Source organism: Leucoraja erinacea, chromosome 12 (genome assembly GCF_028641065.1).
Source record: "Leucoraja erinacea ecotype New England chromosome 12, Leri_hhj_1, whole genome shotgun sequence".
Classification (NCBI taxonomy): Eukaryota; Metazoa; Chordata; class Chondrichthyes; order Rajiformes; family Rajidae; genus Leucoraja; species Leucoraja erinaceus.
The window spans coordinates 46,830,211-46,902,299 of NC_073388.1; the positions used below are offsets into that span (position 1 = coordinate 46,830,211).

The window sequence follows — 72,089 nt, forward strand, 5'->3', positions numbered from 1 at the left end:
AGTTACTTTCCCATAATTAGATTCTCACTAGAAATATCAGTAAAAGGGGAATCTACCCATTTTGCATCTGGTTTGTTGGCACCTTATAATGGTGCCACGTTTTAGTTAAACAGAATTGCTCAAGTTTAACAGGTTTACATTGGAAGGCCATCGTCGTTCTTTGGAGTAATATACTGTTCACATGGCGTTCCATCCCAATATAATGGAGCCTGGCTCTTCCTGCGTGCAGCTCTTCTGACTTACAGCTGAGGAGCAATGGAGATACATCACCAATGTAGCAGTCGTGGTCACGGTGGAATGTGAGAGAAACATAGAAAATAGGTGCAGGAGGAGGCCACTCGGCCCTTCGAGCCAGCACCACCATTTAATATGATCATGGCTGATCATCCAAAATCAGTACCCCGTTCCGGAGTTTGCACATTTTCCCTGTGACTGTGTGGATTTCCTTTGGGTGCTCCGGTTTCCTCCCACATCCCTAAGACGTCCGGGTTTCTAATGGACTCGTGTGTCGGGAGTTAATGGGGAAGTGGGATAAGATAGAACTAATGTGAACGGGTGATCCATGGTCAGTCAGCATGGACTCGGTGGGCTGAAGAGCCTGCTTTCTTTACTTTATACATTGAAATATCATTGTGATGCCAATTACAATCGACACAGACGCAGAGAGTTTCATACGTGATAGTTATGATTAGTATTCACTTGCTCATTCACAGATTATGAGCAACAAAGTGTAACTGTCCAGGTAATCATTAGGTCAGGCAGCATATCTGGAGGACATGGATAAACTACATTTTGAGTCAGGATCCTTCCTCAGTAGTTTAGAGGTACAGCAAGGAAACAAGCCCTTTGACCCACTGAGTTCCCGCTGACCAGAATGAGGAAGGATCCCAACCCAAAACATCACCAATCCATGGCCTCCTGAGATGTTGCCTGACCTGCTGAGTATCTCCAGCACTTTGTGTTTTGCTCAAGTTTCCAGAATCTGTAGTTCCTAGTTTCTCCCTTTGCCCAGATCATCATCTGCAGTTGAGAACAGACTGCACCCTGTGGTAGCAGCCATCCCACTGAGACTGAATAGCATCTTTCGGAATACCAATCAGGAATAAGAGGCCAAACATTTTCAGGATATGTTATGGCAAGACTCATTCGTAAATACCTGAAAACAGCACCAATTCATTGATTTTCCATGATCGTAGAGGAGAAAGCTTGAAAGCAGGGCATCTGGAGGAAGATAATTGGGGGGCAGATAGGATTCAGGGTTTCCATGTTACATTGGGCATTTGTGAGAATCCTGAGGTTGCTGACATTTTAACATCATATTGACTTACAGCATGGAAACAGGCCATTCGGCCCACCGCATCACATTGACCAGTCGGCACCTATCCACACAAAACCATCTCCATGCACAATGGCCCATATCCTTCTCTGTTATGTGATTCATGTACTTGTTCAACTGGAGATTTCTTAAATGCAACCAGGGACCCCGCTTCAACTTTCCCTGTCAGTGCATTCCAGGTACTCGCTACTCTCTGGGTCAAAAGGGTCTCCTCTCTGAACTCCTTCCCCTTTATCCTAAATCTACATTCTCTTGTTTTATCTACTTGTGATACGGGAGAAAGATTCCTTTCCGCCTCAATGTTATGTACCTCGATCATATCCCCTCTTAACTTTAGACTTTCGAGATATAGTGTGGAAACAGGCCCTTCGGCCCACCAAGTCCGTGCTGACCAGCGATCACCAGCACCATCCTACACATTGGGAACAATTTACAATTTTATTCAAGCCAATTAACCTACAAACCTGTACGCCTTTGGAGTGTGGGGAGAAACCAGAGCACCCAGAGAAAACCCACGCGGTCATGGGGAGAACGTAAAACTTTGTACAGACAACACATGCTGTGTGGATCGAACCTGGGTCTCTGGCGGTGTGAGGCAGCAACACTACCTTGGCGCCACTGAACTGCCCTAACCTCGAAGGAGAGCATCTAGTTCTCTAGTTTTCCCTCATAACTGAAACACTCTATCCAGGCAACACCATGGGGAATCTTGCCAGCACGCTCACTAGTCTATCGTATTACACCCTTTACAAACCGCATGCACTACTCTAGGTGAGGTCTAATCAACATATTGTCAAGTTGAAGCATAACCTCCCTGCTTTAGTATTTAATGCCCCAACTAATGAAAGCCAGTATCCATATGGCTCCCTAACCATGTTACCTACCTGCACTGCCACATCAAGTATCTCTGGATTTATACTCCAAGGTCCCTCTGTTCAACAGTGCTTCCCTACCATTCACAATTCATGTCCAAGGATTAGTGCTCCCAATTTATATCACTTTACCTTTATCTGGATTAAGGGCCATCTCCCTTCACTAACACTGATATCATCAGTCTGTAAGACTGTGGTGAAGTGAAGTCTACAGTTCACCCCATCCACAACTCCGCCTATCTTTGTGTAACCTGATCATGCCTCCTACATCCACATCAAGGCACAAGAGTGTTTCATCATATGTACTGACAATGGAACAACTACAATTCACTTACAGCAGCAAACAGCCCTGTAAACACAATACACATAGATAATATATAATAAACAAATTCAATAAATTAATAACCACAATGGGCAGCACAGCGTTGCAGCCAGTACAGCTGCTGCCTTACAGCGCCAGAGTCCCAGGTTCGATCCTGATCTTGGGTGTTGTGTGTTTGGAGTGAGCTGGCCATCGGTGCTGGCTCTGATTTGTTCTCAACGTTTTCATACCTCTAGCTTCCTTCCCCCCCGACTCCCAGTCTGAAGAAGGGTCTCGACCCGAAACGTCACCTGTTTCTTTTCTCCAGAGATGCTGCCTGACCCGCTGAGTTATTCCAGCATTTTGCGTCTATCTTCACTCCAAGGCATTTGTTACTTTTATGTGCAATGGATGTCCTGCCAAAATTGTGGCATTGCAGAAACCGCCCATTCTAGAATTGGCTCGATTGCCCCACTCTCCTCTGGTCTGTGGTTCTCTGTCTTCCCGCTCAGCCACTGCCAGGACCTGCAGCGGGCCCACCCAATCCCAAAGATGCTGACTTCTGCAGCAGACCCTGACAGCCTGGTGTGCCAACAATAACCTCGTCCTCAACTCCAAGAAGACGAAGGAGATTATTGTTCACTTCAGGCAGACCAGAGGAGGCAGTCATACCCCCATCCATATAAATGGGACTGAGGTGGAGCGCGTCTCCAGCTATAAATTCCTCGGAGTACATATCTCGGTGGATTTGTCCTGGTCCCTCAACACCTCCAAGCTGATCAAAAAGGCACAGCAGCGCCTTTACTTCCTGAGGAGGCTCAAGAAAGCCCACCTGTCCCCCCGGATCCTGACCAACTTTTACCGCTGTACCATAGAGAGTATCCTGACCACCTGCTTCACGGTATGGTACAGCAGCTGCACTGCTGCGGACAGGAAGGCACTACAACGGGTGGTGAAAACCGCGCAGCACATCATCGGTGCCCCGCTCCCTGCCATGGATGCCCTCCACCGAAAACGGTGTCTGAGACGGGCTGGGAAGATCATCAAAGGACCCCTCACACCCCAACCATGGACTGTTTGCCCTCCTCCCATCAGGGAGGCGGTACAGGAGCCTCAGGTCACGTACTAGTAGAATGAGGAACAGCTTCTACAATAACACAATCACACTGCTGAACTCGGAGTCCCGCCGATAGATTTCTCCGGTCCCTCCGTCCCCATTGTTTAATTATTCTGTATTTTTTGATTATTCTGTATCTTCTCTCTTTCTATTTTTTAAATTTCTTTATGTACAACTACTACGGACTGACGCAAAACTGCATTTCGTTGTACTCATACTTGTATTTGTGCGATGACATTAAAGTTGAATTGAATTGAATTGAAAAAACCAGGCCCATCACATCCTTGGACTGGAGCTATGACGTGCCGTGCACCAGAGGATGGGTAGTGAAACAAAAGTGGTGAAGTAAAACACTGCACAAACACAATTTAATGGCATGGCTTAACCGTGTGAAGAAAAGTATGTTTATGTAGTTTCCCCACCTTCATCAACACCTCCACAGAAAGACCAGTCTTCCAAATTACCATCATTATTAGAAGTATTTTTATGGAATGTTCTGTCTCTCAAGCAAACAGACTATTTTGGGTCATCAACCCATAAGGTAGGCAGGGTCTTATGTATTATGTACAGCTGTCGTAAAAAAAAAGCACCAGGAAAACATCTCATCTCTTTCTGGAAATGGGGTCCGAACTCCAGTCATGTCCTAGCCGCTCCTCACATCTGTACTTGGTGATGTAGTCATAGAGTCATACAGGGAGAACAAACTGGTTCTTCGGCTAAATTCGCCCATACTGACCAGCATGCCCCTTCTACACTAGTCCCACCTGCCTGCATTAGGCTCAATAAACAATCGATGCAGGGTTAGGCCATTCGCTCCCTCGAGCCAGCACCACCATTTAATATGATCATAGCTGATCATCCACAGTCAGTACCACGTTCCTGCCTTCCCGCCATATCCCCTGACTCCGCTATCTTTAAGAGCTCTATCGAACTCTTGAAATCTTGAAAGCATCCAAAGAATTGGCCTCCACTGTCTTCTGAGGCAGAGAATTCCACAGATTCACAACCCTCTGTGTGAAAAAGCTTTCGTATCCCTCTAAATCTGTCCTATCCATGTACCTATCTAAATGCTTCTTAAACGTTGTGATAGTACCTGCCCCAACTACTGCCTCTGGCAGCTTGTTCCATGCATCCAACACACTTTGTGTCAAAACGTTACCCCTCAGGTTCCTATCAAATCTTTCCTCCCGCACCTTAAACCTATGTCCCCTGCTTCTCAATTCCCCTACTGAAGGCAAAAGACTTTGTCTACTCGATCTGTTCCTCTCATGATTTTGTACACCTCCATAAGATCACTCTTCATTCTCCTGCTTTCCAATGAATAAAGTCCTAGCCTGCTTAACCACTCCCTATAGCTCAAGCCCTCGAGTCCTGGCAACATCCTCGTAAATCTGCCCTGCACACTTTTCAGCTTGACGACATTTTTCCTATAACATGGTGACCACAACTGAACACAATACGTAGCCTCATCAAACATCTTATATAACTGCAGCATGACCTCCCAACTTCTATACACAATGCTCTGCATTCTCTTGGTTCAGCAACATCTCAATGTTAAAACGTTCTTCTTTCATTTAAGATCCCACTATGGCTCCAGCCTCCCTAACTCTGCATCCTTCTCCAGACTTACAGCCCCCTCCTTCTCTGAATTCCTTCAATCTTAGCCACCTGCTCAATTCCACTATTGTCTTTAGCTACCAAGGAACTAAGTTATGTATCTCCACCCCTCTATCTCTCTTTCTCTCATTTAATAGGCTACTCAAACCCTATATCTGACCAGGTTTGCAGCTATCTGCCCTAATTAGGGCTCTCATTGCCCTAATTCTGTTTGATAATATCCTTCGGAAGTACCTGTAGTTTTTTTTTGGCATGTTAGTGCGCCACACAAGAACTATTGTTAGAGAAAGTAGCTATTAATTATATAAATATCTATTTTTCTATGAACTTATCTCCTTGTTTCGCATGTTTCTGTAGCAAAATGGAAATGAAACTTTCTGAGTTCCTAACTAGAACTATTTTTGTTCCCTTCTGAAAACATTAGGACCATTTCTCCTGTAAACCATGAAAAAGCCTAGCCTCATCCTCTTGTTGTTTACTATCCTTCCACCAGGAGTTCAGCAACATTCCAGTGAAATGGAAACCTGGATGATTTTTCTCTGCTTAACACGAGGGTGCTCAGATTAACTGCAATGCCCAGAGAGAGACCACACCCGATTCAGCAAAGAACTATAAGCAAGCATAATCTGTCAAACTCCACTTGTGGCAACAGAGAAAGATAATGGAATAATATTTCAGAACACCATCGATCTGGTGTACCAAGAATGCTTGAAATGAAAATACGCTTGCGTTCGTGCATATCTACCTGATAACAGCAGCACTGTTCTCGACACCAAGAATGTTCACATTATCTTTGTAAAGTGCAATGCAGATAAGTAAAAAGTAGGGACTCTGATGGATAAAACCCTCCATCAAAATATAAGTGAATACCATAAAACTAAAAATAGAATATCAACTATAAAGTATATATTTGTATGTATTTGTATGTCCTAATTGATAAATTAGCAACATAAGAAAATAGTTGGATCATTCACCTCCTTGACTGTCTGTCTTCATTCATTTAAGTAGTGGTAAATTGTTACCTCCAATGAACTTGCATTTTCCAAAGTGGTTGTATCTTTTTCTCTATTCACTGTAATCTTGGGTAATAAGTGAATTATCTTTCAACAAATAAAGATTAACATACCCTACAGTAATACAATAAGTTGCAGGATGATATGCTGATGGTCTGTACAGGTAAGTTCCTCTCTTGAAACTCGTTGCGGCGAGATCTGGTGATGAGAGGGAGCACATGGTGATCACAGCGTGATCCACGTGGCCGCTGGTCTCATTAGAGAAGTCTTCAGCTGGGCCCAGTCTGTGCTGAATGTGGAAGGAATGACAGGTCTATGGCGTGTACGGTGGTGGCTTCTCATCAGGTGGATAGTACGCGGGGGAGTAGCGAGGAGGGGTATTTGGCGGCCACATATAGCTTGAGGCAGACTGTGAGATCGACTGCGAGTCATCCGATGGCGTTGAAGCTGAGAATATACTGGGATGCTGTTTTAGAGGAAGAAAAGAATAGATTTTAAATAAGTCTCCCCATCTAGGTATGATCATAAAAAAGGGCGCAAAGCGCTGGAGTAACTCAGCGGGTCAGGCAGCATCCATGGAAACGAGGGTAGGTGATGCTTCGGATTGGGAACCTTTGCAAAGGGGCCTGACCCGTTGAGTTACTCCAGCACTTTGTGACTTTTGTGTTTGCAAACCAGCATTATATTTTGATTGCGTGAGATTCATCATTAAATATTCCCATGTCATGCAAACGATAGGATTGTTCTATTATTAGGTTGCCAAAAGATGGGCATTTATTGTACAGGTCCACCACTGATCTTTCGGCAACTGGTGATGCGGCACCTCCTTAAATCCAGACAATATTAAGAGAGTGCCCTTGAAATCCCTGCCGGGAAGTCCCCCCTGAGACTGTGGCGTCTAGGCCAGGTGAGACGGCCCATCACTACCTCACCGGAACTTCTGCAGCGATCGGTGGGTCCAATTTGACTCCCAGACCTGACATCTCCACCTTTGGTCTTTGCTCTTCCTGGAAGCCCCAGGCATTTCTGTCCACTGCCTCCTGCAAATTGCCACCATTAATGGCAGGAAAATATTGGTCTATTGGAATTTTATCTGTCTAGCCTGCACCTCAGCTGCAATTTAGTTAGGGGCGCAATGGCAATCGCAATGTTTCTCTTTGAACTCTTGTGTCTAAATTCTTCTCCTCATCTATTTGTCCTGTCCAGTATAAACTCTCTCTTTTAGCAACATTGAATTGTGGACAAAGATGGCCAGGAGGACACTGGAAATAACACCCTGCATTTGTCAACATTTATTGTGGCCTGCTGCAACTGTAAAATAGTGCCACAATGGTGCCTCTTGTATATAGACTCAGTGGGCTGTTCTGTGCATACTGTGGTGGTGGTTACAAACTGGGAGAGTCTTGCTGAGCTGCATGCAAAAAATGTATATTTTTCCCCCACTGTATCTGGTACACGTGACAATAAAGAAACCATTGAACCATTGAAAATAGCACAGAGATCATTTATGATTGACCCAAGAGTGTGGACAGGACTTCACTTCCATATGCACAACGCCCGTATCAACACTTAAGTACTCAGTGGGTCAGGCAGCATCTCTGGAGAACATGGGTGGGTGACGTTTCAGGTAGGGGTCGTTCTTTAGATTGATTGTGGGGAGGGGGAGGGAAGGGAAGCAGGTCAAAGCATGGCAGGTGAAGGTGGACACATGCGATAGGGGGTTTTGATAGGGGAATGGTTGGACAGAGGCCAGAGATTGGTAGGAGACAGAAGGATTGAAGAATTGCAAATTGTGAAGCCAGAGGAAGGATTGTAGGAGCAGGGGGAGGGGCGAAATAGGCGTGGGTCCAGGTAAGGCACAGAGGAGGGGGCTGGGGAAAGTGGAGGGGAAGGAACACCTTTCCATGTTCTCCAGAGATGCTATCTGACCCGCTGAGTTCCTCCAGTACTGAGTAAACCAACAACTGCAATTCCTTATTTCTACAGATACCAACACTAATTATTTAGTTTCTTTGTGCATGTCTTTACCTTTGATAGCAGCCGGTATTGCTCTGATCTTAATGGAAATGGGTAGCAATAAATGACAAAGTTGCCAATAAGGAGCAAAGAATATACACTGAGCTTTCTTCACAGAATTAAATACTTTTTATGGGTGACATTGATAAAGCAGGGTTATTATCTACATGCCTTGATAGATACATACCTGCATGTCATATGGACTGTAAGGTGGTAGGTGAGTTGGCCCAGGGTAATAGTTAGTGTAGGCCAGTACCTGCTGCCCAGGGTCGTACATTATAGGTGGAGGTGGGGGCTCTGGAGCACAGGTGATTCCAGACGCAGCCGGAGTCTGCTGGAGTGACAACAGATAACAACACTTGAGTACAAGAAGGCAAACTATTGAATCCTCTGCTTCCCTCTGAACTGCTCCATATGTTTATATTGAATTCTCTCAGGGAGGACATTCCCAGGCTGTGTTGATAAAATCCTCCCCTATCTTTGCAACCTTCTCCTGCTCCACATCTTGCCGAATTATCAGAACTCCTCTAATTTTGCATCTCTGACCTTGCGTAGTCCACCTTGAGTGATTGTGCTTTCAGCCGCCAGACCTAAACTTCTCTCCAAACCTCTCCTGCCTTCCTGTTTCCCCCATTATCACATTCCCTAAAATCTCTTTGACCTTTGGTCGTCTGTTACAGTGAAGAAACAGGCCTTTCGGCCTATGATGCCAGTGCTGAACATGAGGCCAAATTAAATTAATCTCTTCTGACTGTACGTGATGTCCCTGTATGCCCATATGCCTATCTAAAAGCCTCTATCTTTACACAAACTGCAGCAATTCAAGAAAGCAGCTCACAACTGCTTTCAAATTGTCATTTCAAAGGCAATTTGTGCAGGGTACAAATGGTGCCCTGGCCACTTTTGTATATGTACCATAAATGAATAATGAGAAACTAGTCTATTTGACACTCCTTAGATTAATCATCACGTCATTTACCACAGTAACAAAGCTACTGTCTATAAATTGGTGCGGCATCATGGTGCAGCAGTAGAATTGCAGCCTTACAGCGCCAGAGACCTGGGTTGGATTCTGACTAGCTGTCTGTATAGAGTTTGTGCGTTCTCCCTGTGACTGCGTGGGTTTTCCCCGGATGCTCCCATTTCCACCCACACTCCAAAGTCTTGCAGGTTTGTAGGTTAATTGGCTTAAGTAAAGCTTGTAATTGGTCCCTCGTGTGTAGGATAGTGCTTGTGTATGGGGTGATCGCTGGTCGGCGCGGACTTGGTGGGACGAAGGTTTCCGCGCTGTATCTCTAAAGTCTAAATAATGCATTGTTGAAGTTCTGGTTGCAGAGTGGCTGAAAATTAGGACTGTGGCTATATTCTACATTTTATAACCCAAGGCATGTTGACGTCACCAGCTGCACAGCAAGAATTTGACCCCAACTTCCTAAGGAAAGTGCTTTTGCCAAGAAGCATAACAAACATGGAAAGAATAGAACAATGCAAAAATCACTGAGATCAGATGTTTTGACAATTTCAACAAACACAACTCTCAGAAGATGGCAGCCAAATTAAATATGTATTTTGAAGTGAAAGACACAAAATGCTGGAGTAACTCAGCAGGTCAGGCAGCATCCTTGGAGAACATGTATGATATTCCCCACAGCCATCAGGCTATTAAACCTGGCTCGGACAAAACTCTGATTATTAATAACCCATTTTCTGTTATTTGCACTTTATCAGTTTATTTATTCATGTGTTTATATATTTATATCATGGTATATGGACACACTTATCCGTTTTGTAGTAAATGCCTACTATGTTCTGTGCGCTGAAGCAAAACAAGAATTTCATTGTCCTATAGAATTAGAATTAGAATTAGATTCCTTTATTGTCATTCAGACCTTTCGGTCTGAACGAAATTATATACAGGGACACATGACAATAAACTCACTTGACTTGACTTGATATAGGTGTATGGGTGATGGTTCGGGACCATTCCTCAGACCTCTAGAAAAGGCTCCTTTTCTAGAGGTCTGAGGAAGGGTCCCGAACCGAAAAGTCACCTTATCCATGATCTCCAAGGAGGCTGCTACTGAGTTACTCCTGCACTTTTTTGTCTTTCCTAGGTACACTAGCATCTGCAGTTCCTTGTTTCGACATGTATTTTGAATTGCTTATTTTTAACAAAATTAAAGTGACTAGAAATAATGCAAATATACAGACTGCAAATCTGTCACTTTTTCAAACGGATACGTTTGCAACTGAGCCTCTGGAAGGTCTTCCTTAAGAATTTAGAAGCCGAAAAAGCAGGAGTAATTCTTTTCACAACTTCTTCACATTCAATACTTATAAATTAATAAATATTATATAATACTTATAAATTAATAAATATTATATTAATTAATATAAATCCAATGCACCACAGGTTTGGTAATATCTTTCTCCATGTGTTTTAAGGAATAATGAGCACTTAGATTATAATGAAGACTTTTTCTTATATAGATTCTTTAATTAGGTCAATTATATATTTTAAATTGAAAATAGAACATGCCAATTTTATACCTTCATCGGAATTTATTTTTGCTCCCTGCATGTGCAGTTCAGCCAAATAAGGGAACATTTTGTAAAAAAAAATGAGCATCCTGAGGGAAATGAAATGAAAGTATCAAAGGAACAGGTTCCAACTACTCATTTATTCAGAGAGAAATTATTTTAAATTGTTCAGCGGAAATAATTCTTAATTATACCTGTGGGAACAATAGACATTTCCATCCAGCTAACATAAAGACACGATGGCAGTCAGCTATGCTGTATCATTGATGTTGGTTGAGGAATGAACATTAGTCAGAATGTTTGGGAGAAATATGGTCTTTTTCAAACAAGTGCTCTTAGATCTTTTCCTACCACCTGATACGGAGTCTTGTTTTGATAAGCAATCTAAAGGATTGCTCCTCCATTAGTATAGTATCATGCTCACTCTATTCGCTCAGCAGGGTATAGGTACTTTAGGATTCATTACTTCCCTTGCCTTGTATGGGTTGAAGGCAGAGATATATAGATTCTTGATTATTATAGGTGTCAGGGGTTATGGGGAGAAGGTAGGAGAATGGGGTTAGGATTGAAAGATAGATCAGCCATGATTGAATGGCAGAGTAGACTTGATGGGCTGAATAGCCTAATTCTGCTCCTTTCACTTATGAACTTATGAAAAAAGCGAATTTCCCCTACCTCAATTCCAGAATGGAGAAAGATACGGTTTACCTTATCCCTACCTTGCACACGGAAAAAGCACAGCACATGTGACATTGTGCAAATGTTATTCGCCTCGGGTAAAACAGGGGAAGTTGAATACCATGTCTTTGAAGGAGCCGAGGACAGCTGCTGTGATGATTCCAAGGAACAAACCCACAACGTTGAGGATTGTCGATGACCAAAGCAGGTGGTAGAGGTAGATAACTTCCTGACAACTTCCCACATCGTTGTACTCGTAATAACCACCCAGAGTGTCACGGCTGCATTGAAGGAATAAACCAAGAATGAGAAAGTCAAGCCACAAATAGCGCCCCCATTCCAAGGATGGGAATGTGCACAACTCCAAATCCTATCCTAAAACAAGTACGAAGCACAATACATTTCATGCATTGGTGTACATTACTAAGCTGATAGCCAATATTCAGCATTTGACAGTGGGTATCAAATATTCCAATAATTATTTTTGTGCATGGATGCATAATATTTCCAAAACCACTGAACAATTGAATAATTTGTAACTCCCCCTCTGTCTCTTCATTTTTTGTGGCTAGACAGAAGCAAATCCATGACATTTATAAAGTGCGAGGACAAATCTGACACACTAGAATCCAATTACCACCACATACATGTCTTAGAAACATAGAAAATAGGTGCAGGAGTAGGCCATTCGGCCCTTCGAGCCTGCACCGCCATTCAATATGATCATGGCTGATCATCTAACTCAGTATCCTGTTCCTGCCTTCTCTCCATGCCCCCTGATCCCTTAAGACACAAGGGCCACATCTAACTCCCTCTTAAATATAGCCAGTGAACTGGCCTCAACTACCTTCTGCGGCAGAGAAATCCAGAGATTCACCACTCTCTGTGTGAAAAAAGTTTTCCTCATCTCGGTCCTAAAAGATTCCCCCTTATCCTTAAACTGTGACCCCTTGTTCTGGACTTCCCCAACATCGGGAACAATCTTCCTGCATCTAGCCTGTCCAACCCCTTAAGAATTTTGTAAGTTTCTATAAGATCCCCCCTCAATCTTCTAAATTCTAGCGAGTACAAACCGAGTCTATCCAATCTTTCTTCATATGCAAGTCCTGACATCCCAGGAATCAGTTTGGTGAACCTTCTCTGTACTCCCTCTATGGCAAGAATGTCTTTCCTCAGATTAGGAGAACAGGAGTTGATATATGCTGGTACATTTAATTCAAGAAGTGAACATATTCCTGCCATTTTAAGGCATTGCTTTTATAATTCAAACTGGACCTTTAATTGAGCAAAACGCAAAATACTGGAGGAACACAGCGGGTCAGGCAGCAGTGTTGCAGCTGGTAGAGTTGCTGCCTCACAGCGCCAGAGGCCTGGGTTCAATCTTGACCATGGGTCTTGTATGTGTGGAGTTTGCACATTCGCCCTGGGACCCCGCTATATATTGGGCGTAGGTTAATTGGCATCTATAACCTTCCCCCAATATATAGGGAGTGGATGCAAACTGAACAGGCGATCGATGGTCAGCATGGACTCGATGTGTTTCCATGGTGTATCAATCAATCAAGCTGCGGAAGGAAGGACAGGTGACATTTTGGGTCAAAATGCCATCTGAAGAAGAGTCCGGACCCGAATGTCACCTGTCTATTTACTCCACAGATGCTGCCTGACCGCTGAGTTCCTCCAGAGCTTTGCGTTTTGCTCAAGATTCCAGCATCAACAGTTCATTGTAACAACCTTTAATTGTTCTAATTTGGAATTTTGAATGGTGCCTGATTTGTGGGAAGATTTCTAGCAGACTGGTTTTGACTATTTGGACTGAATGAGCCAATACAATGAATGACACATTCATTAGAACTTGAAATGAATTAATAAACATGCATATTGGAAAATATGCAATTAACTGAAATGTTATAGCCAGGTAAATGAATGTTCAGTGCTATATTTTTGATAAAAAAATAATATGCATGAATTTCATTGATTAAATGGTTAAAATATTTAACAATCTAAAATAGTGATCTAACATTTGCACTTCCGATACCATTTATAGTTTACATAGCTAAATCACTTGACATACATTTCATTGCTTTTATTTATAGTGTTTCTGGGGATTTGAGCAATTTCACTTTAATTTAATTCCTATTTCCATAGAGATTTATAAATCATAGAATCATTATTATACAAAGAAGGCTATTCGGCCCATCAAATCTATGCTGGCCTTCCATTTCAGCAATTCCAAGTCTCCTATTTGCCCCTTTCTCCAAGGCAATTTTTATACTCTAATTTTCTTTCACTCAAACATTAGAAAAAATCTTGTTAATATCCTTTGGCCAATTTAATTCTTTAGCATAATCATGTTCTGATGCAATGTCCTTCAATGACTGTAGTGCCACAATGCAGATCTAATTAGCATTTTAGAAAGTGCTAACATAACCTTCCTGGTCTTGCATTCTACTCTGCCTAATAAAGAATTCAATACATTTTTAAATTATCATCTTTTCCTGTCTACATGCACTCCACAGTCCTCTTTTTCTTTTATCTTTTACTAGGCCAAGTGGGACACATTGGGCCCCGTTCCCCCAATGTAACATTCCACCACTCACCAGTTCCCCCAACGCAACACGTTCCCCCAACACAATATTCCACTACTCATCTATAGCCCTCAACTGCGCAGGCGCAGTTCATTTCCCCTCATCCCCCAGCACTCCCTTATCACCCTCCCTCTTCTTTCCCCTCTCCTCCACCCCTCCCCCAGTCCCTCCCTCACGTCTCCCTCCCCTACCCTCAGTCACTTCCCTCCTTCCATAACCCCTCTCTCCTCACTACCCCAAGTGGGACCCGTTGGGCCTTGTTCCCCCAACGCAATATTGACACGGACTGGCTCCTGGAGCCGCGGGAGTGGGAAGGAGGAGCGCGGCTCCGGGCCCAGTCCGTGTCTGAGTCCAGCTGCGCTCAGGGCCCTTGGCTGTGGTTCAAGCCGGTGCGGGGGCTGCTGCTCCGGGCCCGTGGGGAGGCTTCTCCCTCCCCCTCCCCCTCCTGCAGCTCCGCACTCGTGGCATTTTTAAATAACTGAAAGTGTCAGTCAGTCACTTTTTGAGGCTGCTGTCTTGAGCTGCGGGAGGGGTAGGGATGAGCACGGCTCCGGGCCCTGTCCGTGTCTGTGTCCATCGTGCTTTTATCATCGACAGTGAGTTTTTTTTTAAATGTAAATGAGATCACATTGTGACGTCATAGCTGTAACTGCCACTGAAGTGTTCAAGTGATTATTTCTCAAACTGGGTTTTGTAAAGTTAAAAATGTGAATAACTTGTAAAATATAACATCAGTCTGAACAAAACTTGATAAAAGCACACAAGACAATTGTGAGTAAGGTGGTCCAAAAATTGTAGTGCTATCGTGTACCATTTTGGCGTAATTCAGGGCATGAATTACAGACAAACAGACTCACTGACGAACAAGATGAGAGTTTTAGTAATAAATAGATAGATGTTTAGAGTCATACAGTCATGCAGCACAGAAACAGGCACAACACATCCATGGCAACCAAGATGCCCCTTTTACACTAGTTCTATTCATCCATGTTTGACCCATACCCCTATAAACTCCTATCCCAGTACCAATCCAAATGTCTGTTAAGTGTTGTTATTGACCCTGCCTCAACTACTATTATTGTTTATTTGTTTTTTTATGTGTACATGTGTGTGCAAACACACACGACAAAAGGAGGAGCCGGTGGGCATTGTGGCTTTGTCAGCGCTGTAGGTGGCTGCTATTTGTATACATTGTGTATGCAAGCAAAGAATCTCACTCTGCCTAGTCACATGTGACAATCAAGTAGTCCTATTCCTATAAAGAATTCAGGAATATGGGGGTAGAGAAGGGGTGATGGAGAAGGAAGGACATAGAAGCAAGAAAGAAGCCTATGTAAATTAATGGGCCCGTTGGCATTTCTCTTCCAGTGACGCAGAGCAATAAATCTGACGTGCAATGCATTCTACTGCAGGATGTACAACTTGATATTATTTTGGAAGGATGATTTTTGAGTGTTTGGAGAAGAAACATTAGAGAATGTGCATTTATGTGCTGGCTCCCACACACCCAGGATGCCGCATAGTCAATTAATTTTGATGAGAAGCCAATGCTATGATACAGGCAGATGTAGCGAGCACGGTCACCCAAAAGGCATTAATAATTAATTTGTCGTTTTGGGAGTGATGTCTCAGCATATTACAAGAAAAGTTCCTCCTTCCATATTGCCACTGTGTGTTATCATGCATCTCAATTTAAGCCACTGCAGTATGTCCTTGGTTACTCTACTGAAAAGTGTCACCTCCAACGTGACAAGGATAGAGTTTCCCTGGTCCTCACTTTTCATCCCCTCAACCTCCGCATCCGGCACGTTAATCTCCGACATTTCCGTCATCTCTGACGCGGGTCCCACCATCAGTCACATCTTCCAACCCTCGCCCCTTTCTGCCTTCCGAAGGGACCGCTCTCTCCGCAACTCCCCGATTCACTCGTCCCTTCCCACCCAAACCACCCCTCCCCCGGTTCCAATACCTCCTCCCTCATCTTCATCCAGGCACCCTAGAAGTCCTTATAGGTGAGCCAAAGGTATCCTCATCTAACCTCATCAACAGCACAGGGTTCTCCCGACATGGCCTCCTGTACATCGGCAAGACCCAATGTAGACACGGCCGTTGTGCTAAACACTTACCACAGGTCCACCAAGGCCTGCTAACCATTTTAACTCCTTTACCCATTCCTACACTGGCCTTTCCGTATGGGCCTCAGAGTGCGGTGAGGGGAAGTGAGTGACTGCAGGAAATAAAGCAGGCGAGGTAGTGGAAGGATTTGAAGACAAGGGTTACAGTGTAAACCTGAGGCCGTGTGTCAATGTAAACCAGTGAGCATAGGGCTTATGGATGAACGGGAATCTGGATAACTGTCAATAGAACGTATGGATGATACTTTAGACAAAAAGAAAATGTGCTCAACATCGAACAGTTAACACACATTAAAGCAGACTTTACTTCAAGAGGTACACATGAAGAGAATGAAGGAAAACCCACCTGCCACATTTATAAAGATCGCAACAGTAGCAGGTATTGCTCTTTATCTTCAGTATGCATGGAGATCGCGACTGGCTTGGGCAGGTCACCTAATGGGAAGAATAAATCCAGTCACCCAACACTTGGCGATAACTCTTCATTTCCATACATAAATCTGAAAGATTCAGTTACTTATTCTGGTTACTTTACTTTAATAAATATCAGGGATTAAGTAACAAATGAATGTTATTTCTTCATCTAAGCTTCAGTCGATCACAACCATGCAGACTTGAGCTGTCGGTACCTGCTGGCGGCATCTGTAAATTGTAAATTGCCGCCAGTGTGTGTCGGATAGTGCAAGTGTACGATGTGATCGCTTGTCTGTGCGGACTTGCTCAGCGCGGCCAGTTTCCTCGCCTGTTTCTCTAAAGTCTACAGATGGCTAATGGTGACTGTCTGTAGCTCTCTATCATATGGGCAAGGTTAACATTACCGTACTGTCAGCTGGTTCTGCTCTGACAGTCAAATGCACTGTCCTCTTTATTACATGAAATAAAGCAGTACAAAAAACAGGCTAAGGAAGCCAATCTCAATTGGCTTGCTATCAGTTGGGCGGATAATTAGGGATGGACAATAAATGATTGCTTGGTAACAGACATGCACCTTCTGTGAACAAATTATTTAGATTTATTTGACCTTAATACTCTGTTTGAGTAATAACATTTCTCCTAAACTTCGCACTAGATTTTTTGATGGCAATCTAAAATGGAAAGCCCCTAACCTTGGGACTTCCCAATACGTGGAAGCATTTTCTCTTCCTCTTCACCTCTCAGCCAAGTGAACAGTAAGTGTTTCTGCCAATTTTGTGGAGCAGCCTCTTAAAGCGACAATGAATAGTTTGCCTTTGTAGTGATGCTTCACTTCACAGAATGTGTCCACCCTCCTCAACATTGGCAAACAAGTTAAGCGAGATGATCTCTTTGCACAGCCTGTGCACATTGGAGTGATCTTACGATCTCATCATAGACTCTTTAAAATCTGAGGTGTAACATATTTCAACCTTTCACTTCTGAGGTCTGAGGTTCCCACCTGCTTTAAAAGGGCATCAATTATACCGGTGCCCAAGAAGAGCAAGGTGACGCGCCTCAATGACTATCGACCAGTGGCACTAACGTCTGTGCTTTGCGAAGTTGATCATGGAGCAAATCAACTCCTACCTCGACAAAAACCTGGGCCCACTGCAGTTCGCTTACCGCCACAACAGATCAACGGTGTATGCGATCTCGCTGGCTCTCCACTACGCTCTGGACCAATTGGACAACAAAAACTCATATGTCAGGCTGTTATTCATTGACTACAGCTCGGCATTTAATACAATCATCCCCTCCAAGCTGCTTACCAAACTCTCAGAACTGGGTCTCTGCACATCCCTCTGCAATTGGATCCTCAACTTCTCATTCACAGACCACATTCTGTACGTATTGGTGGAAATGTGTCAGCCTCGATAACAATCCGCACGGGAGCACCTCAAGGCTGCGTGCTCATCCCCCTGCTGTACTCACTCTATACTCATGACTGCGTAGCCAGTCATAGTGCGAACTCGATCATCAAGTTTGCTGACGACACCACTGTTGTGGGACGTATTACTGATGGGGATGAGTCAGAGTATAAAGGTGAGATCGACCGTTTGACCAAATGGTGCCAGCACAATAACCTGGCTCTCAACACCAGCAAAACCAAGAAACTGATTGTGGACTTTGGAAGGGGTATGATGGGGACCCATAGTCCCATATATATCAACGGGTCGATGGTGGAGAGGGTCAAGAGTTTCAAATTCCTGGGCGTGCACATCTCTGAAGATCTCTCCTGGTCCGAGAACACTGATGCAATTATAAAGAAAGCACATCAGCGCCTCTACTTCCTGAGAAGATTATGGAGAGTCTGTATGTCAAGGAGGACTCTCTCGAACTTCTACAGGTGCACAGTAGAGAGCATATGACTGACTGGTTGTATCGTGGCTTGGTTCGGCAACTTGCGCGCCCTGGAGTGGAAAAGACCGCAAAAAATTGTAAACACTGCCCATCCATCATCGACTCTGACCTCCCTACCATCGAGGGGATCTATCGCAGTCGCTGCCCAAAAAAGACTGCCAGCATCATCAAGGATCCACCCTATCCTGGCCGCTGCCTTCAGGTAGAAGGTACAGGAGCCTGAAATCTGCAACATCCAGGTTCAAGAATAGCTTCTTCCCCACAGCCATCAGGCTATTAAACTCAACTCAAACAAAACTCTGAACATTTGTAGCCCATTGCACTTTATATGCTTATTTATTTATGTGTGTGTGTGTGTGTGTGTGTGTGTGTGTGTGTGTGTGTGTGGTTGTGTGTGTGTGTGTGTGTGTGTGTGTGTGTGTGTGTGTGTGTGTGTGTGTGTGTGTGTGTGTATTTATATATATATAATCAATGGTATATGGACACACTGATCTGTTCTGTATTTATTTATGCCTACAATATTCTGTTGTGCTGAAGCAAAGCAAGAATTTCATTGTCCTCTCTGGGACACATGACAATAAACTCTCTTGAATCTTGAATTTCCTTTATCTGTCACAACTGTGCCGTCATCTGAGTTTCAATAGACCCTTGTAGTAAATAATTTCTTCCTAATTAATAGACAATAGGTGCACGAGTAGGCCATTCAGCCCTTCGAGCCAGCACCGCCATTCAATGTGATCATGGCTGATCATCCCCAATCAGTATCCCATTTCTGCCTTCTCCCCATATCTCCCGACTCCGCTATCTTCAAGAACCCCATCTAGCTCTCTCTTCAAAGTATCTTGAGAACCGGCCTCCACTGCCCTCTGAGGCAGAGAATTCCACAGACTCACAGCCCTCTGTGTAAAAAAGTGTTTTCTTATCTATGTTCTAAATGGTTTACCCCTTATTCTTAAACTGTGGCCTCTGGTTCTGGACTCCCCCAACATCAGGAACATGTTTCCTGCCTTTAGCGTGTCCAAACCCATAATAATCTTATATGTTTCAATAAGACACCCTCTCATCCTTCTAAACTCCAGAGTGTACAAGCCCAGCTGCTCCATTCTCTCAGCGTATGACAGTCCCACAATCCCGGGAATTAACCTTGCAAACCTACGGTGCAATTCCTCAATAGCAAGAATGCCCTTCCTCAAATTAGGGGACTAAAACTGCACACACTACTCCAGATGTGGTCTCACTAGGACCTTGTAAATAGGAACTGCAGAAGGACCTCTTTGCTCCTATTTGATGGCAATATTATTTCAAATGCAGTTTCCCGGGTGATAATCCATAAGTCAAGTGAAGCTGATGGACCATTTACCCTTTTGTTATCTAAACTCTTTAAAATGAAAGTTCACATTTGGAAAAGGCCAATTCTTTGGTCTCTTTTCTGTCTCCAATATCTCTAATTCTTGGCATGATTAATCAACGACTTCCATCCTTTTCCAAAGAGATCTATGGAACTGCATACAGTACTTAAATGTGGCCTAATCAATGCCTCGTGTAAAGGCGGTATTACAGTCAATAGACAATAGACAATAGGTGCAGGAGTAGGCCATTCGGCCCTTTGAGCCAGCACTGCCATTCAATGTGATCATGGCTTGTTTCAAATCCCTACCCCATACACAAGGACAGTTCAAAGATATCTGTTTTAAGACAATACTAGTGCAATCTGATTATATTTGTCAACAGCGTCCATTTTTGGAGAGATTACTGAGCCAACAACCTGAAATGTACTCTGTTCTTCTAAAGTACACCTCAACAACATGTAAATGGTGTACTGGATTCTCCTGTGATGTACTGTGTATGGCTGAAATCTGTGATATGGTGAACCAACACATCTTCAAAAAAAACTAAAATATGTTTCAGGGATTCATTCTCTGTGTAGTCCAACTCCTTGCTAAACTTGGGATATGAAATACTTCCAACTCTGCAGCTCACAGATTCTTATTTGTACGTGATACGCCTGTGGATATCACATCTCTATGAAATATGTGGATATTTTGGCAGCTGCTTGGGATCCAAGGACATTATTGGCAACTCCCATTCTTTCTCTCGTATTCTCCATGCTCGGAATATACAATCGCATCTATTCCCATCTGCAATCACGTCACCTCTTGATTCTTCAGATACTTTACTCCACTTTACAATTGTCTGACCAGTAGTTTGCACTTGGATAAACCTGTTTACCCTATCCCTGCCCTCCGAGCTTCTTCTGAAGAACTGTTCACTGGTGACTGCTTCATTGCTTTATGAACAGCAACCCATCTGCTCCACTGACAGACACAAAATGCTGGAGTAACTCAGCGAGTCGGGCAACATCTTTGGAGGAAAAGAATAGGTGACGCTTTGGGTCGGAACCAGCAATCTTCTTATCCAGAAACCTGACACCCGTCATTACTTCATGGGACCGACATGTGGATTATCGCTGCCCCTCTTCACTTTTTTTACTACAGTTTCTGACCACATGCTAACAAGGTCACGACACAACACAGCATCATAGGTCATCATATGGTTCATCATGACAATGCGAGTCAAAGAGCCAGAAGGATTATGGTGAAACAAAGGAACTTCTCAACAGTTCGATATATCTGGGGAATTTATTTTATTGGGAGGTTTGGAGCAAGAGTTGGGGTTGGAAGGTGGGTTATGCAGATGTGGATAGTGAGATGGTCAAGTCTCTGGAATTGGCCTTTACTGTAAACGAGACAAAGGGAACAAAGTGGAGATGATGGTGTCCATGAGAAGTCCACAAATATGTTTCGAATAGTTGACATGAAGGGAGAGATCTGGGAGAGTGGGGTCAAAGACCAATGTCGGCCAGTACTTATTATCCATTCCAAATTAGCCTTACACTGAATTGGTTGCTAGGCTATTTCAGAGGGGGGATTAAGAGTCAACAGGTCTGTAGTTACAGGGTTGGACAGGGTGAAGATGGCAGACTTTATTACATGCCAGCACTCCCAATCAACGTTTAGACAAACTACTGGGGTTGATACTGTATTGGTGTGTCACTGTCTGTGGAACAAAGGGGTAGCATGAGTGGAACGCAATGCAATTAAATAAAAAAGATGAATGGTGCTGCTTGGAATGATCAGTGTCTAACCATTGAGTGATGTCAGGCATGCATTGAACCATTGATTCTCCTTTCCCTTGCACAGTCTTCACACAATTCTACTCAACACAATGTCATAGTCATACAGCATGGAAACAGGCTCCCGGCCCAAACATTCCTAGGCCAACCAAGATGCCCCATCTACATTGGTCCCACACCTGGTTGTGTTTGTCCCATATCCCTTTAAACCTTTCCTTTTGGACTTTACAGATGCAGCGAGGAAACAGTCCCTTTGAACCACAGAGTCCGCGCCAACCAGCCCTCACCTCGCCCATCCTACACACTAGGGACAATTTACAATTTACAAAAGCCAATTAACCTACAAACCTGCACATCTTTGGAATGTATGAGGAAACCAGAGCACCCAGAGGAAACCCATGCAATCCTAGTGAGAACGTGTAAACTCTGTAGAGACAGCACCCGCAATCAGGATGGAACCCGGGTTTCTGACGCTGCAAGGCAGCAACTCTACCGCTGCGCTACTGTGCTGCCTTTCCTATGCATGTACTTGTCCAAATTTTTTTTTAAATATTGTCATAGTGTTTGTTTGTGGAGAATTATTATCCCCACATCTCTGTGTCCAAAATACTGTATATGCAAAGATTAAAAAAAAACTAAACAATTCAAAACTAATGACGATTGTCTTGACAACTAACAATTTCCAGGTTTGTCATGCGAGAGCCACAGAAAAAAGCAACCTTAGTCTATTTGGAGTTTCCAACATAGTAATAGTGTAGAGTGCTCAGTAATAATGCTGAGCTAGTGTTGGAACACATACCTCTGTATTATAATCATCTGAAGGATATGGAGTTCCACTGGAATAATACTGGCATCTCCCTGCATGGAAGGGCCTGATATCCTGCAGGAAAGGAAAGCATCACCAAGTCAGATACAAAGAACTGCAGAGGCTGGAATCTTGAACAAAACACAAATTGATTAGGAGAAACTCAGCAGGACAGGCAGCAATGCATAGGTGAGATTTTGGGTCGGGAACCTTTACCATGTCGAATCTTGCAACCCAACAAGTGCACAACAGACAAGATCATTGTACTAAAAAAAATTAAATCCACTATTCTTTTTATTACTGCATCAACATTTAAATATCCCACCCAACCTGACAGGTCTATGCTGGGCAAGTGAACATTTCAGCCTTTAAGCCAAACATTTGTAGTTGGAAGAAATGGCCATGAGTTTGGAGCGACAACAGTTTGTGTGCCAACTGAATCTCAGCACAAATTGGAGAACACCTCTGTGCATTGATAAGTGGGAAGGAGAAATAAATCAAAAATAAAACACAAACTGCTGGGGTAACTCAATGGGTTAGGCAGCATCTACGGAGGGAATGGATTTGCGATGTTTTGGAACATCAGGGCCCTCCATCAGAATGGTGTTGGTGGGGGGGGGGTAAGCTGGAAATGGTGTGGAAGCAGGACAAAGCTTGGCCAGTGATAAGCTTCTTATCAGTGGACCAAAGAGCCTGTTCCTATGCTGTATCTCTAGACTAAACGTCCCTCATTTTAACCTACTGACACAATAGAATTGGAAGGAGATTATTCAGCCACGAATGCTGTATCAACCAGCTAGAAGCCATCCGCTCTTTCTTGCTATTAAATTGACTTTTGTATAAGTGATTGCTGCCTTTGGGAGAGAGGAGTGTATAATTTAATTATCGAAAAGGGAATTAATAGAAGGGAACAAATGTCCATTTTTAGAAAACATGATGCCTATTTTAAAATGTTCAACTAAATTATTCGGAAATACAGAACATTGTGCAAAAAACAAAATAATCAGAATGAATCTTTTTCACACAGAGAGTTGTGAGTGTGGAATTCTCTGCCTCAGAGGGCAGTGGAGGCCGGTTCTCTGGATACTTTCAAGAGAGAGCTAGATAGGGCTCTTAAAGATAGTGGAGTCTGGGGATATGGGGAGAAGGCAGCAACAGGGCACTGATTGTGGATGATCAGTCATGACCACATTGAATGGCGGTGCTGACTCGAAGGGCCGAATGGCCTACTCCTGCACCTATTGTCTTTTGTCTATTGATGAAACATGCTACTAGATTTAATTTAGTTTAAATGAGTTTATAGGCACAGCGTGGAAACAGGACCTTCTGTCCACCGAGTCCACACGACCAGCGATCCCTGCGCACTAACACTATCCTACACACACTAGGGACAATTTACAAATGTTACAGAAGCCATTTAGCCTACAAATCTGTACGTCTTTGCAGTGTGGGAGGAATCCGGAGCACCCGGAGAAACCCATGCAGGTCACGGGAAGAACGTTCAAACTCCGTACAGACAGCAGACAGACAGATCAAACCCGAGTCTCTGCGCTATGAGGCAGCAACTCTATCGCTGTGCCACGGTGCCGCCCAATGCAACTAACTGCTCGTTCACTTGGATCTGTTTTGGGCTTATGCACCAGTCATTTACAGCAATAATGCCCCTGTCCCACTTAGGAAACCTGAACGGAAACCTCTGGAGACTTTGCGCCCCACCCAAGGTTTCCCTGAGGTTCCCGGAGGTTTTTGGCAGTCTCCCTACCTGCTTCCACTACCTGCAACCTCCGGTAACCACCTGTAACCTCCGGGAACCGTACGGAAACCTTGGGTGGGGCGCAAAGTCTCCAGAGGTTTCTGTTCAGGTTTCCTAAGTGGGACAGGGGAGTTCAGGGTCACTTATTTTACCATGAATGAAAAGTCATTTATTTCACAGGTTCGGAGATCAAAGGTCGTTTTCTCATGAGTCCATCAGTAATTTTCGCCATATCTTTCCCTTTGCTCTACCTATGAGTTTAGTTTGATTGTATTTATGTACACTAGCGTCTGATTTCGGTTGGATGGCACGCTAAAAAAAGCCTTCTCACTGCACCTCGACAATGTGACAATCATAAACCTAAACCTAGCAGTAGTTTTGGCATGGTCAGCATTTTGAATCTGTTGAACAAGTCTTGCTGACTATAGGTCGGCATTTATTATTCCTGGCTTTTTTACCTGGTACTCACTTTATAGGGTGGGTGGCACGACCGATGTAGCAGCGGCCTCTGCAGTCCGTCTGTCGTCGTTTTAATTTTTGTCCCGTTGAATGTATAGTTTGTTGTGGTTTTTATATTGTTTTTAGCTGTGTATATGTGGGGGTGGGGAGGGGAACTTTTAATCTCTTCCCTGTACGGGTGACCCGACCTTTTCCCTGTCGGGTCTCCGTTGTCATTGGGGCCTAGCACCGTGGAGCGGCCTCCAACCAGAACGACCCGTGGGCTCCAGTTGCGGAGCCTACAGACTTACCACCGTGGAGCTGGCCGGCTTCGGAGCGTGGAGAGCTGTGGTGGCGCGCGGCTGCGACCCGACTCCGGAGCTCGGAGCCTCGAGCCGCAGGTCCGGTGGTCGGTGACATCAGGAGGTCGCGGGTCCCTGGTGGGAGACCGTTTTTCGGAGCCCCCACAACGGCAACTTCTCCTGCCCAAGTTGCGGGGTTGAAAATGACCCGGAGCGGGGCCTGACATCACCCGGCGCGGCTTTAATGGCCACGGGACTTGCCATCGCCCGCCAGGGGCTTTAACATCAGGAGAAGAATGGAACACGGGAGAGACAAGACTTTGCCTTCCATCACAGTGAGGAGGAGATTCACTGTGTTGGATGTTTGTGTAAATTGTGTTGGTTGTGTGTCTTGGTTCTTTTCTTGTTGTATGACTGCAGAAACCAAATTTCGTTTGAACTTCATTTGAGGTTCAAATGACAATAACTAATTGTATTGCATTGTATTCCATTATATACAACTTTATATTAAATTATAAAACTTCTCAACTCTAAATTCAGAGACAGAGTCTCCAGTAGCTTCAATATATTTATCTAGAAAGTGATTTGGGACTGGATTGCATTTTGTATAATTTACATTAGGTTGCTAAGTTCATTTCAATCCATGATCGTAACTTTAAATTTGAGGAAAGACCAACCTCAAGGAGTGGTGTCGGGATGCATCTCCCAAAATTAGACGAAGGTATCAATTGAAAATCCTTGTTGGAAAGAAGTGTTATGGATTATAAGACCAGGGGAGATAAATATGTTAAATTATGTGGTGAACAGCCACAATCCAATTGAATGTCTATTTATATTCAAGGGTCTGTATGGTAGACTCCTGTTCCTCTTAGTCTAAAGCAAAGCGCAAAGTGTTGGAGTACCACCAAGTCCAAGCTCATCACCAAACTCGCGGGTAGATAAAAGTGCTGGAGAAACTCAGCGGGTGCAGCAGCATCCATTGAGCGAAGAAAATAGGCAATGTTTCGGCCCAAAACGTTGCCCATTTCCTTCGCTCCATAGATGCTGCTGCACCCGCTGAGTTTCTCCAGCACTTTTGTCTACCTTCCATTTTCCAGCATCTGCAGTTCCTTCTTAAACACCAAACTCGCGGGACCTGTTGTCAGCACACATCTCTGTAACTGGACCCTCGACTTCCTGACCAACTGACCCCTACCAGTTAGGATAGGGAACAAATCATCCTCTACGATAATCGTCAACACTGCAAGGATGCGTTCTCACCCCCTTCTTTACTCCTTGTACACCCACGACGGTGCAGCCATGTACATATCTAATTCAATTTTCAAATTCACAGACAACACCACCATTGTGGGCCAAATATCAAATAATGATGAGCCGGAGTACAGGAAGGAGATTGAGAACCTCGTGTCCTGGTGTCGAGACAACAACTTTTCACTCAATGTCAGCAAGACAAAGGAGATAGTGATTGACTTCAGGCAGCAAAGCAGTACACATACCCCAGTTTACATTGGTGCGGAAGTAGAGATGGTTGAAAACTTCATATTCCTCTGAGTCAATATCACCAACAACTTCTCCTGGACCATCCATATTGAAGCAACGACCAAGAAAACAGACCAAGAAAGCACACCTTCCTTAGAAGGCTTAGGAAGTTTGGCATATCCCCTACAACTCTCACCAACTTCTGCACATGCATCATAGAAAGCATTTTACCCGGATGCATCACAGCTTGGTTTGGTAACAGCTCCATCCAAGACCACAAGAAATTGCAGCAAATTGTGGACGCAGCCCAGACCATCGCCCAAACCAAACTCCCTTCCATTGACTCCATTTATACCTCACGCTGCCTTGGCAAGGCCAGTAGCATAATCAAGGATGAGTCGCATCCTGGCCACTCCCTCGTTTCCCCCCCCCTCTCCCATAAGGCAAAAGGTATAGAAGTATTTTTTAGACATAATTGCAAGACTTAGGGCAACTAATCAAAGGGAATAACCGGGAATAACCGCTAACCTTGCTGGGCACAACCCCAAGCCAAACATGGATGAGAGAAGTATCATTAAATTAACTAGCATTGTATGTTAGATTCTGTTTGTTGTTGTATGTTAGAAGCAGAGAATCTGAAAACATGAAAGCAGGGAGCGATGCTCGAGGAGGAAATTACACAATCATTATATAAATTGGTTTCAGTCCAGTGCAAGGTTAAATAATCCCTGCCGTCAAAATGGGTGAGAAGAGACGAATGAATGTGTGATTAGTACACAACACTGCCAGCTGTTTCATTGCTGGGTCAGGGGACAGATGTTCTTGTCCCCTACAGAATAACAGAACACTTGTAGCACAACAACAAAGCATCAGCACAAATGGTATTTACATCTTCTCCCACTTTGCCATCTGCTCCTCGTTCATTTATCCCAAAATAATAGGGTTTGCCGGATTACCCAGCAGACAATAACCAAATCTGGAGGCCAAGTCACTGGATGAATTTAAGAGAGAGTTAGATAGAGCTCTAGGGGCCAGTGGAGTCAAGGGATATGGGGAGAAGGCAGGTACGGGTTATTGATAGGGGACAATCAGCCATGATCACAATGAATGGTGGTGCTGGCTCGAAGGGCCGAATGGCCTCCTCCTGCACGTATTTTCTATGTTTCTGTGTTTATATGTAAATGGGACGGCATGATGGCGCAGAGGTAGAATTGCTGCCTTACAGCGCTTACGTCGCCAGAGACCAGGGTTCGATCCTGGCAATGGGTGCTGCCTGCATGGAGTTTGCACGTTCTCCCCGTGACCTGTATGAGTCTTCGCCGAGAACCGGTTTCCTCCCACACTCCAAAGATGTACAAGTTTGTAGGTTGACACAAAATGCTGGAGTAACTCAGTGGGACAGGGAGCATCTCTGGAGGGTAGGAATGGGTGACGTTTCGGGTCGAGACCCTTCTTCAGATTTAAATCAGCATCTGCAGTTCTTTCTTACACAAGTTTGTAGGTTAATTGGTTTGCTGGTCGGTGCAGACTCAGTGCGCTGAAGGGCCTATTCCCGGGGCTGTGTCTCTAAACTAAAAAAAACTAAAGATGCTTACAGAAAAATTATCTTCGTGCTACCTGGAGAATTGGATGCCTTACACTTCCAAGTTTGATTTTACAGGTTGATCAAACAATCCAACTCCAGAGGAAATGATTCAACTGCCACTTTTATACGTATTTTCCCTACTTCTACATTAGAAACATCTTTGTGATAGCCAAGACATCTCCAGAGATTCAATCTACCCCCTCCATGGAGATGTCTAGTTTCTAACATGTTCTCACTACATCAACTTGTTTTGTAACCCCTCAACATTTTTCTCAGAAATGTGATAATCTTCTCATGAACAAATCTAAAATATACTTGTGTCTGTAAATAATCACTCAAACATATTCTTGTGACCCCTACAAGCCAGTGTTTCAGGGTCCAAACAGTGCAGTCGTCACTTACTAGTACTACACTTCTCCACTGAACTGTACGGAAAAAAATAAATTCACTGTATTTACGTACACGTGACAATAAAGTCATTGATCCATTGATTCAGCATTATTCTTTGTTTAACTTCTCTAGTATAGTTTAGTATAATGATACAGCATGAAAACAGGCCCTTCGACCCACTGATCCACATTCACCATCAATCACCCATTCACACTGGTTCAGTCTGAAGAAGGGTCTCGACCCGAAACGTCACCCATTCCTTCTCTCCAGAGATGCTCTCTGTCCCGCTGAGTTACTCCAGCACTTTGTTTCTATCTTCGATTAAAACCAGAATCTGCAGTTCCTCCTTACACATCTTCTTACACGCATCAATATGCCCCACTTATGCTCAACAAAGTTGTTCGCTGAGGTTATTGCACAGGAGTGAGGGAGAAAAGGTAGACAAAATGTACATTCTACTCAGCAAAGCAATTGGGAATGAACAATTATTGTTTTAGGGGGTTTAGATTATGCATTCATAAAATGGGATAAGAACATAGGTAACGGAAAAAAGAGAATCATAAACCTGATTGCAATCTGCAGTCTTTTTTCTGGTGGCATGGTGGTGCAGCGGTAGAGTTGCTGCTCTACAGCGCCAGAGACCCGGGTTCAATCCTGACTATGGGTGCTGCCTGCACAGAGTTTGCTCAATCTCCCCGTGACCGCGTGGGTTTTCTCCGAGTTCTTTGGTTTCCTCCCACACTCCAAAGACGTACAGGTTTGTAGATTAATTGGCTTTGGTAAAAATAATAAATTGTCCCTTGTGTGTGTAGGATAGTGTTAATGTGCGGGGATGGTTGGTCTGCGCGGACTCGGTGGGCTAAAGTGCCTGTTTCCTCGCCGTATCTCTAAACTAAACGCAATTTATTCGAACGTCTACAAGGAAGAAACAGCAACTCATCTGGTTATGGGGAATGAAACAACATCCAAGGTAAAGATGTATAAAATCGGATGGGAATTGATAGAGTGAATAAACAGAGTCTTGTACTCAGGGTTGGGGAATCAAGAATCAGGGGATATAGGATTCAGTTGAGAGCGGCAAGATTTAATACGAACCCGAGGTGCAACATTTTCACTCAGAGGATAGTGGGCATATGCAACTAGTTCATGTTCATAAGTGATGGGGCAGAATCGGCCATTCTGCCCATCAAGTCAACTCCACCAAGTTTAGTTGCCAGAGAAGGTAGGTGAGGCCGGTACTATAACAACAATTAAAAGGCATTTGGACAGGCACATGGATAAGAATGGTTTAAAGGGATATGTAACAAAGGCGGGAAAATGGGTCTTGAAATGGGGCAACTTGATCAGCATGGTCGAGTTGGGCTGAAGGGCCTGCTTCTGTGCTGTATGAGTCTACGACTCTAACTTCCATTTCAGAACTCCTTTTACAATATCACCATGTCTAAAAGCACCGAACAGCCTATCATGAAAATCTGAAATACAGGAGTTACTCCAGCACTCTGTGCCTATTTTTGTAAACCAGCATCTGCAGTTCCTCGTTTTCCATACTTCTGAAATACAGACCCTGTTTTAATGTGTATTAATGAGAAACAAGGAGACAATTCTCAGACAAGCAACAAAGCAATAATAACTTGGTCACCAGTTTTAGTGATCAAAGAGAAAGTGTTGACTACGACAATGAGAATTCAGCCGAGTGCAATTCAGGTAAGTGCCTGCGAGTCCTGTCCTTGTACAGCTAATGAGTAATAAGCTCACGTATCCCTCCAATCCACTGTATACTGATTGATTCCCCTGCATCTGATGAGCTAGATTAAATCTCACAGAAAGATCATGTTCCCATATCAAAACAATTAAGCTGGTGAGTGATCTTCAGGCAGTGTGTATGAAATGATGCACTGTATATTAGCAATCCAAATTCAGATTGCTCCTTAGATTGAGACTAGCCGGAATAAAATTACAAAAACTATGTGTCTGCATAATAGATATAACCATATAATAACCATATAACAATTACAGCACGGAAAAAAGCAGTATTTAATTTGCCTCCAAGGAGGGCTTATAAAAATGTATGCAATGTACAAGGATAGGATGTAATGAGTGGGAGAGAGTGTATTAGCTTGGAGTTCTCAATGTACAGGATAGAGACCATTTTCATTCAATTATTTAGCAGGATGGTGCACGGGCCACAGCTTCTTCGTGATTATCTCACATAAACATATAAACACTAAACTGTACAAGCAGCTGTTTTCACTGGGGATGCCCCTTGTGACAGCGTGTTAACATTCCTAATAACCAAGTGCCTATAAGTCACAAAAGGACAAAGTCACTTAAAACATGGGATTGTATGGAAAACAGACACAACTAATTCACACTGGAAAGAAGACACAAAGTGCTGGAGTAACTGAGCGGATCAGGCAGCATCTCTGAAGAACATGGATAGGCGACGTTTTGAGTCGGGATCATGACAGGAGTTCTGCAAGATCCTCTCTCACTGCTCCCTCTGTGATTCCTGCTGCTCTCCTGCTCTGTGAACGTGGAAGGGTCCCGAGCCGAAACGTCACCCAGAGATGACCACGTTCTCCAGAGATGTGGCCTGACCCGCTGAACTACTCAAGCACTTTGTGTCCTTTTCTGTAAACCAGCATCCGCAGTTCCTTCTGATTAGCATTGAATCTCCGGGAACACAGCATCAATAGAAGAATTATACTCACAATGTGTCTGGCAGCAAATACACCATCAACAATGGCACAGCAGAAAGACGCCACTACACCAAAGCTGATGAACACAATCGACGCCACCAGCTAAAAAGACAGAATGCACATTCAATGCAAAATGCAGACTTTACTTTCTGATTTTTACCTTCATTTTGAAGGGCACATAATGCAATGGTTTGCAAAACGAATCCAAATAATGATGTGTCAGGCAGCATCTCTGGAGGGCATGGATAGGTGATATTGCGGGTCGGGACCCTTCCTCAGACTGACTGTGGCAGGGGCGAAAAGACCAAGCAAAGACCAGGTGACTGTCTTGCCGAACTCATGTGCTCTGTCCACTGCGCCCCCCCACCCCGTCAACATTGTTTCACCTCACTTAGAGTTTGCCGTTACCATGTTCAGGAACATTTAAATGACTATCTGCAAGTTGAGAAGAAGTGAATCAAAGCTCTAGCCTGTCGTAGTTAGTCTGCCTGATAGTCAAGTCTATAGAAAACAAATCGTACAGACGTCTATTATTAATGAGCATTTGGTACCATTCTAAATATGATGTCACCATGAAACGAAGGTCCTGGTTTAAACAGATCCTGGTCACATGAGTCCTGGTAATTCTTTAATGCATCAGATACTGAGCAATCAGAACTTTGGTAAGCAATGCAAATCGTTGAATTTCTAAATTGTAAAGGGTCAAATTATCTTTGTACAGAGATTGAGATAAAATGACATAATCTATACTGTTATAATTGACCTTGAATTGAAGCTTAACGATCTAATTTATTGCCTCAGTTTCGAGATGCTGACCTCAAACCCATAGCTTGCTCAGTTTTTTTTAATATCCATTAAGCCATATTGGACTCTTGGACATGATCCAGTCCTTGATTACATGGCTTGCTCTGCACAAATTAGTCTAACGGTTCAGCAGAAATTTGCTGTGGGATGCTTTGCTGTGCTAATGCGACCAAACTGATGCTGACCAAGTTCTGCCTCGGAGTTGTGTCGGCAGTTTGCAATGCATTAATGATTAGGAAGCTCATCTTTGCAAAGGTTGTGCTAATCGTGGTGTAAATGCGAACAAAATCTTTCAACAGATTACTGGGAAACAAGAAGCAGGAAGTGTGGTTTATGCCACTTTGTGAACCAAATTTTTGCAATTCTTTAGCCTCTATTTGGATTGGCGCAGCAGTAGAGTTGCTGCCATGCAGTGCTCGAGACCCAGGTTCTGTCTGTACGGAGTTTGTACGTTCTTGTCATTGGACAAAAGTGATGAGAACATTTATATCAAAAAGATGCATTTATTTATATGATGACATTATCTTAGACTTCTTTCCTTTACTTATTACAACACAGGAGGTAGTTATTTGCTGACTCCCAGCAGAACAATTCTAGGGCATCACAGTGACACAGCTGGTGGAGCTGCTGCCTCACAGCACCTGAGATCCTTACCTCGGGGGCTGTCTGCCGTTCTCCCTGCGACTGTGTGTGGGTTTTTTTCCGGGTACTCCGGTTTCCTCCCACACCCCTAAGATGTGTTGGTTAATTGGCCTGTAAAAATTGCCTCTAGTGTAAGGAGTGGAAGCAAAAATGGGATATCATGGAACTGGTGTGAATGAGTGATGAATGGTCAATATGGTCCCGATGGGCCTATTTCCATAATGTGCCTCTAAAATAAAATTCCATTTGTCCAGAATTCAATATCTCCTTATTTTCCCAGCAACTTGTTCTCTCTCACCTGTGCTCAACTTTTAGTTATTTTGCAGCATTCTTCTGCTTTAGGATAATTCAATGTAGCCAATCAACTTTACAGCATACTTTTGAAAAGTGGAATCAAACCAGAATATGTGAGGGTGAAGCCAGGTGGTACGAGGCAAAGTGTGTAAACTCCACCGGGAACCCAAGGTCAGGAGCTGTGAGGCAGCAGCACTACGCGCTGTGCTACCATTACATGTTCAGTTTAGTTTATTGTCACATGTACCGAGGTACAGGAAAAAAATTTTGGTGCATGCTAACCAGTCAGCAGAAAGATTATACATGATTACAATCGAGCCATCTACAGATACATGATAAAGGGATTAACGTTTCATGCAAGATAAAGTCCAGTGGTCGGATTAAAGATAATCTAAGAGTCACCAGTGAGATAGATGGTACAGGACTGCTCTCTAGTCATTGTTAGGATAGTTCAGTTGCCAGATAACAGCTGGAAAGAAGCTGTTCTTGAATCTAGAGCTATGCTTGTTCACACTGCCGTACCTCTTGCATGATGGGAGAGGAGAGGAGAGAAGAGGGTGCGACTCGTCCTTGAATATGCTGGTGGCCTTGCCGAGGCAGCGTGAAGTGCAAATGGAGTCAATGGATGTCACTGCATCCTGTCACCATGTCGTATCTCCAAACTAAAAAAAGATGCTGCTTTATCTATGGGTCAGCTTCCAACTCACAAATGCAAGTTGATTAAATCTATATACGTTACCAATTGGGGAACAAGACTGTGTGGCCAGTTGTTACTACGTAGGCAACCGAGGAAACACAAATTATGCTGTATAGCAGCAACACCAGCATGCATAATGTATCTTTTAGGGGAGGCAGATATTGAAGTCAAGCCACTGCTTGCATTCCATTCCCAACTACATTGATGGTGGGAAATTAGCAGTCTGGAATTGTGGATGAAAACATTTGTTCCTTGAAGAACTCTAACCCAAACAGAAGATGACACAAAGTGCTGGAATATCTCAACAGGACAAGGGGGGGCGTTGATAGGCAGATGTTTTTAAAGGCCCGAGTTGAAAAACAGTAAAGTTTGAAGAGTTGCAAATTATGAAGCCATGCAGATAAAAGGGGAGGGACAAGGGAGGTGGGGGGGAGAGGGGATGGTGGCGGTGAAGAAGAAATGGGGGTGTGGGGGAGAAAGGGAAGGGGGAGGTTTCGGGGTTACCTAAATTTGGAGAATTCAATGTTGATACCGGTGGGTTGTAAGCTACTCAAGTGGATGGTGAGATGCTGTTCCTCCAGTTTGCATGTGGTCACTTCCTATCCTAAACCTAACACGTATGGGCCTTTCTAACAATCTGATAGCTTTGTAGCTTCGACTCTGCATACTCTAGTGTGTATGAGTATAACACCTTTATGTGGTGAGCATACCATGCTATAAATGAGCTGCCCGAGGTGGTAGTTTAGGCAGTGACAACAATTAAAAGACACTTGGACAGGTACTTGGATAGGAAAGGCTTAGAGGGAGATGGGTCAAACATGGGTAAATTACGCTTCCTTAGATGGGGCGTCTTGGACGGGTTTGGCCAAAGGGCACGTTTCCATGCTGTATGACTCAATAAGACTATGGTCTGTTGCTGAAACAGATCCTGGTGTTCAGATTGTGAAGAAGTTCCAGGAGTGGAAGCAGAGAGAACCATTTGTCTAAGTTACACAAGATGACCAGCAAAGGACAAAGAACAACAAAGCAGAGGAGAGAGAGCAAGGTGATATTACTGCTGGTGACAGGATCAGAGATGCATGAAACATTATTGGGTCTACCAGTACCCCAAATTGTTGCTCGATCCAATGTCTTTGGAATTTACTGAAATAATTCAAATGTGGTGGGTTATACCAGTGGATCTCGCATTGATGCAGCAAGGGGTGTGATGTGATGTGAAGCAGTTCCTCAGGACATGAAGTTCAGGCATGGAATAGGCCCATGAAGTCAGTAACGATGGCATGGTCTTTATCATCAAGACCAAGTCAGGTGAACGCAGAAAGTGGATTCAATATAGGGTAGGTGCACTACATTGAGGTGCAAGTTCTGGAGAAACCCAACAGCTGTTATAGAAGGTAGCAGGGAGCCAAGTGTACAGTATTGGACAGGCAAACATGGTGGAGTCAGGGCAGAAGTAATGGAAATGGGACTTCACAACAGTACTCCCACCAAACATGAAACATATGATGAAGATGATACATTTAAGGGCACCAGATCAGATTAGGAAGCCCTATACCTATGAATGAAGTCATCATGACGAGGTGCCCAGTGATGGGATGAACATTAACTGCGGTAGATCAAGATGGTGTAGAACATAGACTCTGCAGCACACGAACAGACCCTTCAGAATCACATTCCTACTTAGGAATAAGATGTGGTCATAAGGCAAGAGTAGAATTAGGCAACTTAGTCCACTGTCCACTCTGCTATTTGATCAAGACTAATCTAACCTTCCCTCTCAACCTCATTCTCCTGCCTTCTCCCTTTGACACCATTACTGATCAAGAACCTATAAATCTCCACATATACGGTAAATACCCAATGATTGCCCCCCCCCCCCCCCCCCCCCCCCCCCCCCCCCAGCTGTCTGTGACACTGAAGTCCACAGATTCACCTTCCTCTGGCTAAAGAAATTCCTCCTTATCATTTTAAAGATGCGACCTTTTATTCTGAGTCTGTGCCCTCTGGTCCCAGACTCTTCCACTACTGGAAACACCCTGTCCGCATCAACTCTAACCAGGCCTTTCATTGTTCGGTAGGTTTCAATGAGATCTCCCCTCATGACCAAGTTGTGGCTGAATCAGACATTTGGGTATCTGCGGAGGTGGTTGGATGTAGCTATCTATCATAGTCATCGTGAGCTATATAGTGTAGGAAGGAACTGCAGAAGTTGGTTTACACTGAAGATAGACTCAAAATGCTGGAGCAACTCAGCAGGTCAGGCAGCATCTCTGGAGAAAAGTAGATATCCTTATTCAGAGTAAGAGTCAGGGGAGCTCTGACACTCACTCTCAGGAAGGGTCTCGACGCAAAATCTGTTTTTCTCCAGAAATGCTGCCTGACCCACTGAGTTACTCCAGGATTTTGTGTCCACATTGAGCAATAAAGTTGCAGATGTGATTATGGGAGCAGACTGAATTGTGTCACTTGCATTGATTGAATGGTATTGAAAGGAGGAGACCCAGAAGCCAATCACTCTCGGTCTGAAGAAGGGTCTCAATCCGAAACGTCACCCATTCCTTCTCTCCAGAGATGCTGCCTGTCCCGCTGAGTTACTCCAGCCTTGTGTCTATCTTCGGTTTAAAGCAGCATCTACAGTTCCTTCCCACGCACTCTCTGGTGAGTGCAGGCTACCAATCAGATGGGACTGGAAAACCTCAAGACACATGTTCAGGGGAGCCAGGCTGCCGTTTAAATGAGCTAATTGTGGGAAAGTGAGCTCATGGCTACAATGATATGGTGCGAGGACAGAAAGGAGTAGGAATTTACAGAGCAGCTTTTTAACGAGTTGAAGGCGTATTTCCGAAACACTGGGAGATTTAGCTGGTGCAAGTGGTTTTTGAGCGGTTCAATGCAAGCTCTCTGTAAAACGTGAACAAATAAAAATCATTTGATGAGGCTGGGAGGTTCATAGGGTTAAAATGACGATCTTCAAGAAATGTTGGGATAGTGATAAAAGTATAAGAATATAGGAAGGAGGAGTATATATTTTCAATTCACTTCTACCCAATTGTGGGCATTGGACTTTGCCTGTGGAACTGTCGTGCTACAATGCTGAGGACTATATCCGGAACTCTGTATCTTCCCCTTTGCTCTTCCTATTGTACTTGAGTTTGACTTGATTGTATATATGATATGTATTATCTGATAGCATGCAAAACAAAGCTTTTCATTCTACCTTGGGTTGTGTGACAATAACTGTCTTTTGCATAAAGGAACACGAGCAGCTGATTAGAAAGAGGAGCTTCATGGGATGGGCTCAGGGAAACATTTCCAACAATATTGGGTAGGACAAAGAGCAAGGCAATGTCAGAGCAGGAAGTTAAAATGGTGGTTGAGGGGAGGAAGCAGAAAGATAATGCCAGGTGTGGTTGTAAAGCACTGGTTGTCAAAATCTGCTACACAAAATGGAGCTGCTCACCTCAAAGCAATCTTCAAGGATGCCATGGATATTGGCATTCTCGGCTCCTCTTGGGGTCTAGTCTTGGAAGGTTGCATTGATTGAACTTGTGAAGGAAGCGAAAACAGTAAATGCTGGAAACTCTCAACAGATCAGGCAGCATCTGTGGAGAGAGAAACAGAGTTAATGTCTCAGGGCAATGACCTTTCATCAAAACTTGGGCTTTCAGGTCATCAACCTGAACTGTTAACTCTGTTTATGCTCCAGCAAAGCTGCCTGACTTTCTGACTGTCTCCAACACTTTCTGCTTTTATTTCAAATTTCCAGCATCTGCAGCTGTTTGCCTTTTTGAGGATGAGATGGCCGTGGCTTCAATGTTGGACTGGAACCAAAGTACAAGATTATGTAACGGTAGGGCACTGGTGTCTGAGAACATGCATGTCGCTGCTGGTTATGCGTGTATGGTACCAAAAAATGTAAGGAGATGATCCCTTGTTGGGAACAGAGTCTCTTCCTGTCATCAGTTTTATATTGGTTGAGAAAGGCCTTGACGAGATTGTACCCTGGGTTGGGATGGGGTCTACAATGGTGAAATAATAGACCAAGAAAACATCTGTAATTAACATATTTGACCTCATTCACTTCCAGACAATTGCTGCCTTGTCAGGATCATTGCTGAAAATCTGACATTGAGATTAGTGATGGTGCACTGAATCTCGGGAGTGCTTTTTCATTGGCAATCTAGTCGTTCTTAAGGGATGTCAGCTATAGTGATCCATCTGGCAGTGCCACTGGGTACCCGATCTAGCGGACATCTCAACGGAGAAGGGGAATAATTAAAACCTGGATTCATCTATATATCAAATTATTTGCTGCAGTTGTGAATTGCAGCCAAGGTTGAGATTACTGAGGCATCTGCCCACCCACTGTGACTCCAGTAACTCGTCAGCAACTTTCCTCAACCATGCAATGCTGTGGACTTGGCTTCCCAGTGCCGTGCGAGGACAGCTGTTAGGACTTGCATTTGACAGCAGATGTCGTTTTAATATACGACACATATCATGGCAATTTATTGACAGCCAAACATCCAGAAAGAGCATCTACACCAATCCCATTTTCCTTAATGCTCATAACCATCTGGCCATGCCAATTCATGAACGTCTAAATTATTCCTCAAAGCCCCTCTAAACAACCCTGCCCTTTGCCTTAAGCCTCTGCCTTTCATTTTTGTACACCTCTGCCATGACATATATCTCTCTGCTCCCCCCCCCCCCCCAATAATCTTGTTGACCACAGTCAGGTCCCCACATTGCTCTTGGGAAAATAAACTTAACATTTCCAGTGTCCCCTCCTCACTCCATCCCAGCCAAAATGCCGGTGAATCTCCTCATCTCTTCATTGAAATTATATCTTCCCTATAACTTGGTGTCTAAAAGGCCTTTGGGAGGTTGTTGGTGTGCTGCCTTCCGGAATAGATGCAGTCTTTCGAATGAAGAAACTGTCATTGAGATGCTGGGGAGGGAGTTTTGAATTTATGTTCATTGACCATGAAGGACTGGTGACATATTTGCAAGTCAGGATGGTGTGCGACTTGGAATAGAGCTTGCAGGTAGATTAGATTAGTTTTGTCATATACATCAGACTGTGCTAAACCTGTACCACTTGTCCTTCTGGTGAATCAGGATGCATGGTTGGGAGTACATTAGCATAGTGCGAACCATCATCAAGTTCGCTGACAATACCACTGTTGTGGGACGCATCACTGATGGGGACAAGTCAAAGTACAGGTGAGATCGACCGAATTACCAAATGGTGCCAGCACAATAACCTGGCTCTCAACACCAACAAAACCAAGGAACAGATTGTGGACTTTGGAAGGGGTAGGATGGGGACCCACAGTCCCGTTTATATCAACGGGCGGACGGTGGAAAGGGTCAAGAGCTTCAAATTCCTGGGCATGTGTATCTCTGAAGATCTTTCCTGGTACGAGAACACCGATACAATTATAAAGAAAGCTCATCAGCGCCTCTACTTCCTGAGAAGATTACGGAGAGTCGGTTTGTCAAGGAGGACTCTCTCTAACTTCTATAGGTGCACAGTGGAGACCATGCTGACTGGTTGCATCGTGGCTTGGTTCGGCAACTTGAGCGCCCTGGAGCGGAAAAGACTACAAAAAGTGGTAAACACTGCCCAGTCCATCATCGGCTCTGACCTCCCTTCCATCGAGGAGATTTATCACAGTCGCTGCCTCAAAAAGGCTGGCAGCATCATCAAGGACCCACACCATCCTCGCCACACACTCATCTCCCCACTACCTTCAGGTAGAAGGTACAGGAGCCTGAAGACTGCAACGACCAGGTTCAGGAACAACTTCTTTCTGGCTATTAAACTCAGCTCGGCCAAAACTCTGAACATTAATAGCCAATAATCTGTTTATTTGCACTTTAGTTATTCATGTGTGTATACATTTATATAATGGTATATGGACACACTGATCTGCTCAGAATTCATGCCTACTATGTTCTGGTGTGCTAAAGCAAAGCAAGACTTTCATTGTCCTATCAGGGACACATGACAATAAACTCTTGAACTCTTGATCTCAAAGCAATGACTAACAGTGGCCTGAAATGTGTTTTACTTGCAAAATGCTAGTGATACACAATTACAGCTGAGGTCCAGTTGAATGAAATGGTTGAGCAGCAGACAATTGGGCTAAATATGGGCCAAACATAGGCAGATGGGACTAGTGTAGATGGGGCACCTTGGTCTGAGTAGGCAAGCTGTGCCAGAAGGCCTGTTTCCATGCTGTATGATTCTATGACAATTACAGAGAGAACAGTCTGTTATTATTCTCATAAAGGTCATTGATGTAATATTAACTGTTTCTTTCCCCACATACTGTATGCTGCTTGAAGTAGCATTTTCCAGATGAAGGGCTCAGACCCGATACATCACCTGTCTACTTTCCTCCACAGATGCTGCACGTCTGACTTCTCACATCAGCATGTTTCTTTACTCACACCATCTGCAGATTTTTGATTTTAGGTCCGGCATTGTGACTTGACTTAGGCAAGATGATCACTTAACTGCAGTCTTGGTATTCCCAGGAGTTCGCTAATTAATCAGCTCAATATCCTTCCTGAGATTAGGTTTCCAGAAATGTATACAATATTATAAATAGTACAACAGCCTCTCTGGATGTGCACTCTGTCCGTCTGTTAATGGAACCCATGCTTGATGTACCATTATTAAAAAGTCACATACAATACCGACAGCTTCACATGTTCATTTATCAAAAGCCCTGTGGGAGGGGAATTGCCTCTATTAATAATATTTGGTGAATAAAAAATCAATTTAATCTTCAGCACAATTCTATTTCCAGTACAATCAATTTCACCCAACATCTGCTTAATCAGCTCAAGCCAGTGCTCCATTTAAACATCATCTCTTTGCCCCTTTATTTCAATATCAATTATCTTACAACACGTTGCATCAATCTCCTTTTGTCTAGATATCTAATAGATCTAAGTCCTCTAAATGTGCTTGCAATATTTCTAATTACTTAATCCACATCATTTTGATATTCAGCGTATATCCTGAGACAGTTTACCATACCTTATCTAAATCACATACATACTTTAAAAACGACGATAATAAATTGGCAATACTTTGACAATACTTGACAATACTTTGCCAATTGCCTTGCTTCCACTCTTTTTAAACCTCATTTATCTCCAACTCATTGTTTTTCCAAAGTCATATCCTGTAGTTTGTTTAGGAAGGAACTGCAGATGCTGGATTCCACCAGAGATAGGCACAAAAAGCTGAAGTCTCGACCCAAAACGTCAACCATTCCTTCTCTCCAGAGATGCTACCTGTCCCATTGAGTTACTCCAGTATTATGTGTCTACCTTCCTGTACTTTGTTATTTGTCCCTTTCCCCCCTCAGAAAACATTCAAAAGCTTTCCAACAATCAAACATGCGTTAAATGCAGTTTCCCCAACTTCAACGTTAGCAATGTCAAACAAAGAACTCCTTCAAATCACGTATTCACGATCTCTCTCTATGCAGTCAGACAGGGTGGTGGAGAACATGCTTGGTATATTCACCTACATCAGTCAGGCCATTGAGGCCAAGTGTTGGGAAGTCACGTTACAGTAGTTCAAGATGTTGGTGTGACCTCACTTTGAATATTGCATGCAATTCTGTCAAGGATGTCATTACATCAAAAGGTTCTGAAAAGATTTACAAGGCTGTAATCTCAATCTTCCAACCCATCTAAATGCAGGCCTTTTGTGTTTTTTCCCCTGCATTCTCTGTAATTGTAACGCTATATCAGTGTAACTATATCTGCACTCTGGTAATTTCCTCTAGCTCTACCTGTTGCACTTGCGTATACCTTAATTGTACTCATGTATGATTTGTTGATTTGATTTGACAGGATAGTTTTAGTTTTTTTTTTAGTTTTAGAGATATAGCGTGGAAACAGGCCCTTCAGCCCACGCCGACCAACAATCACCCACCCACTAGTTCCCAGTTTCACACCCTACACACTAGGGGCAATTTATAAAAGTCAATTAACCTGAATGGATTTGGATTTGGAATGTGGGGGGAGACTGGAGCACCCGGAGAAACCACATGGAGAACGTACAAACTACCTACGACAAGCACCCTTAGTCTGGATCAAACCCGGGCCTCTGGCGCAGTAGGCAGCAACACTAACTCTCTGCCACTTTATGCAAACAAAGGCTTTCACTGAATCTCAGCACACACGACAATAATAAACAATACAATAAAGTTTTCTAAAAACTGGGTGCTATAATATTAATTTCTCCTTCCATATAGTGCAAAGATTAAAGCTCTGGAAGAATTCAGCGGGTCAGGCAGCATCTGTGGAGTGAGCTAAGCAGAGTGAAATGTATCAAGCTAAAGAGGCGACGAGGGTAAGGGGAAGTGTGTGGGGCAAGAGCTGACAATTGATAGATGGGGTGCAGCACGTTTGAGGAGAACATAGTTGGAGATCAAGAAAAATCATAGAAGGGGTTCAGAGAGAGAGGATTGTGCAGAATTCCTGGAAGGAGGAAGAACACCACTTTAACCTGGACTGACTGAAAAGATTTTGTAATATGAAAGGTCTTGGCAGTTCTACAATTGTGCAAAATTACTTCCCGATTTAATTTGATTTGCAAAGTTGAAGCTTTGTTAATCTTAACCTCACCTCCATAACTAACGGGGGATATTTTAACCTCAGCCACCTTTGCATGATACACCAGACTCGGGTACAAGGCTGCATTTAGTTATATTGCAGCAACATTGTCACTGTTTCTCTTTTCACAGTTGCTCCTTGGCCTGTTGAGAGTATCCAGCATTGCCCGTTTGTATTACAGAACTCTAGCAGGGCTGGCCTTAAGTCGATTGGACCGATTGCTCCCAAATGGGCGCCGCGCCTAAGGAGGGCCCCCGCGCTAATGTTCCGTATTTCGTACGGAAATACAAATTTGCTTTGTTAAATAATGATTTTTTAAAAAACATTCGGCATCAATATCCCGCCCCTTCCTTCCCAACCTCAGCCTCACGGACCTTAGCATACCCCTAGTTCCTAAAACCCATTTCCATCACTGTTCACGTTTCACCTATAATGCAGAGACCGGGCTTGAAGTGATTCTGTGAAACAAATAGATAAAGAGCTGGTTTCAGTCCAACAGCAGCCTGAAGCAAGCACTTCAGCCTCTAGGCCCTGTGACCAGCTGTTTCAAGTTTTGTACTGCTGTTAGACTGAAACCAGCTCTTTATCTTTTTGTTTCACCCCCTGCCCGTCCACATTCATCTCCCTCTCCCCCACCTTCCTCCCACGGTGCCTGCTGCTTTGGTGGCAGGCCCACCATCACATTTACATTGCCAGTTAACTACTGATTTATTTTCAAGTGGTCAGTGCAAAGTCTGCCTTCTTACAAACTGGTATTGTTTCCAAACAATACTTGCTTCGTGAAAATGGGCATTTGTAAAATTAAACCCCAGTGTCCTCTGAGCTCCATGTTACTGTATTGTTCAATATTCTTGCTAATTGTGCATTAGCATTTCAATGCTGCGTGTGCTTCAGCATGGGCCATCCATTAGTTAGATTGCAGCGGAACATAGTATTAAATCGCAAGCGACTGCAGATGCTGCAGATCTTGAGCAAAAAAAAAACTGTTGGAGGAATATTGAGTGACACCATTTAGTGAAGCCACATAACAAAGGGTTGCTCTTTGGAGGTAAATAGCCACTTCCTGACTAACTGTTGACTTTTTAACTTGGCGCAGAGTGCAATAGTTACCCGTTTTCTCTTGCACAAATGCATGAGTGAAGAGTCGAGTCAAGAATGTATAATTGTTATGTGTACCCACAACAGAACAATGAAATTCGTATTTGCAGCAGCATAACAGGCGTGTAAACACAATACTCATTGATTGTATGAGAACGTATGAGAAACGACTAAATTCAATAACTTAACCCTAATAATAGTGCAAAAAAGCTCAGGGTGCCCCATCAAATCTTATCAATCGGCTTGCTAATCACATGACTGTCCAACTGCTGTCTGGTTCGTTGATCGTATTGCTAGAACTGTTTTGGGAGAGAAAAATGCTCACGGCAGACCAAACGTGTTAAACAGAAATTGGTCAGATACTGAGCTTTACACAAGTCAAGTCAAGTTTATTCGTCACATACACATACAGTGAGAAATCATGCAAAATAATCACTGAATTTAATTTTAAATGAATGTACCTGCAAGTTATACTGTTTAGTTTGGAGATACAGCGCAGATAGTCCACTGAGTTCGCACCGACCAGCAATTTTTGTTTTCCTATTTGTCAATTTTTTTGTGCCTGATTGTTTGGCGGTCAATCAATCGCTGTCTCTAAGGGGGTTGCGTCCAATCACTAACCAGCTTGCCTTAACACTCCCGTCCAATCAACAAATAGGTCTCCTCCCGTCCAATCAGCCGCTGTCTCCAAAGGCATTATGACCAATCACATAATGCAGTTTAATGTTAATTAGCTGCTACGGTAAAGGTTGAAGCTAGCGGAGGTACTGACAGTCAAACGGGAGCCAGGAGAGATTCAGACAGTGTATAATAAATAGCACCTGAGTGTACAATTTCATAATATATACTAAATAACTGGGCTGACAGACCTTGGCTGGGAACCTGTGGCTCAACCTTGGCTGGGAACCTGTGGCACCCCCTAAGGCCAGCCCTGATCTCCAGCATCCACAGGTTTTTAAACTTTTCCAATTGTTTTTTTCCCCCGTACTAGATGTTGATAACCTTCACCTGATCCTGCAATATTCCTGCAATAGATTTAAATTTAATCATGTAGATGTCAAGACCAAGCATTATTTTTATTTTATGAGTGCAGTGCCTCAACGATTGAACAGAAAAATTGACATATTGAGCCAAAAGGCAATATTTTATAGCAATGTTGGCCAAAAGGCAAAGAATTCAGAAACTGTAGCAGAGGATTCTGAGATTGGAGGCAAGGATGACAATGATGAGTCTTCATCGTCTCATCCATAAGCGTTACCCCACGACCATACCAAATCTGGACCGTAGGCTTAAATTTAAACCAAACTCAAGGCTCAGCCATAGCATTCTCAGCTCAAGCCAATCCCGACAGTCCTTTCAGGTGAAGCAAAGGTTTACTTGCATCTCTTCCAACCTCATCTTCTGTATCCAGTGTGGACCCCTATGTATAGATGAGACCAAGAATAGACTTGGCGATCGTTATGCTCAGCCCACCTTGGCCTACACAATCTCCCGTTCACCACACATTTTAATACCCTGTCTTTCTGCCTGGGCCTCCACTGTCAGAGAGGCCACATACCAATTGTAGAAACAGCATCTCATATTTTGCTTGGGCAGCTTACAACCCAAAGGTATGAACATTATTTCTCTAATTTCAAGTAACCCCTGCATTTCCTCCCGTCCCCTCCTCTCTCTCCGCGCCCCACTGTAATCGTCCTATCAGTTCCACTCTTGTCATCCTTGTATCCTTCTTGTCATCACACCTTGCTCAGCCAACAATGGGCCATTATGGGCTCCACACTCCCCGAGATCATCTGTTGCTGGCCCTGATTTGTTCTGGCCTTTTCTCACCACCAGTTTATTTCCACTACCTCTACTTTCACTCTGAAGAAGGGTTAGAAGCGACCCAAAACATCACGTTCAAGTTCAAGTGAGTTTATTGTCATGTATCCCTGATAGGACAATGACATTCTTGCTTTGTTTCAGCACAACAGAATATAGTAGGCATTGACTACAAAACAGATCAGTGTGTCCATATACCATTATATAAATATATACACACATGAATAAATAAACTGATAAAGTGCAACTAACAGATAATGGGCTATTAACGTTCAGAGTTTTGTCCGAACCAAGTTTAATAGCCTGATGGCTACTCTTTCTCCAGAGATGCCGCCTGACCCACTGAGTTACTTCAGAATTCTGTGTCTATCTTAGGAATATACTATTACCCGTCAAATGGAAATAATAGAGCTCTTCCTGGATCATTACTGATCGAAACAATCCAATCCCGAGGACACTTTCATGGAGGTGATAGGTATTTATCCACTCAAAAATCCATTTTAATAGGAATTTACCCTTACACAATCATCCATAACACCTCATAGTAGCTCTCTATCACCCAAAGGACTCAGATATATCTGCGTTAGTTGAAACAGAAGTTTGTAAAATTATCATTTGTCCGAGACATGGTGAGGCCACATTTGGAGTGTTGTATTCAGTTTTCACCATCCTGCTATGGGAAGGATGTTGTTAAGCTGGAAAGAGTGATTTATGAGGTCGTTGCCAGGATGTAATGGCTGGAATTATAGGGAGAAGTTGGGCAGTTTAGGACTTTATTCTTTGGAATGCAGGAGGATGAGGTGATCTTATAGAGGTGCAAAATATCATGAGAAGAATAGATAAGGTGAATGCAAAGAGTATTTTTCCAGCGTAGGGGAAATCAAGAACCAGAGGACATAGGTTTAAAATGAGAGGGGAAAGATTTAATAGGAATCTGAGGAACAACTTTTTCCACACAGATGGTGGTGCGTGAATGGAACGAGTTGCCAGAGGAGGTAGCGGAGGTACGTACCACGATAGCATTTAAACAAAATTTAGTACACGGATAGGAAAAGCTTAGAGGGATAAGGGCCAAACGTCAGCAGGTGGGACGAGTGTAGATGGGGTCAGCCTGGGCAAGTTGAGCTGAAGGGCCTGTTTCTGTGCTGTATAACTCTATGACTATAATATTTAACCCTTGCTAATAAGCCAATTGACTTTTTTAAGGTCTCAAGATCACAATTGCATGTAAGAACTAAACCCACCCTGCTCCATTCACCATACACTAGTGTTGAAACCTTTGTTGAAACCTTGTGACTGGGAAATAAAAAGGCATTGCTTTATGATAACAATCATGGAAATGAAAGTTACACATCAGTACTAATAAAAATATTGGTATTTATAATGATACTGGAAAGCGTCATTTGGCAAATCATGTCTCCATAGAAAACAATTCCATCAGTCCTATTCCCCTTTCCTTATACCTTGAACTCGTGCATCTCACACATCCCCACTAACTCCCTTTGATTTTTTTTTCTCTTTAATCAATTCTACAGATGCACCACAGAAAGCACACCGTCAGGTTGCATCACAGCTTGGTTTGGGAACAGCTCTGCCCAAGACTGCAAGAAATTGCAGAGAATTCTGGATGTAGCCCAGTCCATCACACAGACCAGATGCCCCACCATTGACTCCATCTGCAGTTCACACTGCCTCAGAAAAGCAGCCAACATAATCAAAGACATATCCCACCCCACTCATTCCTTCTTCTACCTGCTCCTGTCGGGCAGAAGCTTGAAAGCGCGCCCCAACAGACCCAGGAACAGCTTCCCCCCCCATCTGTTATCAAGCTTCTGAATGTCCTTCCATTAGCTAGGTCTGATTCACCTCTGTGTGCATTGGACTTTATCTGTGGAACTGATGCAATACAATATTCTGCGCTCTGTATCCTTCAACTTCCCTTCGATCTACCTATTGTACTTGAGTTTGACTTGCTCGTATTTATGTATAGTATTACCCGATTTAATTGGATAGCATGCAAAACAAAGCTGTTCACTGTGCCTCGGTACAGACAACAATAATAAATCTAAATCAATGTTAGGAGGCAATTTACAACAGCCAATGAACCCGCCTGAGAAAGAGGGCCATTATCTGGAGGAAACCCATGCAGTCCCAGAGAATATGCAAACTCCTCACATTATGATACAAGGTCATCTATCTAAAGTGTAATCCCTTTTGCTCTCTGACTGACTTGATCATTCCCAGCATATTCTGTAATTTTTTGTGACTATTACAATTACATTAATGCATTTCATACATTTTTCCTGGTACAAAGGGCGTTGTATCACCAAACAAAAAGTAATAATGATTTCTAAATTTAATTTGGACTTTATCATGGACAGGATTTGAAAACCAGATGTGTGTACAGTCGAGAAATCAAGAGTGTTTAACTGTTAAGCCCCTGTCCCACTTTCCCGAGTTACTCGCGAATTCTCCCGAGTTTTCCCCTTGATTCAAACTCGGAGAATGTCCATAGCGAGTCCGTAGGAGGCCGTAGGAGTCCGTAGATATTTCGTAGCAGCTCGTAATGCCAGGCGTAGGTACTCGGAGCATCAGGTAAGTCGGGACGTTTTTTCAGCATGTTGAAAAATGTCCACGAATAAAGGAAATAGCCGCGAGTACCCACGGCTGGCTATTACTGTAATTCTCCGAGTTTGAACCAAGGGGAAAACTTGGGAGAATTTGTGGCAACTAGGGAAAGTGGGATAGGGGCTTTATAGGTACTGACAGTGGAACAATGACATTCATACTTGCTTCAGCTTAACAGATCTGTTAACAGAATAAACATAGATATTACCTAAAAGGGATCTATTTGCAATAGAACACTCCAGGAATGGTAAATTTACTAAATCTAGAACAAGAGGTGATTGTATTTAAATCTTCCAACTTCACACAGGACTCAGCCGGTTGGATGCAAAGAAGATATATCCCCCGATTGATGAGTCCAGAGTCAGGGATCACGGTCATAAAATAAGGTGTTGGCCACTTAAGACTGAGAGTGGTGAAACGTTGGAGTTTCTGTGCAGGCTCAGTCTTTGAGGGAACTCAGAACAGAGATAGACAGATCTCTGGATACCAAGGGAATCAAGGGATTGGGAGTGGGTGGATGGAGATTGTTCAGGTAAACTGCCTTGCAGTGATAAATCAACCATGACCTTGCTGAATGGTGGATCAGGTCTGAGAGGCCAAACACCAGCTCCTATTTCTTACATTCCTATGTTATGGTATTTGAAATATCCAAACTAAAATGATAGCGGACAATGGGAAACTAGCTTTTAAATGCTACAAAATGATTACCAATGCCTGTGGAAAAGTATTTTCATCCACCACTGGGGCTTTCTACTCTACTGCACTGTAAACATTTGGAGGTGGGGAGGGGGAATTTGTCTTTGGTCACACACCAAAACGGAGCATTGTCTAACTTTTATACTCAGTCCCCGACATTCAGTTCCATCGACTTCAATGGACCAAAATTTGCAGGGCATGTGGTACTGGTATCCTCACACCTCCTTGGCACTTGGGTGCAACTTTTCTCCCTGATGATGCCAGTTTGTCTCAGATGGAAGTCTCAGAAGAAATAAAAAGGAAAGTCGTCTTCAGGAAGCCTTCCAGCTTCTCGCCCACCCCACAGCAACAGACGATAAGCGACTACAGTCCAAGTCAAATAGATAAAGATTTTAAAAGGGAGGTTATCTAAGAACGAAGAATCTCTATACGCTTCTCAAGTTATGATGAGTTTACAGCTTCATAGAGTGTTTCTTCTGAAGCAATATACATTAAACAAATATGGTTTCCAACACTTTAAATTCCTTCAGAATGTCCTAGGCAAGCAGATCACCAATTAAACAAAACTCTGCTCCTCTCTTCACTTCTGACCCTTTTACAATTATCACACCCAAAGTTAATGGGCCAGCAGATTAAATGATTTGTACTCAAGGATTGGTTCCCCGATAACTTTCATTCACTTTTCCGATTCTTATTTAAGATAGTTATCAGAAATACATGTACTGGAGCATAAAGGTGTGTGATTGATTTCAATGGAAAACCTTCAACTTACCATCTGCCTTTTATTTTCAAGTAGATTTGATCCAATCAGTCCCAGAAAGGATCCAAAACCAAGCTGTAAATGATAACAAAAAATCCATGAAAATGACATTTCTTGAAAAAATATCAAAATTATACTGCATTTACAAAAATTCCGCCAAACTAGCTTTGTCGCTGTACGTGCCATTTGCATTTTTGATTCATCAATGGCAAAACCAACACCAAATGGGCGGCATGGTTGCGCAGCGGTAGAGTTGCTGCCTTACAGCACTTGTAGTGCTGGAGACCCGGGTTTGATCCCGACTACCGGTGCTGTCTGTGCGGAGTTTGGGCGTTCTCCCCGTGACCTGCGTGGGTTTTCTCGGAGATCTTCGGTTTCCTCCCGCACTCCAAAGACATACAGGTATGTAGGTTAATTGGCTTGGTTAATGTAAAAGTTGTCCCTAGTGTGTGTGGAATAGTGTTAATATGCAGGGACCGCTTGTTGCCGTGGACCTGGCGGACTGAAGGGTCTGTTTCCACGCTGAATCTCTAAACTAAAAATCTGGTTTGGTAAAACACGGAGTACCATGAATTTCTTTACTTCTGTACAAGGACAATCCAGACGAATGCAAAGTATCGCAATTTTAAAGTTAAAGTCGAGTAAAGTTTGCAGTAAGTGTCTGGACCTTGTCTGGAAAGATCGTGGGGTGCACCATAGGTCTTAAACGTTGATCAAGAAGGCATACAGAGTCCAGTTGGGCACTGAGTTTCGAAGTTGGGAACTCAAATCGCAGATGTATAAAACTCCTTTAGTTAAGCCACATTTGGAGTATCATGTGTCATTCTGGTTGCAACAATATAGAATGGAAGCTGAGCTTTTGGAGAGAGTGCAGAAGATGTTTACTGGGATGTTGCCTGGATTGGAGTATATAGCTACAAGTTGAGGTTGGACAAACTTGAATTCTCTGGAGTGTTGGAGACTGAGCGATGATCTGATAAAATGATGAGAAAAATAGATAGTCAGTCTTTTTCCCTCCCAACGTGGAAATGTCAAATAACAGAGCTTAGGTACAAGGTGAAAGGCTTCTTCTTCTTCTTGTGTATGGCGTGCACAGCCTAAAGTTGTAGGGCAACTTGTTCTATTTGATCTTGTTTGATTGTGCGCACCAGGTTGATTGCATTCGTCGAAACAGGGCGGACCACGTGAAGGTTGCAATCTCCCACCCCAGGTGAAAGGCAAAAAATGTAAACTAGATTGACGAAGCAAGTTTAGTTTATACACAGCAATTGGTAGATGCCTGGATCACACTATCGTGGGAGGTGGTAGAAGCAGATACCATAGCAATGTTGAAGAGGCATTTAGGCAGACAGATGAACAGGTAGGAAAAGAGGATACAGACCACGGGCAGGCAGATGGCATTAGTTTAGATTGCCAACATGGACGTGTTGGGTCAAAGAGCCCCTTCTGTGTACTAAGAGGCGGCTATTTGGGCCATCATATGACTACAACCATTTGAACTGCCTAATGAAGATAGACACAAAATGTTGGAATAACTCAGTGGGACAGTTAGGGGATATGGGGAGAAGGCAGGAACGGGGTACTGATTGTGGATGATCAGCCATGATCACATTGAATGGTGGTGCTGACTCTAAGGGCCGAATGGCCTACTCCTGCATCTATTGTTTATTGTCTCTGCACCTATTGTCTATTGTCTCTGCAGAGAATGGATGACGTTTTGGGTCGAGACCCTTCTCCAGCCAACCCATTCCTTCTCTCCATAGTTCCTGTGTTGGAACATTCCATGTTATCTCAGGTAGGGAAGATGGGTAATACCTTCAACGAAAGATTAAAAAAATTAAACAACTATATCGAAATACTTTTACAATCTTTATAAAAGTGTTTCCCTGATCAAATGAACTCTGATCAATTGCAATGATAATATCATGAAATGGGACACCCCCGTATCTGGTTTTACTTATGTTGTTTGATTTCTTATGTTATGGCATTATAATTTTCAACACTTTGATTCTTCTAAAATTCCTCTGCCTCACATAATTTCCGCCTACTAACTCTTGGACCCACCTAATCCCCAGTCTCCCCAGTGATCTGAATCGGATCCAAAACAAGGCAGAATTGATACCTTGTACTGAGTCATCTAGAAGTTAATAGATGCCACCCTTCTGGAAAAATGATTAATATAAAAAGATTTTCTTACAATCCAACAATGTAAACCATAATGTCAAATGGTATCTTTCAATGATCTACTCCAATATAGCATTTGAGGTGCCGTAGCGGTAGAGTTGCTGACCCAGGCTCAATGCTGACTATGGGTGCTATCTGTACAGAGTTTGCACGTGCTCCCTGTAACTGCCTGGGTTTTCTCCGGGTGGTCCGGTCTCCTCCCACATTCCAAAGACCTGCATGCTTGAAGGTTAATTGGCTTCTGTAAATTGTCCCTAGTGTGTAGGATAGAATTAGTGTACGGTGATCACGGTCGGCACAGATACGATGGGCTGAAGGGCCTGTTTCCACGTTGTACTAAAGCTAAAAAAAAACTAATAAAAATTTAATGACACTGAAATGTATAAATATCTTAAATATTCCTTATCAGATGCTTTTTTTCATTTTCAATCAGTTCAATGATATTGACAGCAATGCTTAAAATTCATATAAAATCTGTGCCAATATTTGGCATCACTGCCCTTCAGTGTCTAATTTTAAACACAGATTAAGGGTGATACAACACTACATCATGGAAGTGAATGGACACAGTCCCCACTCTGTCTCCGTGCTCAGATCATATATCACTCGAACAGCAAAAGCTGCAGTTTCCGCCACTGTGCAGGTCATCAGATGTTGAGAGACATCACCAGCAGTACAGCCGAATTTGGAACAGCACGGCGTCATGAAATATCCCCACTATCCTTCAATCTGCACCCTCGGTTCATATCCCACCCCAGTCATTCCTTATTCTCCCCGTTCCCGTCCTCCAGAAGGTACAGAAGCTTGAAAGCGCGCACCACCAGACTGGAACAGCTTCTTTCCCCTTCTCTGTTCTAACACTTCTGAATGGTCTTTCTAAAAGCACGGGTATTGTCTGATTCACCTCCACCCCATTCTGGCATTGGACTTAGTTTATGGAACTGGTGCGCTACAATGCTGAAAACTATATTCTGCACTCTGCATCTTTACCTTCGATCTGTCTATTGTATAGGCATTGCAACTTAAACAATAGCTGACTTGTGCAAAACAGTCAGCAATTCTGTACTCAGTCCCTAGACCAAGAAAGGCAGTTTGTAATTTCCACAACACTGTACAATCATGCAAGTTTACACCAGAAACAAGGCGACAATGGCGGAAGTGCTTACCCAGAAGGCTGTGTGTCGTAGAAAGTGCCCCGGACATGCCGAGTCAGCTAATACTCTCAGTGAGTTATTTCGGGCAAGGGATAGTGATTCTGACTCACGTAAAATCTGACTGACATAAGGGTTCACGGAACATAACTCTTACGCAAGTTGGGTAGTGCCTGTATTTGAGTTTGAATTCAGTAGATTTAATTTAATTTTTTAATTTAGAAATACAGCATGGAAACAGGCCCTTCAGCCAACGTCGCCAACCTGCACTCTAGTTCTATCCTACACCTTGGGGACAATTTTACAGAGGCCAATTAAGTCACAAATCTGTCCGACTTTGGAATGTGGGTGGAAACCGGAGCACCCGGAGGAAACCCACACGGTTACAAGGAGAATGTGCAAACTCCACACAGACAGCACCCGTGGTCAAGATCTATTCTGGGTCTCCGGCGCTGTAAGTCAGCAACTCTACCGCTGCAACATCACAATAGAAAAAACACTGTGTGAAGGTGGAAAAATAGATCATCCACGAAACAAATGGTTAAGCAGACACGATGGGCTGAATATCCTAATTCTGCTCCTATGTCTTATGATGTCTTCCCACCCACTCTTGTGTTACTACTCTTTGATTCCTACAGGTGTCAGAGGTTATGGGGAGAAGGCAGGAGAATGGGGTTGGGAGGGAGAGATAGATCAGCCTAGATTGAATGATGGAGTAGACTTGATGGGCCAAATGGTTTAATTCTACTCCTATTCCTTATGACCTTACTCCTTCCTCATGGTCCAGTTCCCCCTTGAACGCCAATGGTGATTGGTGACCCCATATTCTGACCATGACCATTCTCTACTGAAAGGAACCTTCTCCCGAATTCCTTAATGAATTATTAGAATTGATCATAATTTTGACATTTGCCCAGCTGGATTACTTCAATCGCTAAATTCACATTCCAGCGAGCATCGGGCACCGCGAGTTCAAGGTAAATGGTAAAACTTCCCTGTACGTCAAACGCCACAAAAAAAAAGGTTTTTACGTATTTAAATTGAAACCCAGCAAGATTGTCCGTGTCCTATCCGTGAGACGGTGAGCGAAAACAAACGGTGCAAAATAATCAGACACAAGGAGTTGCAGACGCTGGTTTACAAAGCAAAATGATACAAAATGCTGGAGTAACTCAGCGGGTCAGGTAGCATCTCCGGAGAACATGAATAGGTGAAGCTTCGGGTCGGGACCCTTCTTCACATCGCCTATACGTGTCCTCCAGATATTCAGATTCAGATTCAATGTTATTGTCATTGCACTTTTCAGTGCAACGAAATGGTTTATGCTACCTGTCCCGCTGAGTTACTCCAGCATTTTGTGTCTGAAGAAGGGTCTCGACCCGGAACGTCACCCATTCCTTCTCTCCAGAGATGCTGGTTGTCCCGCTGAGTTACTCTAGTATTTTGTGTCTATAACCTAGAATCTGCAGTTCCTTCCTACGCACTTTGTGTCTTCGTTCGGTGCAATAATGAGGATGCTGTTGGTAACTAATCCCCCCACCCACCACCAAAAGTCCAGCATTGCATCTCCAGCACATACTCACAATGACCCCCGGGTAGTATCCTCCGACTGAAACATTCAGGGTCCGTGTGGTGGCTGCCAAACCCACTGTCAGAATCAACACGGAGGCAATGAGAAGCGAACCACTCACCAGCAGGGAGGCTCTCTTCCTTTTATTGAAGAGCCCTGTAAAGAGATGGCACGGTGTTATCTTCCCCCATCCACAGTCCTCTGTGTGAAGCAGAGGTCACGGGCGGAGAGTGGGTCAATGCATGCTGTCCAGCGGCCTGGGCACCCGGGGCAAGCAGCGGCTGGCGTGCAAGGGGAAGGGAGAGGATGCGATGGCCGCTCTCACCTTGCTCGCGACGGCCGTGCATTCACTCACCTGCTGACTCGTGCAGGGTTAATCCATTGGGCTGCTGGGTCAGAGAGTGCTGCATGCTGACCGACCCCCGCTGCAGACTGAGCCCTCAAGCCGGGAGAAGCAGGGAGGATGGAGGGTGCATGTTGCTCTGCCCCTGTCCCCGGGGATGTGTGTGTGTGTGTGGGGAGAGGCGGCGTCTGCAGCCCCGCTCACTGCCCGCCGCCGGCCGCACTGCCCGGCGCATGCGCCGCCCGGCCCGGCCCGGCCCGGAGCGCGAGGGCACGGAGCGAGCTCCAGGCTCGGCTCAAGCTGCAGCGCCCGGGACCCGCTTGCAAAGGCAACGCTCCTGTCCTGGCTGGCTGCAGAATGCTAATGCAAAAACACCAACACTATCTCCATCACCGCTCTCCCTTGGTCCCTACAGCAACCGCACTCTTCTTCAATGCAAAGGCTCCAACACTATCCTTCTCTCCAGAGATGCTGCCTGGCCCGCTGAGTTACTCCAGCATTGTGTGTCTATCTTCGGTTTAAACCAGCATCTGCAGTTCCTTCCGACACCCTCGCATTCTTCCAATGCTCCCTACACCAGCCACACTCTCCCGTCATCTACAAATACTTTGCACAATTAAAGTTCCTATTGGAAAGAGTGTTTTATTGTCATGAATGAAATTCTTACTTGCAGCAACACAACAGAATATGTAAACATGGTACTCTGTAAATAATATAATAAACGAGAAAAACATATACACACATAGACATACATATGTTTATATCCCCATATTTATACACATACACACACACATAAAAAACAAAGAAACAACAATAGTGCAAAAAGGCCGAATAAATGTCCCCAAGTCTATGTAGTTTAGAGGTTACTTGGAGTTTTATGCCGTATTGTGTGTACAAACTGTCTTGGTTGCACCAGGGTTTTTTGTTTCTTTATTATATTATCTATTGAGCACTGTGTTTTCAAACTGCAAACAAGAAATACTTTGTTCCGCTTCAGTATATATGACTATAAAACACTCTTGATTGACCAATCTAACTTCTAGGTTGTAATGTGTTAATTTTAGCACGCATAACTCATTATTAGCAGACGCACACAATTCAATGGGAAAGAAGTTTGCAATGGGTTGTTAAACGCGCGACACAAAACATCGGAACTACAGTCGTTCCTTGTTGTATAAAGGTTCCCTAACAACATGAGTAATTCAGAATGCATTTGCTTTGCTCAAAGTATCTTGAATGTCGGAATTGAATCCAGCGACCCTGAGATTTGTAAATCATTGACATTTTAGTCATGTTCAGGACTTCTGTTCGTTATTTTCCTAGCTCACCGCGTGAGCAGGCAGTGGCCAGTTCTCCTCTCGCCCCTATGGTGCTCCCATCACGTACTAGTTGGGGAAGTCCTGGCTATTGACCGAGTTGAGATGAAGGTCTGCCTTTAAATCTGCGTCCAAGAGGGGAAGCCGGAGGTTGCAGAGTTTCCCCAGCACTGCTGCTTCGGACCTTGCCTGCCAACGCAGGGCGATGTGGTTTGATTGTAACCTTGGTGAGCTGCTGCTGCTGCTGCATCAGTGTTTCCCAGCAATGCAGTACAGCGCCTTCACTGGAACAGCGCCCCATGCACCGACTATTATTGTTCGCAGTCCATTAACGACTGATGCTGTCTGAAGAAAGGTCTCGAACCAAAACGTTACCCATTCCTACTCTCCAGAGATGCTGCCTCTCCCGCGGAGTTACTTCATAGACATTTAATGTCTATCTATCTTCCATGAATTTGGGCCCGTCCTGCAATAAACGGGCTAACACCGCGCTGATCTGAACATCAAGTGTTTGAATACATGGATGGATTGGACAAGTTCCCTCTCTCTCCGCCCTTCCCCCACCCTAGCCATCCTGCTAGTTTCACTGTTTGTATCCCATATCACACCTTCCACAGCCAACATTGGACCATTGTGGGCTTCTTGGTCATGGTGCCTACTCTCATTGGTTCTGTACCTTTTCATACCTCTAGTTTCCCTCTCCCCTGACTCTCCATCCGAAACATCACATATTCCTTCTCTCCAGAGATGCTGCCTGACCCGCTGAGTTACTCCAGCATTTTGTGTCTATCTTTGGTACATGGAAGGGACAGGTTTGGAAGGATATGGACCAAACGCAGGCAGATGGAATTAGAGTAGATGGGACACGTTGGTTGTTGTGGTTTTCAATGCTCAAATTAATTCAGATCACGTGGAGAACCCACTTCTCAAAATACCAAAGATAAAGTCATCACACAATTAATATATACAAGACATTGTTCCCATTAAACCTATACATCTTAGGAAATAATGTAACTTCTTAAACTACAGATCCAAACACAAAGATCTAATGTAAAATGAAAATACCATATATATTTCCCTAATTAAAAGACAATATATATATATCCCAGATGATCTTCTTTATAAATCATATTTAAACTAACATTATCTTACGTTACACACTTTAAAATAGAAATTTACTCTGTCTTTACAAACTCACATCTCCTATTTCCCCAGCATAGCAAGGGTCATAAAAATGTCCAACTTGACTAATGATAATTGTCTCTTGGCTATCTTACACTCCCTCCCCCTTTCTTGTTATCTGTAGGGGATGGCATTCCAACTTCATCCTTGGGCCTCTTTATGACTTTGCCATCACACTGACAACATTATTCAAAGGATTTATAAACATAAGAAATCCAACATACAAAGGTCACATACCTCTCACCCAACCACACTTTTACCCATCTCATCTAGACTTTTACCCATCTCTCAAACTAGCTCACAGATCCTGAGACGCCTTGCTATCTAAGACTAATATAGACAGTTGTCAGTCGTAAACGCTGAGCCCTTTGTGTTACAGAAGAGCTAAGGAATGTGTCCTCATGAAAAAGCATGTGGTCTGTGACCAAATGACCTGTAACCTGAGAATGGCCACACTACCAAACTACTTTTAAATACAGATTATATAAAATACATTTAATACAGAAAATAATATCTACTATATGGTCAGCGTGGGGAAGTTGGGCGGTCAGGCAACATTTCAGGTCAGGGCCCTTCTTCAGACTGTGAAACGTTGCCTGGCCATTCCCTTCACAGATGCTGCCTGACCCGCTCAGTTCCTCCAGCACTTTGTGCTTTGCTCAAGATTCCACTGTCTGCAGTCTCTTCTGCCTAAGCGTGAATATTGAATCCATTGTCAAAGATATTAATCAATGGAAATTCTGCCCTCATTTTATCGAGTGTTATTTGAATTCTTCAATTTGAAGTAATACCCTCCCTTCCCCTCCCCAGTGCCCCACCTTTATGTGTACCCATTTATCCTACTATCTCGCCCCTGCCACCATCCCCTGTCCCCTTCCACCTATATCCCTCCCTCTGGCATTTCATTTCACTCCATTTCTGATCATGTCATATGGACAGAATTAGGCCATTCGGCAAATCGAATCTGTCCATCATTTGACTTAGGCTGATCTATTCTTCCCCCTCAACCCTATTCTCCTGCCTTCTCCCCATAACCTTTGATGCCTTTACTAATCCTGTCAGTCTCCACCTTAAAAATACCCATTGACAACCTCCACAGCCGTCCGTGGCAATGAATTCCACAGATTCACCATCCTCTGCCTGATCTCAGACAACGATGAGAAGGCCTACGGGAGGAGTTGGCTGATCTAGCACTCTGGTGCCAGGATAACAGCCTCCTCTTGAACATCAAAAAAAAACGAAGGAGCTGATCATGGACTTTAGGAGGGCACATCATCCGAGGACGTACACTCCATTGAGGATAAATGGGGATCCTGTGGATAGGGTGAACTGTTTTAAATATCTGGGAGTCCACATCTCTGAGGATATGACATGGGCATCACACGCCTCAGCACTCGTGAGTAAGGCAAGGCAGCGCCTTTACCACCTCAGGCAATTGAGGAAATTCAGAGTGTCTCCGAGGATCCTCCAGTGCTTCTACGCAGCGGCGGTGGAAAGCATCTTGTCCGGGAACATTACCATCTGGTTTGGGAATTGCTCTGCCAAGGACAAGAAGGCTCTGCAGAGAGTAGTGCGTTCGGCCGAACGCACTATGGGAACTTCACTCACCCCCCTGCAGGAACTATACAACAGAAGGTGCAACTCCAGAGCAAATAAAATCATGGGAGACCCCTTCCACCCCTGCAACGGGCTGTTCCAGCTGCTACGGTCAGGTAAACGCCTCCGTTGCCATGCGGTGAGAACGGAGAGGTTGAGAAGGAGTTTCTTCCCAGAGGCAATTCGGACTGTAAACGCCTATCTCACCAGGGACTAACTCTACAGAATGTTTTTCCTTCGATTATTTATTATGTAAAAGAATATGTGTGTTATGATTGTGTTTATAATTTGTTTGGTTGTTTTGTTGTTTGTCTTTTGCACAAAAGTCCGCGAGCATTGCCACTTTCATTTCACTGCACATCTCGTATGTGTATATGACAAATAAACTTGACTTGACTTGACTCTGCCTAAAGAAATTCCTCCCCATCTCCATTCTAACGGTACATTCTTTTATTGTGAGGCTGTGCCCTCTGGTCCTAGATTCTCCTGCTGCTGGAAACAGCCTCGCTACATCCACTCCCTCTTGGCCTTTCATTATTTAGTAGGTTTCAATGGAGTCCCCCATCATTCATCTAAATTCCAGAGAGTACAGAGCCCAGAGCCATCAAACGCTCTTCATACATTAACCCCTGTGGTAATACTGTTATCTGACACCTTTTCAATCCTTTTCACCTCCAGCCTTTGTCACTGACTGTTCCCATCTGCCAATCACCCCTCTCACCTATCATTTGTCAGGAAAAAAAGATACAAAGTGCTGGAGTAACTCAGTGGGTCAGGCAGCATCTCTGGAAAACATGGATAGGCAACGTTTTGGCTCAGGGCCCTTCTTCAGACTGCTAGGCTTTGTCATGCCCCACCTCTCTTTACCAGCTTTCCATCAGAATGAAGAAGGGCCCTGACCCAAAACATTGCCTATCCATTCCCTCTACAGGTGCTGCCTGACCCACTGAGTTACTCCAGCACTTTCTGTTTTGCTCAATATTCCAGCATTCGCAGCGCTGTCCTGTGCATGGCTGCCCAGCCAGCAGCTGTCTGTCTTTTCATCTTTTTATTTTTATTTTAAGTTAGTTAAGTGTTTTGTTTGGAGGTCTACACTTTTTTATGTGGGGAGTGGGGGGGGGGGGGGGGGGGGGGGGGGGGACTACCTTTCAGGGTCCCTACCTGGTCGGAGAGGGAGCCTTTCTCGGGCTGCAGCTTCGACTCGTCCTCGCGGCCTACCAGCGGGCCTGGAGCGGCGTTTCCTGTCGGGGACCGCCCAGAACCTCGGCTTCGGCAGCGGCACAGCGCTGGAGCGCTATCGCGGAACGGGCGATGCCTTGCCCGGGTCACCGCGCTGGAGCTCCGGTGAGCTGAGGATCGCTGGGGAAAACATCGCGGAGCTGCGGGACTGTGGAGCGACCAGCTGTGGGCGGCGGTGCTGAACTTTACACTGGGAGCCTGGGATCTCTAGATGAGATCGCCAGTTGTGGCGCTCCAACCGGTGCGGCCTTGTTGGCTTTGGAAGCCGCAATCTCCAGTATGGGAAGCGGCCGTCCCAGGGTTCCCAGGCCGTTGAGAGGACTCTCCCGACGCCGGAGCAACATCATCAGGCGAGAACGGCCTGGAACATCGGGCCTCCGTAGAGGCAACTGTGGAGGCCTCAATAGGCCCGACTATGGGTGAACTGGGGTTGGGGACTGGACTTTGTGCCATCCCTCATAATGGGAGCCATTGTGGGGAGATGTTCTGTATGTTTAAAACTCTTATTAATGTTATGTCTGTATTCCTTCTTTATGTGCTGCAAAATGGTAAGAAGCATTTCACTTCACTACACCTAGGTGTATGTGAATGTGACCAATAAAATACCTTTGATACCTTTGATACCTTTGATAATTTAGTTGAATTTATTGTCACGTGTATCGAGGTACAGTCAAAAGCTATTTTGCTGCATGCTGTCCAGTCAGCGAAAAGACTGCAGGTAGACACAAAGTGTCTGAGTCACTCAGCAGGTCAGGCTTCATCTCTGGAAAAAAATAATTGGTGACATTTCTGACGAAGAGCCCCGATCTGAAATATCACCCTTTTTTTTCTCCAGAGATGCTGCCTAACCTGCTGAGTTACTCCAGCACTTTGTGTCAATCTTTAGTATAAACCAGCATCTACAGTCCTTGTTTCTACAGCAAAAAGACTATATGTGATTCCTTGGCAAAGTTTGGTGATGGTGGAGAGATTGTGAGAGGTCAGAGGTGAATTATTTTCTCTGCCTGCCTCTAGCCACCGGCACTGCAATGTACTTCAGTTCAGTGGAGTCTGAAAAGGGGTCTCGACCTGAAACGTTGTCCATTCCTTTACTTCAGAGATGCTGCCTCACCCGCTGAGTTACTCCAGCATTTTGTGTCTACATTCAGTTCAGTTCAGTTTAGTTTATTGTCAGTTGTACTGAGGTGCAGTGAAAAGGTTTTTGTTGCGTGCTAACCATTCAGCAGAAAGACAATACATGATTACAATCGAGCCATTTACAGTGTATAGATACATGATAAGGGAATAACGTTTAGTGCAAGGTAAAGCCAGCATAGTCCGGTCAAGGGTAGTCTGAGGGACATCAAAGAGGTAGATAGTAGTTCAGCGCTGCTCACTGGATTGGGTAGGATGATTCAGTTGCTTGATAACAGCTGGGAAGAAACTGTTCCTGAATCTAGTGGTGGGCATCATGACCTTCACATTGTTGACAGAGAAGACCTTTGGCAGAGAAAACGATGGGTGACTTTCCGTTGTTCCTTCTCTGTCAGCTGCGATAATAATGACCACATTCCAAGATTTATCATGATTCATCATAGCGTGGTTTGGGAACAGCTCCATCCAAGACCGCAAGAAATTGCAGAGAATTTTGGGCGCAGCCCAGACCATCGCACAAACCAACCTCCCTTCCATTGAATCCATTTACACCTCACGATGCCTCGGCAAGGCCAGCAGCATAATCAAGAACGAGTCGCATTCCAGCCACTCGCTCTTCTCCCCTCTCACATCTGGCAAGAGGTGCAGAAGTACGGAAACGCACACCTCCAGATTCAGGGACAGTTTCTTCCCAGTTGTTATCAGGCAACTGAACCATCCCATCACAACTAGAGAGCGGTCCTGAACTACCATCTACCTTACTGGAGACCCTTGGACTATCTTTGAACGGACTTTACTGGCTTTATCAAGCACTAAACGTTATTCAAGTTATTCCCTTTATCATGTACCTGTACACTGTGGATGGCTCAATTGTAATCATGTATTGTCTTTCTGATGACTGGTTATCAAAAACTTTTCACTATACCTCGGTACATGTGACAATAAACAATGAAATAAAATAAACTAAACTAATGTGTTCCAAAGGCTCAGAAAGGGTTGACATAAGTCCATTTTGATTTTACTTCACTCCATCCATTGAATATATTTGCATTGGCCAATTTTGACTGTATGTTGACACAGGCTGCTTCACAAGTAAATCCATTGTCTATGCATTGAATTTGCAGTTCGACTAGTTAATAATAAGGCAATTAAAGATGACAAATTAGGATATTTCTGTGGTACTTTAGCACTGATGTGCTGGTTTCCTAGATTCTGGTGAGAGAAGATAGAACAGTACAGCAGGTCCTTCAGCCCACAGTGTCTGTGCTGAACATGATACCAAGGCAAACTAATCTCATCATTCATCACGTAATTCACATCCCTCCATTCCCATGTGCCTATCTAAAAGCTTCTAAACGCCACTCTCACATCTGCCTCCTCCACCACCTCTGGGAGTACGCTCCACTCTCGATGTAAAATACGTAACTCGCCGGTCTCTTTTAAACTTTGCTCCTCTCACCTTAAGACTATGCCCTTTAGTCTTTGACAATTCCACCCTGGGAAAAAGGTTTTACCTGTCCACCTTATCTATGCCTCTCATTATTTTATATACCCCTATCAGGAGAGGAGGGGAGAATGTTCTACACAATCATAGAACCATAGTCATAAAGCCACACAACACAAAACAGTCCCTTTAGTCCATGTACACCACCCATTTTACATCAATCCTATCGCAGCCATTTTATTCTATCCACTTCCCATCCTCTCTGAATGGCATCATTCTGCTCCTATGTCTTGTGAACATGATCTAAGCAAAAGCCAAAAACGATAGTACTGATGTGTTAGTGGATGAGTTTGTGAGGTTTAGTAAGATGACTACGTTTAAGAAATATTTTGAACAGGCATTTAAGTAGGCAAGCGTATAAAGATACGGTCGTAATGGGCACAAATGTTGGCATTGATGTGGAGGGTCGGAGGGTGCATTTCTGTGCTGTCTAATTTTATGACTCTATATTATTGGGCAGTAGAACAAATGAAGTCATTCAAGGGTACATGGAATAATGATGGTAACAAAGGCAAAATAAGTGGCACAGCGGTAGAGTTGCTGCCTTACAGCGCCAGAGACCCGGGTTCCATCCTGACCACAGGTGCTGTCTGGATGGAGTTTGTACCTTCTCTCCGTGACCATGTATGCTCCACATTCCAAAGACATACAGGTTTGTGGGTTGCGTACGATGGAATTGCAGATGCTGGTTTAAACCAAAGATAGACAAAAAATGCTGGAGTGACTCAACGGGTCAGACAGCATCTCTGGAGTAAAGGAGTAAGTCACGTTTCGGGTCGAGACCCCTCTTCAGACTGAGAGTCAGGGGAAAGGGAAACTTAATTGGCTTTGGTAAAATTGTAAATTGGTCCTTGAATGTAGGATTGTACTGGTTCTCAGGGTGATCGCTGGTCAGTGCGGACTCAAAGGGGCAAAGGACCTGTTTTCACACTGTATCTCTAAAGTGTAAAGTTTAAAGTTGTGAAGATGAGCTCAAGCGATGACCTCATGACCTCAATAATATCAATGTCCTTTAGGATTCTTAAAACTCAACAAACGGGCGGCATGGTGGCACAGCGGTAGAGTTGCTGCCTTACAGCACCAGAGACCCGGGTTCGAGCCTGACTATGGGTACTTGTCTATATGGAGTAACCCGTGACCTGCGTGGGTTTTCTCTGAGATCTTCCTCCCACACAACAAAGGGGTACAAGTTTGTAGATTCATTGGCTTGGTATAAATGTAAAATTGTCTTTGGTGTGTGTAGGGTAGTATTAATGTGTGGGGATCGCTGGTCGGTGCAGACTCAGTGGGAAGAAGGCCCTGTTTCCGCGCTGTATCTCTTAACTAAATTACAAGTAGTACAGAGAAAGTTGACGTTAAAAATTCCTCTTTGCTTTCATCAAGTATGTTCACCATGGAGACCTTCATGGGGAGGCTGACAGACGGTGAGCCGCAGGAGGCTTCCTTGATCTTACTCTATCTTCAGCTATGAGACTTGCTGGGGTCCAGAGCTATAACAGTGGGCACCCAGGCCAATACGTAGGAGGAAACTGCAGATGTTGGTTAACACCAAAGAATTGAAGATCAGATCCGAAGAATGGTATTGACCCGAAACGTCATCCATTCTTTATCTCCAGAAATGTTGCCTGTTCCGCTGAATTATTCCAGCATTTTGTGCCTATCTTCAGGCCAATACGTAATCTGACAAGAGTGCTGGAGAAACTCAGCGGGTGCAGCAGCATCTATGGAGCGAAGGAAATAGGCAACGTTTCGGGCCGAAACCCTTCTTCAGACTGAAATTTGACACAATTATGATGGTAGATGATAGAGTCTGGGATGTCGGCAGAGATGATAGTTCTGGCTACAACCCAAGTATTATTCCACGATGTAGAAACAAGGAACAGCAGATACTTGTTTACAAAAAAGGATTCCAAGTGTTGGAGTAATGATGTGGGTCAGGCAGAACCATTGGAGAATATGGACATGTTCTCCAGGGATGCTGCCTGACCCACTGAGTTCTCCAGCACTTTGAGTCCTGCATTGTTCCACTATATTGGATACCAGCCACCAGATGATTGCAGTGCTGGTTTGGCAGAGTTGACTGGTTTGAAATTGCCCAAATCTTGCACCTGTGCAATTATTTCCTTATTTCTATCATCTCCAATGTTGAATATAACTGTGACACCGAATGTCCCTGTGAACCAGAGTCATTTATATAACTTCACAAGAGATTTTCTTCCCAAACAATTTCAAAACAATTTTCTTCCCAAGCAATTTCAATAAAAAAATACAATCACGTTCTGTTTTTTAATTGAAATTGCTTGGGAAGAAAATTGAGTTGAAATCACAATCTTTACATTCCTCCTCCAGCGGCCTATCTGACATCGACTGTTACCCACCAACAATCAGCCAGCAAGCTCGAAACTCAGCAGATGTGGCCCCACTATGTCACTGTTTAGTTTAGTAGAGTTATACAATGCGGAAATAGGCCCTTTGCCAACCAACTCCACTCCGACCAGTGATCACCACGTACACGAACACCATCCTACACACTAGGGACAATTTACAATCTTTGCCGAAGCCAATTAACCTACAAACCTGCACGTCTTTGGAGTGTGGGAGGAAACCAGAGCACCCAGAGAAAACACATGCGGTCACAGGGAGAACGTGCAAACTCCGTACAGACAGCACCCATAGTCAGGGTCAAACTGGGTCTCTGGCGCTGTAAGGCAGCAGCTCTACCGCTGCGCCACCAACAACGTGCTGCTCCTCCATGCCGCAACTGCTGTTGCTGGATATGGACATGAACCCACAGGCAATACATTCAGTACTTAGCTTTCAGAAGGTAACTTTCCTCTATGCCATTCAAAGATAATGCTTCCTGAAATGTCTTACATGTTCTGATCAAACCCTCTGCAATGGGATGTAACTTACTCATCCAGTTAGTGTTTAATTGGATCAGTTTGAGTCAGGCTGTCTGTGTGCCCCTGATTGAAAGAATTGCAGCTTGCTTATGAACTAGGAAATAGAGGCAGGAATGGGCAAGTCTCATTTGCTCTCCCTCCCCACCTCCACCCACCCTGACAGTCAATAACACCTTTATCTCATTGCTGCTTTCCTGTCCTGACCTATACCCCTTACTTCCCTTAATATCTCAACAAGGCGGGGGTGTGTGCAGGGGGGGGAGAGAGCTCGGAGAAAATACAGGGGTTGTGGGGGGTGTTACGGGGGCGGGGGGCAGGAGCCAGCCAGGGGGACTAGAAGGAAAAGGGCTGGAGTGGACTTACAGCGGTCTCTGGTCACTGTTTGCTGGTCGCTGGTCTGCAGATCAGATTCTCCACTTTCCATTTGGCGACATTTCCCGTGCCAGGCCGGGCCGTTTCCAGTCCCTCCGAAAATTGTGTCCGGTTGTAAGCCTCCGCCGGCCATCCACCGCTCCAGTAAAGACGCGATGGCGCAGGAAGGGGCGGACCGTCCCGCGGAGTGACAGGAGAAAAGACCAATCCACGTGGCGCTGAACGGCAGGAGAGGAAATTGATCGGCGCACGCGTGGTTTTTAAGATTTTTAAATCTCACTAAAGTTTACATTAGACCACCGATCGGAATGAAACTCGGTGCAATCGAAGCGCAGGAGAAAAAGTGAGTAAGCTGTCGAAATATCATAGCGCTATCGTGTAATGTTTTTGCGCAAATGGAATGACCACGCAACGGGAAGATAACAAGATCAGAGCTATGGTAATGTACTAGATACCTTGTTTCTCTTATTTTTCCTGTTAAAAAAAGACAATTTTGCATTTTGCCACATTATGCTTCATTCGGTAGGACTCTGCTTACTCACTGAATGTGACTATATTTTTTTGAAGCCTTCTCATTGCCTCTCTACAATTTGCTTTCTCACCTATCTCTGCATGTTCAGCAACTACACCTTTGGTGCTTTCGTCCATGATATTTAGAGTTGAGGCTCCAGCACCAGAACCTGTGGCACATCATTCATTGCGTCTTGCCAGCCAGAGAAAAACCCATTCAGAACATAGAATGTAGATCAGAACAGCACAGGAACAGGTCCTTCGGCCCACAATGCTTATGCCGAACATGATATTAAATGAGAGTAATCTTCTCTGCCTGTATGTGGCCCACATTCCTCCATTCCCTGCAATCCTCTTATAGGCGACTGACTATTGTATCTGCCTCCACCGCCACCCACGTTCCAGGCACCCACCACTCTCTGGGTAAAAAACCTGCCCCGCTCATCTCCTTTAAACTTTACCCCTCTCGTTTGAAAGCTAAACTTCTTATCAGGTCTTCCCTAAACCTTTGACCTTCCAGAGAAAAGAATCCAAGTTTTTCCAACCTCTCCTTATAGCTAGCGCCCTCTAATCCAAGCAGCATTCTGGTAAACCTCTCTCCAGGCCCTCTCCAAATCCTTCCTGTAATGGGGCAACCGGAACAGCACACAATCATCCCTAGTCCCTATATCCAGTTAGCCAGTTAATCTTCTATCTATATCAATGTTACCCCCTGTACCAAGAGCTCTTATTTACTGTGTCATCCTCGATGTGGCAATTGTCTTCTGGATGTCTAACTAAAGGGCGACCTCTGGTTCACCTTCTCCACAGCGCAGGTCCATTCTAATGCTAAAAGGAAACACAATGGTAAAATGGTAAAATAAGACAAAAATCTTGTTTTGATTTTCATTATAACTTATTAATACTGGACAATGTTTGGTTTTTCTGCCACTTTGAATTGAAATGCTAATCTGATTGTAACTCTCTTCATTATTTTTGACCCCTGCACTTCATTGTTCTCTATGTATATTTTACGCTACCCATCTACTCGACTTATTTATCTGCCTGTCCCCACATAATCACAAATAATAATGATGTGGGCGTTTACTTTGGAGTAATTGTTCGGTGTTCCCTCCCATTTGCAATGTATTGATCATTTACTGTATATTCTTCAACATCATACCTTCAATTTGACACCTTGTTTGTTTCCAGGAATTTTGCATGCAGCAAGTGGGTAGCACAATGGTAGAGTTGCAGCCTTACAGCGTCAGAGACCTGGGACCAATCCTGACTACGGGTGCTGTCTGTAGGGTTTGCATGTTCTCCCTGCACCCGTAGTCAGGATTGGTCCCAGGTCTCTGATGCTGTAAGGCTGCAACTCTACCATTGAGCTATGGGTTTGCTCCGGGTGCTCCGGTTTCCTTTCACATTCCAAAGACGTACAGGTTTGTAGGTTAATTGGCTTCTGTAAAATTGTCCTAATATGTGTAGGATATAACTAGTGTACGGGTGAGCGCTGGTCAGCTCGGTGTCAGTGGGCCAAAGGGCCTATTTCCATGCTATATCTCTAAACCAGACTAAGTGGGATCCGTTGGGTCCCATGTTCATACGGGAGGGCTGGTCCCCCAACGCAATATTCCACCTCTCTACCAATTCCAATATTGGTGGCCAGTGTGGGTGTTGTGAGCTGAAGGGACTGGTTCCAGAGGGCTAGTATGGACATTATGGGCCAAATGGATTCTTGCGGTGGCAGCTCAGTCACTCAAGCCTGATGTGTTGGCAGCTCACTCATGGCTGGTGGGCTGGCAGTTGACTCACGGCTATTCTTTGAAATTCCATTTCAAGCAGGGTGCAAGGCCACCACATTCAAATGCAGTTTCGTACCATTTCAAGCAGGGTGAAACCACCATAAAACCACACAAAGCACCACATAAACACCACACTCACAGTTCAGTAGACATTCAGTGTGTTCAGTTGAATGCAAGTTCAAGTCAGACAGACTTGACCTCTCCCTCTCCCATCTTGCAGGGACTGAGTCACACCACACTTCCAGGTTTTGTAATTCCTTCCCCCTCCCACCGGAAGGGGCGTGGCCTTCATGGCGTGATTGACAGGAGAGAGATTCTCAACATTTTTTAAACACTAATAACACTTTTATTTTTCATTGATGGGAAGAATCCTCGGCACCTGATGAGCATAGGGGGACTGAGTAAGATGGCCAAAAATCACAGCCATAAGTAGTAACCGTTTATCTAAAATCAATATACAGTGCAAACAGGAAGTTGTCAAGTTTAGACTTTTAATCATTTGTTGTTTCAAGCCAACCACCACCAACCATTTGCTGTGCTCCGTTTCAAGCCAACCACCACCAACATGTGTTCAGTGTTATTCACCGCTCAGACTGAGAGACGAGACCCTCTTGCTCCCCATCTTGCAGAGATTGACTGAGGCACTCAACACTTCCGGGTTTTATAGTCCCTCTGGAAGGGGCATGCCCTTCACGACAGAGAATCTCTACATTTTTTAAACACTAATAACTCTTTTATTTTTCATCGATGTGAAAATTCCTCTTGTCCTGCACAGCGGAGAGGGACTCTGAGTAAGATGGCCAAAAATCACAGCCGTAAGTGGCAGCGTTTTTTCTAAAATCAATATACAGAACAACAGGAAGTGGTCCGTTGGGTCCCTGTCACATGGGAGGCCCAACACAACCCATTCCCCCAATGCAATATTTGACCACTCATCCTTAGCCCCCACAGGAGGCCTGCCCCCCAAAGCAACCCGTTCCCAAACACAATATTCCACCACTCATCCGTTCCCCCAATGCAACCCATTCCCCCAATGCAATGATCCACTCAACCATAGTGCCCAACTGTGTAGGGGCTGCTCATTTCCCCCCTATTCCCACTCCCTCATTTTAAACTTAATGAAAAATGCAATTGCACTTGCTAGGGCTGGCAGGACTCAGTGTCCTGGTACTGCGACATTGTAGCAGGCAGGGCTACAATGCCATTGTGATGTCATAGCTGCTAAATGCCAGGCAGATGGAAGACATTTTTCTCAAAGGATTTTGTAGTCAAAAATGTGAATAACTTGTAAAATATAACACCAATCTGAACAAAACTTGATACAACACACCACAGGATAATGGTGAGTAAGGTGGTCCAAAAATTGTAGCGCTATCATGTATTGTTTTGGCGTAATTCAGGCCATGAATCTCACACACACAAGCACGCAAACAAACACGCACGCAGACAAGATGAGAGTCTCATCTTGTTTTTTTTTGTGTGTGTGTGGATGTCTGTGTGTGTATGTGATCCTGAAATTATGCCAAAACAGTACACAATAGCATTACAATTTTTGGAACACCTTTTCTTGAGGTGTGTTTTTATCAAGTTTCGTTCAAATTGATGTTATATTTTACAAGTTATTCACATTTTTAACTTTGCAAAATCCAGTTTGAGAAAGAATCAGTTGAACTTGCAGTGGCAGTTGCAATGGCAGTTTGCAGCTATGACATTATAACGGGATATCATTTACATAAATTGCCCGTGAGCAGTGCTCAACCCAACAATGACATCACAATGGGATCTCATTTACATAAACTGCACATCAACAGTGTTCCGCCCAGTGCAATGAGAGGAGTGGGGGAGGGGAGGAGGAGAAATGTAATTTAAACATTGTGTTTTTTAGTGAGGGGGGGGGGGGGGCGATAGGGGAGAGGCGAGAGGGCGAGGAGGGGGGGAGCAGATAGATAGAGGGAGAGGTGAGGAGTGAAGGAGCAGGGAGATAGAGGGAGAGGATGGTGTAGAGAGGTGAGAGGGGTTATGGAGGAAGGGAGTGAGGAGAGTGACTGAGGGTAGGGGAAAGGAGAGGGAGGGGGAAGAGGTGAAGAGCGGAGGAGGAGAGGGAAGAGAAGAGGGAGGGTGAAGAAGAGGGGGAGGGAGGGTATGAGCCATGCCTCCACAGTTGGTGGAATGGGTGAGTGGTGGAATTTTGCGTTGGGGGAACGGGGCCCAATGGATCAAGGTGTAGGGAGGGGAGAGGGGTTATGGAGGGATGGAGGAAGGGAGTGACTGAGTGTAAGGAGTGACTGAGGGTAGGGGAGAGAAGAGGGAGAGGTGAGGGAGGGAGTGGGGAGGAGGAGATGGGAGAGAAGAAGGAGGGTGAAGAAGGGAGGGAGTGGAGGAGGTGAGGGGAGAGAAGAGGAGGGTGAAGAGGTGTGGGAGGGAATGGTGGAGGATGAGGGGAAATGAGCAGCACCTGCGCAGATGGGGGCTATGGGTGAGTGGTGGAATATTGCTTTGGGGGAACGGGTTGCATTGGGGGAACGGGTGAGTGGTGGAAATGGGTTACGTTGGGGGAATGGGTGAGTGGTGGAATATTGCGTTGGGGAACGGGGCCCAACGGGTCCCACTTGGTCTATCAGTAATATATAGATAGATAATCTGCAAGTGAGACACATCTTTCTTGCAATGTATCCCAACACTATTGGTGAGAATATGAATGGTTTTAAGATTGACCTAAACTTGTTCATTCTTATTAAAGATGACATTACATTTTCTGGGGAAAAAAGCTTAAAGTAGGACAATCTGCATTTAAAGGGACTTTGTAAAACCCCCATGGGATACGGGGTAAAAAACATAGAACCAAACAGTCTTTTCAGGAAGCAGGTGGAGGTTTCAGCACAGCAATTTTCCAAACATTCAGCATTTAATTAAAGGACAAACTCCAGGGTCACTGACGAGAAGCATCACACAAACAGTGCGAACAGTCTACACAAACAAGATATGTTAAATTATATCAAACAACCATGGTGCTACTGCATATATCAAATATTAACAGAGGTATGGTTGAGAATAGGGTTACATTAAACTGTCAGAAACACTACAATATCTGTGTTAGAAACACTAGGCATCTTTTACTAACACTTTCAGCAGGGATCTGTGCTGGGACCTCTGTTGTTTGTGATATACAGTATATAAACCACTTGGACATTAATGTAAGGTAGACACAAAATGCTGGAGTAACTCAAAGGGACAGGCAGCATCTCTGGGGAGATGGAATGGGTGACGTTTCGGGTCAAGACCCTTCTTCAGACTGTCATGGGAGAGGAAGATACATAGATAAGGAAGTGGATACATAGATAAGGAAGTGGATAGTGTGAAATCAGGACAAAGGGGATGAAGATCAAGGAAAATGTAGAACGGATCATTGTTAGCTGGGAGAAAGTAACAACAAAGGCACAGGAATATGCATGGAATTGGAGTGATATGGATCAAGTGCTGGCAGAGGAGAATCTCTAGTTCAACTTGGCTTTGTGTTTGGCATGGATATTGTGGGCCAAAGGGCCTGTTCATGTGCTATGTTGTGTGTTAGAACTTGTCAGTGCTTTCTTGATCAGTAGAGTTTGACTCAATCCCTCTCTGAAAGTAAGTTATTGGCTTGGAACTCTCATTGCAAAGGCAACATGAAAATGGGCAAGGTAGGAACTTTTGATACTGTTGTTTGTTTGGCCTTTTATAATTCCTGGTATGATTTGCTGAACTTTACTTCAAGGAAATTGACCCCACGTGCAGACCTCCTAAGCAGTGTGTTAAATATAGATCCCCAAGCCATTAACATTTTGCTCTTGGGGGATGATTGACAGCAACACATTGACTTAAAGGGAGCGATCTTATTCAGGAATCAAAAACGAGAGCGTTTTTATTTTCAAGTAACTGATCAAAGAGTATTTACCACACAGGCAAAAGCCAATGTCATAAGGTTCTGGGAAATCTTGTGCCGTTCCAGATTCTGGGGGAATATTAAAGGACAAGCAATGTAAGAGTGGTTCCTGTTAACGACGTCACCCTTTTGATGGAAGATAGTTATTTTTTGACCCGTAAATTCAATCCCTCTCTTCG

The 72,089-nt window shown here is 44.1% G+C and overlaps 2 protein-coding genes across 4 annotated transcripts in view; one reads left to right on the forward strand and one right to left on the reverse strand.

Annotated features, from left to right (window-relative positions):
- Window positions 1–3,975: 3,975 nt before the first annotated feature.
- On the reverse strand, window positions 3,976–54,684 carry tmem255a (transmembrane protein 255A). 2 transcript variants are annotated; one of them, XM_055644074.1, is made up of 9 exons: window positions 54,461–54,683; window positions 54,119–54,261; window positions 49,213–49,275; window positions 31,127–31,216; window positions 22,463–22,543; window positions 16,561–16,649; window positions 11,613–11,772; window positions 8,460–8,606; window positions 3,976–6,722 (listed from the first exon to the last, which is right to left on the reverse strand). In XM_055644074.1, exons 1-9 carry the CDS (start codon window positions 54,513–54,515, stop codon window positions 6,570–6,572), a joined length of 981 nt encoding a protein of 326 aa, XP_055500049.1. In that variant the 5' UTR covers window positions 54,516–54,683; the 3' UTR covers window positions 3,976–6,569. The 2 variants fall into 2 exon arrangements, with proteins under 2 accessions (XP_055500049.1, XP_055500050.1); XM_055644075.1 differs by lacking the exon at window positions 31,127–31,216 and having other exon boundaries at window positions 54,461–54,684.
- Window positions 54,685–71,305: 16,621 nt separating this feature from the next.
- Window positions 71,306–72,089, forward strand: part of LOC129702332 (protein ATP1B4-like) — a 45,151-nt gene continuing 44,367 nt past the window's right edge. The window contains exon 1 of one of the 2 annotated variants that reach the window (XM_055644077.1): window positions 71,306–72,089. This exon is cut by the window's right edge and continues 55 nt beyond it. The gene's annotated coding sequence lies outside the window, so the exon portion shown is untranslated. The other variant, XM_055644078.1, reaches the window with a different exon arrangement.

What these genes read in the sequence shown, in the direction of transcription:
- tmem255a (XM_055644074.1), bottom strand. Translation starts at nt 54,515, where the DNA reads ATGCAGCACTCTCTGACCCAGCAGCCCAATGGATTAACCCTGCACGAG. An exon ending in GATACTACCCGGGGGTCATT is followed by an intron (nt 49,276 to 54,118) that starts GTGAGTATGTGC and finishes TATCATTTACAG; the next exon opens with CTTGGTTTTGGATCCTTTCT. An exon ending in GATCTTTATAAATGTGGCAG is followed by an intron (nt 11,773 to 16,560) that starts GTGGGTTTTCCT and finishes CCTTCAATGCAG; the next exon opens with CCGTGACACTCTGGGTGGTT.